The sequence below is a fragment of the Mangifera indica genome, chromosome 7 (assembly GCF_011075055.1).
Source record: "Mangifera indica cultivar Alphonso chromosome 7, CATAS_Mindica_2.1, whole genome shotgun sequence".
NCBI lineage: Eukaryota > Viridiplantae > Streptophyta > Magnoliopsida > Sapindales > Anacardiaceae > Mangifera > Mangifera indica.
Window position 1 is genome coordinate 13933983 of NC_058143.1, and position 60948 is coordinate 13994930.

The following is a 60948-nucleotide window of genomic DNA, read 5'->3' on the forward strand; positions in this document are numbered from 1 at the left end:
TGCTGAGTGTCTTAATAGACCTCTTTCAAGGCAAATGGGTGCTGGTTATTCTTCTCTTTGCTTTTCCGGCTCCATTCACCATCACTCTTTTCCTCTTAGTAGCTTTCATTGTGAATCAAAATTCTCCTTCAATCCCACCTGTAAAGATCAAAGCTTTGATAACCCTTTGAAAAGGATTCCTTATTTTCCTCAAACAGTCCGGCCCTCTGGTTGTGGTTTAGCTTCAAAAGTTGGGACTTTGAAGTGTGGGAAAATGGGAGAGATGGACAGTCAAAAGAGAGTTTCAGCAATTACGAAACCCTTGTAGGATTTGGAGAGTGTTGATGAACGTTGGTTCAACAGATAATTTATGATGCTCTTGTTTGGAGCTCTCTTCATGGCCCTGTTGTTGGAGACAAAAACGTGCAGGTAAGTTTCGAGTATTCTTATTTGAAGTGTTTTCATGTGTACATGTATGACTATCCGGCTGCTGAGAAAGATTGATGGACGAACCTTGTCTTAGTTTGCTGAGAAAATGTTGGGGAAAAACCAAGTAATAGAGATTTCAAGTGCTTGAGTTTTCTGCAATCAAATCTTGCAAATATGCATTCTCAGTTGATACCCATTTGCTGATATATATTTCTTTTTAGGCCTAATTACCTTTTTTTTTTTCTAATAGCTAACATTATAATTAGGCATGAGTGTTGTCAATTAAGATGGATAGAAAGATTCAAAGATCGAATTTGAGATGAAAATTATACTTTAACCATAAGGATGTAGAGTTGTGAAATGAAATTTTAGTACTTCCATTTGATTTTTTGGGGTGTTTCATATTATAGAGATCAGAGAGATCTCCTGTTGTGGGAATGGTGCATGCCCCGTTTGCATTGTTGCCCTTGTCATTCCCTGAAAGTTACTATTGTCAAACATGTGAGTTAGCACCCATTTTTAATGAACTCATTGATTGTGTGAGTTTGGACAGAAATTTTATTCAAGATTCGCTAACGAGGTACTCTATTTTTCTTTTGTTATTTATGCTGTCATATATTTAAATGGAAGCAACTTATGGTACATAATCAGACAAACTTTTTTTAAAGACTCTTTAGCTTACTACTACATATACCTACTGCTTCCCTTTACTAGGTTATTATCTTTTAAATCATGGGTTGAGTTATCTTCTTATTGTCTTGGCACCTTCACTAGCAGCAATATATTATTTTGTTGTTCAGGTCAGTGATGATCTTGAATGTCCATGGATTATTTGCATTGTTAGCATCATACCTTTGTTTCCACCGAACTTGTTCTATGCTGGCACTCCCTCCAACTGCTCACGCCTGTAAGTTGCATATAGGGATTGATATACTATGACCTTGGATGTGCAGTTTCAGAGGTATACACTTAGACATGGAAATTTTACCCCTCCCACCCTGAAGAGTTGGGGATTTTCCGAAATAACTGGGGATGGGACCAAAAAAATCCCTGCAAGTAGGGACAAGTATAGATATCTCTCCGCCCCATTAAATTAATATTCTATAAATTTTATGAACCTGTAAAATTAATTAATTTTATGAATTTTTATTAGATAAGTATTAATAAATAGATTTTATACTTGTTGCATCAAATTAATGGAGACAATGAAACCCAAATCGACTGTCAACAACAAGAGCAAAATGCCAAGACTTTTGAAAAGAGATTAAATGCAAGTGGACCTATATCCATAAAAAATAATCTTCAACTTTTTGCTTTGAAGCCAAGCCATTTCGTTCAGTTTCTTCACTATATGTAAAGATTTGTGAGAAGTTTTGTGAATTTAATAAACAAAGAAAGGGAGTCCACTCAGTGGGATCTTGATGCAACAATCAAAATAATAGAACTTGAAGCAATTTTTACAAAGCCAAGCCGTAAATATTTTGCCTTTGAATCCTTTGTTTGGAAAACAATGTTTGAAGGTCTAAATACGATTTCATGCTCTTTTCCTGGCCTTGGTACTCTTGTTAGCGAGCTTCACAGGTCAAACAATTTATCCTTGCTTCCTACTTATAATTTGTGCTGCTGGAACTGTCATTTGGAAACAATTTTCAGAAGTTATAAGGGCGTATGTCTATGCCTCTGTGTGTGTAAACATTATTACCACCATCTTTGGAGAGGTTGGGATTGCCATAGTTGACCTCCTGTGATCTTATTGCAGGAGTTTACTCATTCACTATGGAGAACACCTAGGATTAGATTCCAAAAAGATCCCTGACAAATCTTCAGTCAGTCAGTTTGCAGAAGCAATGGTTAAAGCTTGGACGGAGTATAATAATTCCAGGTTAGTTAGTCACAAACTGCTGCTGCATTTGCATAGGTCAGCTAAGCTTTTAGTTACCTGGAATATTTTTTTAGGGCTGTAGTTATGGTCGTGTTTCAATCTGAAGACTGTAAATTGTATGACCAACACTGGCTTTGTTCTGTATTGAAGGAAAAATATCCTTTAGTTTCTTGAGAGGCTTGTCTGGGAAATTGTCAACAGGATGAAAAAGGTGTTCGTATGTGAAAGACTTTTGCTTAAAGAAAATTATTTTCAGATTATAATATCCAAATATTCGTTTTAAATTCAGAAGCTCTTTATATAGCTCACTTACAGCTGCCTTCCTTAGCTTAATAACACATACAATATTACAACTATTCAGAAAACATTGGCAGAAATTGATGTGCAAGGGAAACTACTTCCTGATGGAACTCTTCTTGTGTATGTAAACTTCTGGCCTATTTTTGAAATTTCTATACAGATTCTCCATGTTATGTTTCTGACTGTGATGTCAAAGCTTTGTAATTGCAGTAGTGGCCAACCAGTTTCACTTGTCTATTTTAGAGCTGGTTATGCACCAGCTGATTATCCTTCAGAATCAGTAAGCACTCTTTCTATTTTCCTTCTACTTGCTGTTGAGAGAAATTTGTTTGATTTTCTTTTGTTGTCTATCCTTGTTCAAGATTTAAGATGCTGACAGTGGATTGTGTTCTATGGCATTCATCTAACATATGAATATTGGCATTGAATCTAGTTGCCTTGTATAGTACATGCCATTTTGTATGCTGTAAAAAATGGTTGGTTGATACTGCATGACAAAGGGTGACAGGAAGATTATCTAAATCAGTAAGATGGAGAAATCTAACCCCCTGTGTAATGCCTGATTATGTCCTCCCAAGGATTGTGTAATGGAATATCAACTTTTGAGCTAAACTGAATGGGTTAAGATTATTCTTAAGTAGTACTGAATCGATTGTGGATGACTTTAAAGTTTTAATTTTCTTCACCAGTTTCCTAATTATTCCCTTTTTTTTTTTTTATTGGTAGGTAATTATTCCCTGTTTTGTTCCTTACAATATCTCTTTTCTCTGTTACTTTTCTTATGATACTTGAATGCCAAAAAGAGAACTTGACTCTACAATATGATGTCTACTGTTTGATCATTAGCACATTTTCTATTGATAGGAATGGAGAGCCAGGCTACGTATGGAGCAGTCTTCTGCTATAAAGTGTCCATGTATATCTATCATTTAGCAGGCACCAAGAAGATTCAATAAGAACTTGCAAAATCCAATGTTCTTGAGAGGTAATATTTTCGGCCTAAATGATTGTTTTATATGCTCAAGCTGATTCAAGAATTTGTGCTCTAAATGTTGAAAATAAGTTCTAAATTATGAATTCTAATGGCTTTAAAGAAAGGCTTATAATAGTTTACTACATAAATGGTTTTTAAGTTTGAGGTGATGGTGTAGCCACTAGCCACTTACAAGACATAGCAGTAGAAATGTGGTGTCATTGGCTTGTAAATTTAATAATTTTTTTTTAACTCGATTGTTATTTTATTCTAAATTCTAATTCCTGGTGAAGTTTCTGCTTCTGGTAATCCATGCTGATATTGAATCAGTTCAATATCGAATGTAGTTTCGGCTTGATATAGTCCATGTTCCTCGCAATAATCTTGTGAGTCTCCCAAAGTAGATTTATGAGCAGTTCATTAAACTTCACATTTTTGTAGAATAGCAGCTTACCTGGGTAAAAACAGAGTTTTCTAATTTGATAAGAAAGAGGGCATTGTGGAGTTTCAATGACTCCGAGATAATCAGCAAAGCAATCAAAAGACCTGAGCTATATGTCATGAAGCCACAAAGAGAAGGCGGAGGTCCTATATTTCTAATCTTCACTCTTCCACCTTTTTGTTTTTAACGGTTATACATTAGCTACTGCTGGGAAACATGGTCTATGAACAGTGTTTCACTATTCCATTTCAGGAAACAATATCTATGGTGAACATGTGAGGGAAACCCTTTTAAGGTTGAAAAAGGAAGGGAGCGAAGAATATGCTGCATAAATTCTTATGCAAAGGATATTCCCAAGTGAAACCCTTGCATATCTGATGCGTGATGGTGTTTTTCATAAAGATCAAGCTATATCAGAACTTGGCATATATGGTGCTTACTTAAGGTACTTAAAGGACCAATAGATCACAACTTGAGAATTATTCATTTTCAGATGCACTTTACATTCTCAATTTGAAAATTGCAGGAACAAGGACAAGGTGATCATGAATGAACAATGTGGTTATTTGATGTGGACAAAGATTTCTCCTCAAATGAAGGCGGGGTTGCAGCTGGATTTTCCGTCTTGGACAGTATATATTTAACTTGTTAGTTACTTTGATTGTATAATTTAAGCCACGTGATTCTGGTTCTATACAAGAAACCATGTCAAAGTAGATGCATTTTGCTCAATTTAGTATTTTCTTCAAATTTGTGAAGGAAAAGATTGTCATGGAGAACATGGTGGTTCCCCTGTTTTTTGTTGAGTAATAAAATTTTGATGTGGGTTGTGTACCAAACCACTTTCTTCTAGAGCAATGCTATGTGTACACACATGTCAATACACAAATAAATACACAGATGATATATCATTATGTGATAGAATACTATTTTATTCTTAATTCAAAATTATTTGTATTCTCATTTGTGTACTTAAGAATGTATGCACAGTTTTAATGTATATTAGATAAAGGGAAAAATCTAACCAATGTAGGGGTGTGTATAATTTGGTTCAAATTGTAAAACCGAATCAAACTGCTTAAAAATTATGGTTTGGGTTAAAATTTTCTAAACCGTTTTTTTCAGTTTTGGTTGTGGTTTGAGCAATTTTCAAACCGAACCAAATTGTAAACTGTATTTTATATATATATTTAAGCAATTTTTAAACCGAACCAAACCATATACCATATTTTATATATATGTATGTATGTATGTATAAAGCTATGTTTGACAAAATTTTCTAATAAATAATTAGGTGTACAACTTATTTTTTAATATTTATTTTGTTATTTTTTGTATATGTATATTGTATATATGTTTTATATTTATTTTACATGTGTATATTATGTTTTAGAAAATTATAATTTAGCTAATTTTATTAAATGATATATATATATAATTTTAAAATATTCAAACTACAATAGTCGAATTGTGTATCATATAATATATCAAAAACTCAATTTATCATATCATGTATCATATCGTTTGATACACTTTTTAAAAATTAAAATAATAAATTACTAATAAAATATTATAACTGAGACGTTATTATTTTGAAAAATATCACAAACACCTTTAATATTTTAACCTTTAATATTTTAAAATTTTTCATACACACCTCTAATGCATTCATTTTCTCTAAAAAAGTGTATTAATTCGTATAAGAAATATGGATTGTATCGTAGAATACGTATTGTATCATATGATATGTTTATTGTATCGTGTTAATTCGATACAACTTATGATACGTATCGTTTACTATCTATATCATATCATATTGTATATCATAAAATACTGATAATTACAGTTCAAATCGTAATCTAAACTAAACCAAACCGTATTTTTTTAATTTGGTTTGGTTTGATTCGATTTAAAAATTTTTCAAACTGTTTTTTTCAATTCGGTTTAAAAAATCTTTCAAACCGTACCAAACTAGACCATACACACCCATAAAACAATGGTTAGACAAGCTATATTGCTTCCCAAAAAGGCCTAATATCTCCCACAATGCATATCATTTCCATGTGATGCATTACTAGAGAGGAAAAAATTTTGTTATAATACGCAGTATTTCAAAGAATGAGAACAACATTAGTTTGTTTTTCTGTTCATGTATAAACTCTGTCATTTTCTTCTATCCATCCAAAATCTCGAGCTCGTTTTTCCCATAACCGTGAATGCTTGCGTCCCTCGGAAAGTAATCTTTCAGCCCTCTCCCTTGCTTCTTCACAGGTTTCCATTCTTGCATTGCATCTCTCTGCTTCTGTTTGAAATTGGGAAGATGTTCTCATTGAAATCTTTTATCAATGTATTGGTGTGCTCTAAGGTGTCATTGGCTACAATTTCGGGCAAATGAAGCTCCTGCCACCAAGTCTTCATTATCCTTCTCCATTTCTTCCTTCAATTCTGGATCATGCTCACCAGAGTCTGAATGTGCATTCACAGAAAGAGAAATTTGTCAATTTAGCAGGGAGAAATGCTCTTGAAGTTGACATAAATAGTTATCATTAGCAAAACATACATTCAGGTCCTCATAAATCATTTATTAAATAATCATTTGACTCAAAAGCATAAGTTCTACAAATAATAATTCAACAATAGAACTAAATTGGAATGGTTAGCGTCAAATAGTTCAAAATATTAAAGTTTTTCTCTTGATTTTTTTTTTAAACTAAGAACCCAAATTGGTTGGATATAGGGCTAGATACAAACTCATCCGAACAAAGTAAAAACTTAGATATGTAAACCCTAAGATATAATAACCATACCTATAATTACAGTACTTGTTTTGCTAATTTTAGGGACTTTTACTTTTGATGTTGCTAACATTAAAACAAAATGGGCTTTTCTTCAGAAGGTTGATTCACTTCTCTGTAAGCTGTAAGGCCAATAATCACCATGAAAATACTTTCAAATGTGTATTAAAACTTTCACAATGTATGCTGATTAATACTAAATCCAGGGATTATGTAACATCCCTGATCCAGTAACTTGGCCCACTGTCAAGATATTATCCACTTTGGATACACAGTCCATCATGGGTTTACTTCTGGGCTTTGTAATCCAAAACACGTCTTGACAGTTAAGGAGCTCACAGACTATTTAACCAATCAAACTCTTCCACCACTAACCAATATAGGATACATAGATAGACCCAGCATCTCTCCCGTGCTTTGTCGATGTGGGATTCGCCTAAGGGTATCACATACACCCCCCCTTACGGGACCCAACGTCTTCGTTAAGGTTTAACCCACCATCGTTCAAGAGGACACGCGGAACTACTCTGATGCCATTTGTAACATCCCTGGTTCAATAACCCAGCCCACTGTCAAGATATTGTCCACTTTGGACACACAGTCCATCATGGGTTTGCTTTTGGGCTTTGCAACCCAAAACGCGTCTTGACAGTTAAGGAGCTCACACACTATTTAACCAATCAAACTCTCCATCCACTAACCAATATGGGATACATAGACAGACCCAGCATCTCTCCCATACTTTGTCGATATGGGATTCGTCTAAGGGTATCACAGATTAAGATACACTAATAACACAATCATATTTTTCATAATAAAACATTAAGCTTTCATCCCATAAAAGAGACAGGCCTTTAGAAACAACCAAATACGCAAAGCAATCATTTATTCCTCAGATTTAAAGCTTACTTACTGCTTAATGCCGAAGGAAGGTCCAGTTGTAAAGTGCAGTTGCAGGGGGCACAAGAACATGAAACTTTATGGTACAATGGTGTCCCTAAACAGAAAGCAATAAAAAAATAAACCCGCCACCGCCACCAAAACAGCCCTCTCGAACTCTCCACTAGTTTCCCTTCGTGTGAAAGAATGAGCCATCTTCTTCAACACTCAAAAACAAGTAAAAATAAACAAAATCCGATTTTGTTTTGATTCCAACAATGCAAGACGAGCAGAGTTTGAGTACAACTAAAAGAGTAAAAACTTGCTTTGTCTGTTTGAATAGTGCTAGGCTCTGCAGTAAAAATGGAACTCAAAGGGCTGAATATCGTAAAATTATTAATTGGATAATCGATCGAATTAATATTATTCACAAAACATATATATAATATTATAATATAATCTAAATTAAAATTTTAATCTTATGAAATAAAAATATAATAAATAAATAAATAAATTAGAATCCAAATCTTAAAATAAGACGAAGGTTAAAAAAATAAATTAAAATCATATTAAATAACAATAGGATCTGATCATAATCGGTTCACATAGGAACCCGAATAAGAAATATGAAAGGTGAAAAGAAGTAGGGTGTTTCAGAGTGAGGGAAAGATTGTTTTATATATTTAATGAAAAAGGTAATCTTTTGCCTATTTCGAGATAGTAAAGAAGAAGAGATCCCAAGAAAGTGTTTTGGTCTCTCATGACCAATAATTGTGTTTGAGGGTTATGATGATTGACTGAACCATGAAGTGAAAATTTCTACAGACAACTAGAGTCAAGGGTTTTTTTTTTTTTTTTTCATTATTAAAATAATATTTTATGTATATATTTATAATATATAATTTAAATATATAAATAATATATTATTATTTAATTAAATATTATTTTATTTTTAATTTAAAATTATTTAATTATGATTATTGAGTAAACCGTAAATAGGCCATTGGCTATCACATCAGAGCGAATAATGGGTATTTCTTCTATTAATTGCTTAATATTTGTGAGATGCAATTGTTGAATAAACACTTGCTTAATAGTATCAACAAATTATATAGCACAAAAATAATAAATAAATTTCTTTTTCTTTCCCTTTTAAATATGAGAGATGAGTATAATTTCCCCCTTCTATAAAGGGCATGGGTTTGCTCTTGCAGTGATTTTAGTATTCAGGAGTTAGCATTTAAGCTTAAATTGAATGCAACTTCCAACAGCTTTTCCATTAAGAGCATCACAACTAATCCAGACAGAATTTTAACTAACAAAGTATTACAATCCAACCTTATAAAGATGCCACTACTCTAGCTGGGGGAATCTCTTGGTATCATGTATTCACCTGAAAGAATCTGCATTTTAAGAATTAGAGTTTTAAGGACCCATTGAGAACTGATTCTTTACAGCATTCAAGTGTTTGATCTTTTTCGCAACAATGATGAGTTAATGGTGAAATCAGCAAGGTATTATTTTGTATCATCTTCTTTCTTTTCTTCTTCTGCATCTGTCAAATGATCAAAAAATTCGTCAAAGAACCATGAACAATTTTCATTCCAATCACCCCTACTGGCATTGATTCGCCACTTTTGGTCAGCGATCATTGCAGGAGAGAGCCCCCATTCGAGCATCTCTTCCTCTGTGTGATGCATAGCCAAGCTATATTCTCCACCCTCTCCTAACTCCATTACTCGAAACTCACAGTTTTCGAGGTTGTTTAAGAGCTCAAATTGCTCAACTGTCCATTTAAACCACTTCATGAGAAAGATACGTGCGGCCAAGCCATGTGATAAAATGACAAGATTTAGTTCCTGGGAGGGATCAATGTTAAGCCTGTTGAAGTTTATGTCCCTCCAAAGGGATTCAAAAAAACCTGCAAAATTTAACTGGTTGTTCAACAATCTGATACAGTGTCTCTCACCTAATGCAATTATCTAGTATCTACAATCAAAATGGAATATTAATTGATGATTATGACTAGGGCTGGATACGAGCCGAGCCGAGCCCGAACAGGGCCCAGCTCGTTTTCGGCTCGTTTTCAGTGAGCCCAAGCTCGGGCTCGGGCTCGGGCTCGCACGAGCTCGCTAAACATGTGTTCGTGTTCGGTTCGTTTCATAATTTTAGTGTTCGGGTTCGTGTGTTCGGGCTCGGGTTCGCTTTAGGCTCGTATTTTCAAGGAAAAACGGTGTCGTTTCTTCTTTGAAATAAGTGTTTTTTTATTTGAGTGTTCGGCTCGCGAGCCGAGCTCGGCTCGCTTAACCAATGTTCGTGTTCGGGCTCGTATTCGTTTTTGCTTAAAATTCAGGCTCGTGTTCGGGCTCGGACTCGTTCAAGGCAAGCTCGGGTTCGGGCTCGTTCGAGCAAAGCTCGTTTCGAGCCTGAACAAGCTCGCTTCGAATCCACCCCTAATTATGACTACTTAAAAAAAGAAACCCAGAAGTCACTGTTTCTGCCATGTATAACTAATATATAGATTTCATATTTTCAACTCCTCACATTCTGGTAATTACAAGTAGTCAAGCAATTTGAAGGACAAAAAACTTTAATCACAAGCAGAGACAACATAAATAAGTACTGGTTCCGAGTATGAGCTTAATGTTAACTAGTTAAATTCACATGTCAGCTACTTCAAAAGTAGTTCAACTTAAAGAATTGGCATTGTTAGCATAGACTTTCAACTCTTGAACAAGCAAACTCATGCAAATCAGCAGTCCAACTATAGCAGACATACACCACATCGGAAGATCGAGCCAATGCAAACATCAATAAATTTTTGGGGTTCTAGACCTAAGTGTCATCAGATTATTTTCAACAGCAGTAGTTAAATTACCCTTTTCATTAAGCCAGTTCTATTCCAGATTTTATGACCATTAAACAAAGTTGTACAACAGCCTTAATTTCTTCCCAATCTTTTAAATAAAGTGAAAATTGGGTAGTGATTAACAGACGTGAAAATCTGCTCTGAAATTGATATCTTAGCTTTTGCTTCCAAACTCATGAATGCATTGTCACAAAATCGTTTTTCTCACTTCTTAAGCAAAATCAATCCACCTTCATTCTTAAAGCAATTAAAACAAAAAGAAAAAGGTACTTAAGATATATCTGCCAAACCCCCCACATTTTTTGGCCGCACAAAACCATGAAAACACTTCTATGCTTGTGTTTTGCTTTAAAAACAGTAAACAGAAAACAGACAAAACAAAAACACAAATAAAGCATAAAAAACTTACTTGAAACTCGGTCAAAAACATCTGCAGCAGATTCCCCTTCAGGAAATCGATAATAAAACCTCCCAAACTTCTCTCTTGTCTCTTTTATCACTTTCATTCTCTCACTAACCTTTCAAAACCGAAAAAAGAAAAAAATACAACACCACCATTAACTTTGTCGCATGGAAATGGCCAATCCCTGCCCTACTAAGACTAAATTCCAGTAACCTTAATTGTCATTTCTTTACATGCAATGCAACTTAAAATTGGACTTTTTTTAATAAATTGAGGCAATTACAGAGAGAATATAAAATTTAAAAGCGAAAGCTTGAAGAACAGAAGATATATAAACAAAGTGATAATGTAGTACCTGAAAATTACCGAAATCTTGTTCTCTAATCCGACACTCTTCTCTGACACCAATGATGTGTTTCTTGGAGAAGAACCTTCCAATCTCGCGGAGAGTAGATCTGGTGCGCTCGTAGGGCGAGACGTAAAAGTATAGGCGGTAGTCAGAGGAGGTGGTGTTGGCGGAGATCAAGGACTTCAAATGGGAGCCACAATGTCTGGCCTGCGTGATTCCCAGTTCCGTTAGGGGGATTTTGTGGTCAGGGGTGGTTGAGTAGGCGTCGTCGTCGAGGTTCCCCTGAGACTCGCCGTGACGGACTAAAATGATGCGTTTTGGTAGAAGATAGCTGCGTTGTTTGTCGCCGTCGTTGTTTTGATGCACTGACATTTCTTGATTTACAAGTTTTCTTGCTTTAATTTGTTTATTTATAAGCTTCCTTCCATTCACATCATCATCTTCTTCATGAGCAAGATCCAAATGTTGAACCAATGTTTTATTACTACTGAGTAAAATGATATGCCAAATCCAAGAAATAACAAACCATTGTTGGGTTGAATTGGAATTGGATTACAGAGGGTTACCCACTTTTCACTTGGAAGAATCCCACCATTCACCATTCAACATTTCATGCGAACTGAGCGCTCCACCATATGACCTTTGTTCCCAATTTAACCAATTTCAGATTTTCACTTTCAACATTAAAATATAATATTTACCATAATAAAATTATTAACTATAATGATTTAATTTGGAAGTATAATTATACAAATAGTCCAAGACAAAAATGATTTGTTTGGAGGAATGGGTTGTTGCCTAGATGAAGATTCTTCATCATTTTGGATGACAAATAAGTGCTAAGGTAATGTCGACAAGGAAGGAGAGATAAGTGAGAAGGGTTGAAACAAGAAGATTATGGGAAAGGTTGGTTGTCAATCAGAATGGAGGTGACCGAAAAAGAGAAAAAAAACCACAAAGAAAAATATTAAATTTTTAAAATTTGGGTGGAAAGGAGTTATTAACTTTTTAAATGAGATGTGATAAAATTTGACATTTTTTTAATATTTTTAATTAAATGATAATTTTTTCTTTAATTATGATAATAAATTTTAACATAAAATTTGGTATTTGTATTTTTTAAAATTGATGGATATGAATTTTAGTTTCCGTTAAACCTTGGGGGGAAATAAGTCTTATACTTTCAATTTGAAATTATAATTGATTGATTGATTTATTCAATTTATACGAAATAAATCTTACACTTTCAACTTGAGTTAATTGTTTGAATACTCAATGGATTGGCATACAAAGTAAATGCAGAAATTAAATAAATAAACTAGCGTGCAAATTGCATGAAAGAGGGTCAATGAGAAGAACTCTGCCATAAAGTTGAGATTGTGAATAATTTAATAAATGAATAAAGACCTACTGATTTAGATCAATTGGTTGTCTGCATTGGTTGAGAGTTCCTAAGAAAATTGAGCTTATGGGTGTCTAAGAGCATATTTAATGAATTAAAATTTTTATTGAAATAAGGTGTAGCTTCAACCATGTTTCGAACAAGTTCATCGACACTGGAGCTACAACTTTGCCTTCGTTAGGAAAATCTTCATCCACCACAGGATTTAAGACATCCTTGTTTGGCTGTTCTGGTGCTTCCATTACGTTTTCTACCACAAAATCAACTGCTCCTTCGTTTTCCAGGATGTTCCCTATGGGTGCATTCATCTTCAAATTCAACTTCAACTAGTGGTTCATCTTTATCTTTCTCGGCTTCTACTGGGATTTTAATCCCTCCTAGTACATCATTTTCACAAATTACTCAAAGTTCAACATCTACAACTTCACAACCCTTGCTAATATCATCTTCATCATCCACAAGCTCTTCTAGCTTTTCATTTGGAACATTGTCTTGTCAACCTTTATTTAGCTTCAACTTCTTCCACAACCACAATGTCTAACAAACTTGCCGCAATGGCCTCTTTATTGTCTTTTGGCGCAACATCTTCAATGCCATTATTTTCTACTGTCACTACCACCACTGCTCACCATGCCATGGGTGCACATCATTCGCATTGCACGCACTCTCTGTGCTACATCTAAGAAAAACAATCCCTTAGACCGAGTGATGGAGTACGCAACAACAACTCTCCTTGCTCTTAGCTCTACAATAGAAGAGAGCCAATGGGACTAAATGAATGCTAGCATATTGACTGAATTGTTGCTTTTGGGTGGAAAGCAATAGTACGAAATGGGCAAAACAAAAAGCCTTGCGGAGAACTTGTGCCACTAGTGTTGGTGAAAGGAATTCATTGGTCGAGCACATGTTGGTGTTGGTGGAGAACTCCTCAGTGGATTAGATACAGGCAATGGTGGAGATGATGAACTAGACGTTGGATTGGATGCTTCTATAATGATGGTGGAGATGAAAATATTGGTGAATCGGATACAGGTGGAGATGATGAACTAGATGTTGGATTGGCAGCTTCTATAATGATGGTGGAGATGAAAATGTTGGTGAATCGGATACAGGTGGAGATGCTGATAGTGATGCAAGTGAAATGGATTGTAGGAGAAAGGAAGAAAATGTATCATTTGTTAAAAGTATTTTTAAAAAAAAAAAAAACAATTTGTTATAAATTTAATTAAGCAACTATGGAAAAATAAAATAATTTTCATTAACAAATGAGAATGATAAGTAAATAGACTTTTCTTACCTAAAATATGAAAAATAATTGTTTTATCAAAGTTCAGATGTGAAAAAGTCTTTCAACCCAAAAAATATTTATGATTTCATAATTTTTATTATAGGCCAAAGGACTATTTTCCTGCCCAAGTTTTAATGTAAAGACACTTATAAAATTTTAAAAACTTAAATACTCAATTATGATCTAGTTTTTATTAAAAATTTTGATTAGGGTTAATAGTAAAATCGTTATTTAGAAAAAAATTAAAATTTTATCATAGTTTTCTTCTCATGTTTAAAAATCTCACAATTTTTTCTACCCAAAGTTTAAAAAGTGAAAATTTTCTCCTAAGTTTTTTTTCTCTTCTCTCCAACGACAATTCACTGTCACCAACTATCAGTCGTCCTCCCTTCCATCTTATCTCTCTCGCAATATTAGAATGATTGGCCAACGCATGATAAAGAGATCTTGGTCTCTTCATCTCATGACAAAGAGATTTCAGTCTATTCGTTATGCTTCAACCAACCATTCTGACGGTGAGAGAGAAATAAGATGGGAGAGAAGACGACTGACAGCCAATGGCAACGAATTGTTACTAGAGAGAAGAAGAAAAAACCCTATAAAGAAATTATCACTTTTCAAATTTTAGGTGAGAAATAATTGTGAGATTTTTAAACTTAAAAAATAAAATATAATAAAACTTTAATTTTTTAAATTTTTTAGTAAATGATAGTTTTATCCCTAATCCTAATTAAAATTTTTAATAAAAATTAAGTTATAAATAAATATTTAAAATTTTAAAATCTCGTGAATATATTTTTTTCTTTACATTCAAACTTGGGTGGCCTTTATTATATTCCTTACATTTACTCAACTTATGTGGATGTCATTTCATATGAAGTCCCTCCATTCCCTTTTTAGCTGACATATGATATATTTAGCTCCACACCTACTATTGTTCATGTGATATTATTATCATCACAATTATGAGAACAAGTCATATAAATAAATAAATAAATAAATAAATAAATATATATATATATATATATATATATATATATATATATATATATATATATATATATATATATATTACAAATTAGTTGGATGGAATGTCAATTCGATACGAGAAGTAATCCATTCCAATCAATTGTAATTTATTATTAAATATATAACCAAAATCATTTTAACATAAAAGATAACTTTGTTTGATGGTATATCTCTCCTCCAAAATTAATAGATAAGGTCTTTAGGCTTAAGTCACAATAATGAATATTTCTCCTTTAAAAATAATTTTTTACGTTAATTACGTTAAATTTGTTTTTTGACCTGGTCTAATCATTCTAACTCCAAAAAAAAAAAAAAATTCAAACAGAACCCTTTTTGTAACAAATTGTTTTAAAACCATGTTAAAATTACTAATTATAGCCTCCTCAGCAGTAATCACGGTTTTGCCTTATCATGTCTTTAAGTAAGACTACTATTATATTATTAAATATCATCTAAACGTATTTTTTATTTTAATTAAAATAAATAAAATATTTTCGAGATATTTGAATTTTGACTTACTAAAAAAAATATTTGAATTTTGTTTTAGAAGAATCACACACACTTTCGCTATGTATACTTATTTTAAACATATAAATATGTACACATTTATATATGTCATTATATCATTAGGGGATTTTGTATTAAAGATAAAATATTACCCGATTATGTAATGACATATATAAATAAATATACATTTGTGAATCTAAAATTAATAGACATAATTTTATTATTATGAAAAGACACTGGTGAAGCTATTCAAGAATCTAAACAATAACCCATAAAATATATATATATATATATATATATATATATATATATATATATATATATATATATATATGTATGTATGTATGTATGTATGGCGAAAACATTTATATTATAATTAAATGACTTATTTAACTGAAGACATTTTCCAAAGACAAGTCTAATATATTTCAAGCCTTCATAGGGGCAACCAAACCATCTAAATTTGGCAAATTGTAAACAAGTCAGTTCCCTCTTCTCTCTATCTCTCGGTCATCCCCCCAGTTGACACTTCAAGTTACCATGGATCCCGAAAAATTCCCTCATATTTTCTCCTCCTCCATTATTGGCTGATATACATGGACAACAATGACAGCTCATAACAAAAACCCTAAAATACATTAGATCTATCACATCAACTGTACATGAGATTAAATGGTTCATAGGTTTTAATAATTAGGGGCAATATAATTTTCAGTTGGAGTGATAGGTGTAATGTATTTTGGGTTCAAGTTCAAAAGAACTGAGAAATGAGACATGGGTTGTTTGTCCCTTTGTAATTCAGTGCACACAGCCCCATGTGAAGAGGTGTAGAAGTCACCTGGTTGTCACACAATGCTGCCTCCACACATGGAGGTTATTATGGTGGTGGTGGTTTTCAATTCGCACCTCATTACATCTCCTTGATAATTCCCCCTTAAATGGCCACCCCTCAATTCTCTCTTCATCTTTCTCCTCCTCTTCTTCCACTGCTTCTAACTGTTGTTGTTGTTGTTGTTGTATTCTTCTTCTTCTTCTTCTTCTTCTTCTTCTTCTTCATTGATTAGATGCAACCTCAACCGTCCATCTTGCCTTGAAGCGCGTAAAATCTCCTGGCGATCGATTCTAACTTCAGTTAACTCTAGTCTCCCGTCTGTTCTAACAGACCGGAGAAAGAAACTGGGCTGACCGTTACGGTTGAAAGACGAGAGTGGAGGTGGAAACTTCTTTAACTGTCTTTTCTCACTGACATTTTTTCTCCCTTCAGCCCTTGTCGGCAAGTCCACTCTCGTGTAATTATCATCTTTAACATTTATCTCATCCGAACTCTCAAACCCTAAGCTTTCAGTACATGACATCAACCCATTCACCCCACTGCCCATGAGGTCGATAAACCCAACCCCTCCAGGGTCCTTCTTCTCAAACATACTCAAGAATGGCGGTGGTGGAGGAGTTTGTGGTGATGATGATGACGATAATTTAAGAAGAGAGGATTCAATAACATTAGGCGGACGGTAAGTTTCAGCGGTGGTGCTGATGATTAACCCTAAGCCTTCTTTGTGTTTATAAGGGGCTTTATTACAATCTGAATCGATGGAGTTGTCTGTGGTGGCGGCGGTGAGGCCTAGAACAGAGAAAACACTCTTTTTGCAAAAGGTCATCATCATGATATAGAGAGACAGTTGAGAGAAAAAAGGAAAGGAAAGGAAACAAGAGAGAAAAAGAAGATGAGGGTATTAATAATAACCTTACGTTGTGACAAATAAAGATAGGGAAGAGAGAAAGCAAACGTGAAACCTGAGCTGGAGTGATAGAAGAGCCATGGTCCCAAGGAAAATGGCCAAAGACTTCGCTGTTAGCTCATCACATTCAGATTTATCTATCTTCTCAATGTTGGTTTCCTTTATATAGCAGTATATTCGCATTTCTTTTATGTTAAATATCTATTTGTAGTAACAAGTCTTCACATTTTCAGATTAAAAAATAGTAAAATACTAAAGTAATTGGAAGTAGCTAGTAGAAATGGGCAGAGGCTTGGTTGTCAACATCATCCATACATATGTTGAAATACAATTGAAGAGTGTATGATGATTTATACATTAGACATGAAAATTCGTAATTAGCAACTCATTTGTTTTGTTAAAAAACTTTATGCATGTAATATTTTTTAAGTAATATTATATTTCCAAACTTTTGATATATAATTTAAGCATATAAATAATATATTATTATGTAATTGAGTGTTATTTTATCTTTAATTTAAAATCATTATGATAACACATTATTCGTATATTTTAATTATATATAAAAAATATATACATATAATTGTATTGGCATTTGTGCATATCTTACTTCTGTTAACAGAAGTAGTATAATCATGGATGGAGGGCTTTTTTGTGGGCATGCATTGAAGTTGTCTGCATGCATGAATGGTTATGAAAATCAGCTTAGCCAATGAAATTTAAGTGAATTCGGCAAGATAGTTAATTGAGTTGATACATAAGAGATGAAATGAACTAATGAATGCATAGTGTATTGGCTAGCACTTGACACCAATTATGAGCAATAACACAAAGTTGAAACAAGGAATATATAAATATATAACAAATAAGATAACTTGATGATCTAAATCTCCGTGCAAGTTGATAAAAAGGTAGTCAATAATCACAGAAAGAAAGGAACCACATCCAGTTAAGGCTGCCAGAGGGCAGAGGGTAAGGTTGGCGGTGGCCGGTTTATTTATATATATTTGACTTCTAACATTCAACATTCAGATTATGAGAAAGTGCGTACATTGCCAAAAGAAATTTGCCAATGTAATGTTAGTGTCGAAATATTATCTTTAAAACGATATGCTTGAACAAAGATATAGAAAAATATTCTCATCACATGACGCAAAGATAACCATGTTGCCAATGTAGCTGTGTCTTTGAAGCAAGGGTAAGATTAACATCATCAACAATCTCATTACATGACGCAAAAGCAAGAATTATTGATTGTATAATTTTGGAACAATCAACATAGATCTTTGACTCTAAGGTTAATAAATCTAGTGAAATATTAAAATTTTTAGAAAAAAGATCTAAATTTAATAATTTATTATATTTATAAAATTTTAATTTACTTAATATAATAATTATAAGTCTGATTATTATATTCCAAATTTATTGATTTAATCTATAAAGGCAAAGTTTCCTGTTTTTTAAAAAGAAAAACCATTATCGTCTTCATATTAAAAAATTATTTTATGGTGCATATACAGTCAAACAAATTTATTTGAGGTGACGCATAATATTGGATATTTTGGGATCATATAATAAAATGGAAAAATTTTAAAAAATAAGTTAAAAGAAGAATCATATATAAGATTTGATACAGCTATGGAGGATTTAGACTTATCTGTACAGGATCCAAGTTTGGCGTATGCTCCTACATAAACCACGTACTCTTGCATAGAAGGCTAAAAGCCACGAATGTTTTTTTTTTTTTACATCTTTAAGAATTATTTCCACAAATATAAATAAATAAATACATAACTAAATAAAGAGGAATGGTATGTGCATATATATTTGATATATAATTTAAATATATAGATAATATATCATCATGTGATTAATTATTATTTTATTTTTAATTCAAAATTATTTAATTATATGATGATACATTATCTATATATTTAAATTATGTATCAAAAATATATACGCATAATTTTATTAACAGTGAAAAAAACTTTATAGGTTTTGATTTTGAAAGTTATAATGTTGTGGCAATGAATCATTTTAAAAGAAGAGAAAATGGTGTGTATATATATATTACAAATTTTTTCATATGGAGGAATTGAAAGTAAACTCATATATGGGCAAATTAAAATTAATTTTATACATGCATATTATGATTGTCACATTACGTACTATAATTAATGAATTAACACATGGATAGATATTAATATGTGGAGAAAGGTCGCAAAAGGGATGAGATAAGATACAAAAAGGGTGCCATGTTCTCTATTTTTATATTTATTTTACGCGAATGATAATTTATAATAGTGGATGAACACAATCAAATGGATTATTGCTAGAATGCATGTACTATATATTGATGTGTGTGATTGAGGTTTTTTCAAGAGAACCTTAAGTTAGCAATATTTCTCTTTTTTTTGGCCAAATTGGCAAGCGCATTGGTAATTTGTTTAGAATCACCATTACATGCACATTGGGCAGATACTCTTAAAAATCTGCTTTGTAAAGAGTGTCCAAATTTTTGTAAGCACGGCTATCAAGTCTTAGTAACGTGGAATAATGTTATGTGTATATTTTTTTTTATATAATTTAGGTATACAAATGATAAGTTATTATATGATTGAGTATTACTTTATCTTCAATTTAAAATCATCTAATGATATAATAATATATTATCTATGTATCTAAACTATGTACAAAAAGTGTGCATGCATTGTTTTATTGAGTAACATGAGACTAGATTGAGTTAACTAGAGTGTATTATATTTTCTAACCAAAGGTTTGGTCCAAAACACTTTTCCATTTTTTGATAATATAAATAATATTCTTTTTACTCAAGATAAAATTTTATAAATGGAAAAGAATCTTAACATAACATCAAAAAGTTAAATTTTATATTATCTTTAATCATTTCACTTTTCACACTTGTCATATCACCTCAAATTAACTTTTAGATATTAAATTTGTAATAGCACCGTCTTCTTTCTCACCACCAAACTATCACCACCAAGTTATGGTCTCCTTACCTTAACAGAGTACACCACACTCCCAACCCTGCAAGCCATCTCCTCTCTCTCACCCACCATCTCTCCCGTCTCTGTCACATGACTAGTCAAGCACTATCAACTTCTCTCTTGCACCCACCATATCTCTTTTCTTGCTCTCGTTGTGTTCTTCACTTTCGATGATCCAACCCCATAGCTTTGTGCATGTTGACAACCCAATCCATTAGTTAATCTTCACTCATGAATCATATTAGACTGAGTCTTTGTGTATATTGGCAAACAAATTCATCCTTGGTTCTTTGTCTCTTATGAATCACATTTGTGCATACTGATAGCCCATTCTAGTTGTCCTATTAGTGAAATTGTGGTGGTCAAACAACCATAATTTGTAAGGTTGAAGAAATAATTGATGGGTTATGGTTGTTTAGGGTGGTGGCTAAGGTTTCCAAAATTGTAAAGACTGAATTGCAAGTTTCAAACATATAAAAGGGTCAAACAACATCTCTAAAATGTTAAAGTGAGATCTATAAAAGGGCTATATTTTTTAATTTTTTTTTAATTTGAATGATGAAATTATTATTTTATCTTTATAGTTGGAGAAGAGTCTAGGTCTTGTGCTCGAAAGCACCTAGTTGTTGTCTTTGTGGGGGAGCCTTTGAAGGGAGGCAATAGGTTTGGGTTTTGATACACACTAGATAGGCTTCAAGATCCCTTGCTTGAAGACACATTGTTATTGTTGTTGTTGGCATGAACAAGTGATAGTTGTGTGGCAAGATGGTGTTCCTATTATGAATAATCCCTCTGAGGGGATTGAGGTCTTTGATGATGATGGTGTTCTTGAGGTAACATCATATTGTTGTTGGGCAACATTAGTAGAGACCAATGGTCACATTCGATTGTACAATCACACTAGGTGTTGACAGTTGTGCAATTGTTAGAGTTAGTTATCTTTTTATGGCATAATTGAATGGTCCTAAGTGACATTACAATTTGAGTTAGATTCTTGAAAGGTTGGTCACTAAAGGCTTTCTTGTTTCATCTTTTGTAGGCCATCAATAGTGTATTGTTCATGGCAAAAGAATAAGGGGAGAAGAGTGTTATGTTGTATAATAGAAGAGAACTTAATTTCTTTAGAGTGACCCTCATTCTAGTGTCAAACAATTGATCTGATTTTTTGTATACCAACTAAAAGTGCATAATAATGAACCTTGTGTCAGAAAGGCAATATTAGTGATTGAAATTAGTTATGTATTTTTCATATCCATTATATAATAATGAATGGAAGGACGGACTCTCACTAGATAGAAAAAAATTTTTAACATGGTTAAACCCACTACTTGGAAGCTTACATATCATATTTATTTTTGAAAAAATGTTCCGGAAAAGTCCTTGTTGTGTATACAAGGAAGTAATTTTTTGAAAGCCCCTCTATGAGAAAGAGGTAGAGTTACTTGTAAATATTATATCTAAGTATTCCTAATACAAGTATAAATATAAAGATTTATTTTTATTCTAATAAGACAAAAATAAAATAATTACATTGATTGCATGATATTAGTTTGAAAAGATATTATGACTTTTCCCTATAGACATGGGAAGAAATAGAGAGGTGAATTCATAGGTGCTAAGAAGCTAAACTATCAACTTGAGTTTTCTTCATTATATCTGAGTAATGAAACTTCATTTTCATTTTTACTGATTCAAATAAAACCGAACAATTTATCTCAAAACAATCTTTGTTGAAGTATTGATTCCAATGAATTTGATTAAAAAAAGTTTTAGGGAATATCAAAATGAATTTCCCAGAAACTAACTATAGTTATTGGTGATTTAAAATGAGTCATTATCAAAGACAGCATCAATTGTGGGAACCCTTTATCTTGATGTTTTGCGTACAGTAATCAAAATATTAATTAAAGGATTACCACCCACATCTTATCTTCTTCAAGAAATTAAAATTGCCACACGTGTAAGGAAACCATCTCTTCACATGGCAAATTGACAGACACTTAACCTAATTTTGGCATCTTCTCTCCCACACTAACACTATCGTCTCCTTTCTGGATAAATGTTTAGGTGTCTCTATCATGCTTTTGTTTATATTTTTCATTTTATTTTTTGATTAATTATGCTTTTTGTTCTTCAATGGACAATTCATAATTGGTACTGATTTATCCCAAATTTAATCTGGTCATTTTCACTCATAAATATGAAAATGTGTCAACTGTCGATTCCAAAATGTGTTTTCAAACACAAGCCATTAGAGAGAAAAGAGACAATTTAATGAATTCCTTATAGCTTCAATGATACGAGGAAATTCATATTGGAAAACAAGAAGAACAAATCAATCAACCAAAAAAAGAAAAAAGGAAAAAACTTTATTAAAAACCCAAAATAAATGGTAAAATGAAAAAGCACGGGGTAAGCTTAACCACAAACCATGCACGATTATATTCCAGGAGACAGCATAAATTAGACATGCACCTATGACTCGTGGCCAAGGCAAGTTGTTGATATATATAGATGATGCTCTACTAATTCTTTTGATGATCTTCATATTTATGATTGGTGATTGCTCATATTGCTCAACAATCACCAAAGAATAATAATAACATCAGATTTACTTCCACATGGAAAATATTTCCCCACTTTCTCTTTTACTATTCCCACCCAAGGTTTGCAGAAAATCACATTGTCACCCTTTGAATCCAAAAACTACAAAATATCACTCAAAACTCAGTCCTGTTAAAAAAAATTATAAATTTTATTTTTTTCCCAAAATTTTTGGGAAAAAAAATCTTAAAATGATATTGTCGATTACATCAAGATAGGTGTATTTTGGTCATCACTGCCCCAAGCAAATGCATGATTCTGGCCTAGAGAGTTATGATTTCTATCCAAGAGATCATACCTTGGGTGTGACTTTAGATCTTAGATTGCATTATGCAATGACTAGAATAATATTGGAAAAGTGCAATTTTGTTGGATTTAGTAATATCACACTTTTTTATATGATTTGGACCACAAGATCCGATTAAATCATCAAAAACCCTTTAGGGGTAACAAGATAGTTTCATAAAAATTAAATAGTTAAGGTTTTTTAATATAATAATTTAACTACTTTTTGGTGATAGAATTAAGTTTTGAGTACATTTGTAGATTTTAAATTAAGGGGTGGAAACTTAATTTTTCCAATCCTTGGCGTGGGAAATTATTTTACACTGACGATTAATCAACCAATAAGAAAAGCAAAAGGAGAAGAGGATATGATGCCTAATCCTAAATAGCCATTGAATGAATGTCCTATAGATTGATGATGATTTGAGGGAGGTTCTGTTATATATATATATATATTCTCATCCAAGGGATGGCTTAAAAGCACCTTTTCACTCGAATTCAAACTTTGTTAATGAATAAAATATTTTACACAGTAATCAAGTGTGAAGTTACCATTTTATCCTTAATATTTCTCTTTTTAAAATTATCATAAAACCTCATATTAACAAAACCTAAAAATAAACTCTTTAAATATCTAATTTATATATGAACCTGCTCATTTCATTTTCCTTTCACCCTCACCCTACTTTCTCTTTTCCCAGTTTCAAGGTTAAATGATGATAAATGATAATAGTAATTATACTAGTAGAAGTATTGATAAAATTATTAATAATATATAATCGAGTGTTTCGGGGTGAGTTATAATTTTTAAAAATGTTGGGGTTTAGGGGTTTTCTATAAATTCAAAAATTTTAAAATTTCAATATACCCTTTGATAGTTTCAAAAATGATAAATATACCCACATAACTTAATAGAATGTAACAAATTAATAGTGATAATATCATATTGCAGACTATTGGTGCTATAATAGTATTTTCAAAATATGATGGTGAATATAATAATTGTCGAAGGAGTGGCACCAACGATTAGGATTTCTAAAAAAATTCAAGAATTGATTTGTGAGTTCTTAAAACTTTTTAAGGACTAAATTATCATATTTAAAATGTTTGGGTTTGTTTTGTAAAGAATTTTTTTCTTTTATTTTCAAAATTAAGGGATGATAAAATTACTATTTTGCTCTTTTAACATTAGCTTTTGCAAACAAAGTTTAATTTTGAGTGGGAAAAGTGTTATATATGTCATATAGGAGATGAAAAGTGTTTTTAGGCCAAACATTGGGTGGAAAAATGTTGTTTATTTTATATATTTTTCTCATTTATTTGTCATGATCATTACTAAATGATGTAAAACACGCACATTAGATTCATTTAAAGTGTCAATAGGGCTCTCATTGAGTCAAGTCAAACTAAATATTATTGAGATCGAGTTTAACTCAATAAGGTAGATGTCAGGTTTGAGTTTGAATTAAGATATAAATTGCTAAATCAAGCTCAACTTAAAAAATTATAGTTAAACTCTATTGTTTGTACATTTATCAATTACCAACTTATATTCAAAATTCAACATTGGTTTGTATGTGCAAATTTTAAAATCTGAGGGGTCAAATAAAATTTTTATAGTAAAATATAAAAATTTAACCAAAAATTAAGTTTATGGGGTAAATGAAATTTTAAAGGGCCATAAATGCAAGATTTTTAACTTTTACATTTCTATTGATTTCTTTTTCTTTTTGAACAAGTATATTAACAAAGAAACAACAAGCCATCAAAAGAGATTTAGAAACAACATATACTCATCCTGCCAGAATAGCCTAGATAACGAAGAACAGACTAAAAAGGCTTGACCCGTAATCATACAATCTAAGTAGGATAGAAGATCAATTAAAAATCCTACAATGGCAAGGTTCAAGCAGGGGACAAATAAACAACTAACCATAACAAATCTTTACAAAAAAATATGTAGGATTGTTTGTCAAGAGAAAAATACACCAAAAAAAAGAAATCTACACCAAAGTATTGAAATGTAGAAGGTCTAGACCAAGTGTGGAGGTGGCAAGAAGCACTACTCGGCAAACTTAAAACCTCTCTTACAAATAAAATTCTTATGTTGACCCATGTAATTCTATTGAGAAGATTTCCCAAGCCAAAAGCTATTGATATTATACAACTCACGTGAGCTCACATGCTCACTGAATTGATAAAGTGCGAGTTCAAACTTGACTCAAGTAAATTCTTGACATGCCTAAGCTTGAACTCAGTTTGTTACTCACAACTCAACTCATTTGCAGCTTTAGTATCACTGCATTAAAGATAATTAGTTGTTTGGACTCCAACAATTTGTTTAGGAGACCTAAATGATCATAAAATTGGAAGTGATGTATAACTTAAAGGATCGAATGACCTAAGAGGGGGGTGAATCAGACAATTTAAAACAATCTTTATCTAATTAAAGAATTAAACCAATTTAATCAAATTAATGAATGTTGCTTATTTTTAATACAATTTATGAAAATGACAAGAATATTTCAAATAATCAATACAATAAAAAACACACAACATAAAGTATAAGTTTAAAGGAAGAGAAAATTAAACATGCGATAAATAGTGGTTCGGCACAACTCGGTCTACGTCCACTCCTCCAAGTTATCTCCCTTAGAATATTCTACTAATTCTTGGTTAACCAAAAACTCAATAAAGTTTTTCTTCACAATAAAATATCTTCCAAAGGTGTTATTAACCTTTACAAATGCTAGAATTTAATTTCTCTCACTAGAAATTTTCTAATCTCTCCAAGAGTAAACTTTACTCTTTTATAGTACGAATTTTGATATGACTTCAAAATATAATATCTCTCAAGAATGTATATGAAAGTTTAAGTTTAGTATAACTTAATGCAAATAAAATTACAAAGTATATAAACAAGAGTTTTGATTAGATAAGAGAATTTATAAGTAAATACCTCAAAACTAATTTACTCTCAAATATGTGAAAGTTTTTGGTGGCAAAAGTTTTTTTCGATTGAATTTGATTGGGTTTATATAAGGGAAAATGAGAAAAGTTACCATTATGCACAAAAACTAATTGTTTTAATTTTCTAAAAAGCACAAAATTTGATTGATCGGATGTAATTCAATTAACCGAATGTGATGTGGCACTCTTGTGGTGCCTACGTGACACTTACCGTTAAAAATTTCAAACCAAAATTGAGTCGATTGGATTTAATTCGATCAATCGAATTTTTGAAAGCCAAAATGCATGGCTTTTGGATAATTTGAAAGCTGTCATCGAATAATTTAGCTGGTCAAATTCGGTCAACTAAATTTTATTACATTTACCCCCTTAATTTTTGAAAACTTCATTTACCCCCTAAACCTTTGAAAAGTGACAATTTAACCCATATTTCAAAATTCTTTCAAAACCAACTTTGAGATATGAAAATGTAGTTCACAAAACTTCATCATTTTAAATGAGTTAATAAACTTTGGTGAAAAAATTGGTTTAACCCAATAAGTTTGAAAAACAACATTTTAACCCAAAATATAAAAGATATGAGAATAAGTTTTCAAGTGAGTTATCACATGCAAATAAATATTCTAATCAAAATAAATACTCCAAATTACAAATGTATTTACTTAAACTTGAGTTTTTCTTCAAATCTTAAAAAATTCTTCATTTGAGTATTGTTTTTATTTCCATCTTAAAACTCCTTCAAGTGCATTAGATGAATTCTTGCAATCTAAACTCACACTTAAGTATAATCATTAGTCAGTATACTTAGGGATATATTAGTTTGAGTCAACATGACTATGATGATCCTGTAAAAACACTTAATGCAATTGATGTCTTTATTTACTAATGATATCAGTGACAAAGCAATTAGTGATAAAATACAAATTGGATGGGGTAAACTTATGATACCTATTTATTTATCTTAAGGAGTGCAAGCGTCAGTTTCAGCTCTGATCATAGTTTATCCTTCTCTTAATATAGTTCATATATATATATATATATATATATATATATATATATATGGTTTTGAATACACAGATCACCTAAAATTTTATCAAGTTTGTGGTTTTCCTTTGCAATTTGGGCATTTCTTGGCCGGCGCATAACCAATCCCTTTACGTTTTGTGGGAAAAATCATGAACAGAAAGCTTGCAAAAGCCCCAACTGCTATAGGCAGATTAATCATCAATGTGTTTTCATTAGCCCCAGCATGAGGAAATAAACACCTTTGCACATCAGTGCTACTAGTTGCAAATACCAGGAACACCAGCAGTGATAAAAGCGCATGCAAAAAGTCTTTTGAATGGATTCTATACTTCTGCAACTTACGAAACTCCTCATTTTTGTTGCATTTTTTGCCAGCAGCATTTACCTTTTCGATGTCGGTTTCTTTGTCTTCCTGGTCTTCTTTGTTGAAGATGTAGAGGCCTTTGAATGTAGCAATGCCGTAAAAGAGCTTCCCATTTTCGTCGATGAAGCTGTCAGTGAAGGAGGAGAAGAAGCAAACAACTGAACAAAATACAATGATACTTAAGGTGAGGTACTTGTTCGCCGGCAGGCAGGAGCCACCGTTGGAAAATGAAGGTGCAAGAGCTTGGAATGCAAGGACTGTGCCTGTGGGCAAAAGGTTGGCAAGGTTGGCTGCTGCGGATAGAGACTTGGACCCAGATTTTGTCATATTATTAGCAATAAAAAGGAAAGTAAGGTTGGGAAAACAAGTTGTATGGTAAATTTAGTACCTCAGGCAATGATTTATAGGCAATTGGGCTGGTGGGTTTGGCTAGAATATTGTGTATAAGTATGTTTCTACATAATAAATGTTCATGGGCAAACTGTGAGGTAAGCCCTTTGGAGAGAGGAAGCGTCAGGGAATTTCATAATGGCGCAATTTGTTTGCCGTAAGAAACACACAAGGACATGTGATTAGCTCTTAATATTCCATTAATAGTATGAAGAATCAAGAACAAGGAACCCATTTTGCTTGTACATTTCTCTCTCATGTGCAGCTAAATTGAGCAAAAAACATTTCAACTTTATATATTCCTCAAATTTAACTTTATTACTAGAATATTAATCCACTATTCAATGACGGATAAGGCACAGATGGAAATCAAGGTTTAGATATTTTTTTGGGTCCTGATGATCACATATCCATGGGTTCCCGTGAATTCTGGACCACCAGTAACAGGATGCCACAGGCCAACAAGCGCAAGCGCGGTAGGAGGCCGTTGCAGTGCAACCCGTAGACGCGCAACAATGTGAACGCGACGCGAGTCCAAGCCAGGTTTAAATATATGTGCAACAATAGTGTGAGGGTGCCAAGCCTTTGTTTCAACAGCCTAACAGAGGAGTTCAGGCGCAGATATCTTGTAGCCCTACTTAGTAAATACAGAGAAATGGAAAAACAAAATTATATATGAATTATACGAGCATAATATGATAAATAATAAAAGATACGTTTGTTAAAAAACACCTTTAAAATTTTCATACAATAAAAATACAGAACGTATATATATGAGTTTAATATGACATATCGCCAATAATACGTTTATAAAAATATGACAATATCATAATAATTTTAGTACTTTTCACAAATCTCTTATTGAAAATGAATATAATAATTCAAATGTAAAGTATTTAATTAATTATTAAACATAATATAACATAATACATAATCAAAATTCTTTGTATAATAATTAACATATCAGTTAATTAGAAAAAACAAACAAATTAATCAGTTTGAATTTCAAACTTCAGATCAGAATGAATCTTTATACATGCCACAGAAAAAAAAATGTAAAATTAGGATTGAGAATTAAAAAAAAAAGTTGTAAAATTTTTTTAAATGATGATAGCATTTTTGTAAATAATTGAAAATTAAAATGACAATTTTGTATTTTAAGTTTATGATAAACATAAAATATATTATATAATTCATGTTTAATATGAGAAGGGTGTAAAATATATATTTAATATATTTTTTATTCAAAAATTTTTTTAAACGTATTTGATACGCATATTTATTAACTAAGGTCATAGCAAATGTCCAAGCCCAAGTCTCGAATATTCCAGCAAGTGAGCCAAGGGAGTCCGAGGGGCGTGAAACCCATGTAAATGAATTCTTATCCTTTATCATCATGAGCAGCCAGCCAGGCATGGAGGGCTGTGCTTTGGAAAGGGAAATCCATTGAAGTAGATTTTTAGGGCATTTTGTGCCTATATAGAAATCTCTTTGTACAGATTTTATTCAAGCAATCTTCAAGGAATACGACATATATTTTTCCACATATTTCACTGTCTTATATACTTTGTCTGAGTAGTGTTTGAGTATTCTTGAACTGCTTCCGCTATTCGTATATTACAGCAAGCGTGCGACGGTTTTTGGGTAGTTTACGGGGTTCGAGGTTGACTTAGCGAAGGGTGCCGCTAAGTGCCAGGTAGATTTGACGATGAGACGGTCAGCCTGTGACAAGTAACTTTGGATATGCTTCTCTCTTGACAAGAGGAAATTCAAAGATAAATCGAGAATAAACAGACCATACGGTACATAACTTCAGCTAGCAGCCTCACAGAATAACACAGTATTATGCAATTTTTGACTCATGGGATGTACTGGCTCTTCGATGCCATCAAGATAGAAGACAAAATACCTGTACCCTATTGGTGTTGCATACGGATTTATGCAAAATGAAACACAAAAGCGTCTGTATTACAGGAAAATCTTAGGAGATGGGTTGGTTGACAACTAAAAAACAATTAAATGGTAAATTACAGCATCGATTTGATTGGATTGATGAAAGAATTTTCAGGTTCTTCAGTGGCAGTCTAATAATAGCCGATCCTTTAACAGTTCCCGGAGCTTACATATAGGACTCTGTTTGTTTGCAAGGAAACCTTTTTCCCTCTGTGGTTCACCCTGAGCAAAGGAAAGTGAGAAGCTTACTGGTCAATCAAGTAAAAGGAAGCATTAAGAACTGAAAGGGAAGGAACCGATACAACAGAATCAGCTGATAGTAAATTTCTGCTTTTAATGTATCTAAGATTGTAAATTGTCATTCCATAATCAAGATCATAATTGGTATCCTGATTTTGTATCAAGATCTTGTGATATCATTATCTAAACCCTGTCTGTCTTGGTTGCCAAGAAAATATGCAGAGCAAAAAGAAACTCAGAACTGCGAGTCTCAGCAACATTAGACAAAGTTGAAATATGTAAGCTGAAGACTTTGTATATTTCAAATTTTAGGAAGGGATTATACCTTGTATAATTATTCAATCTCTGGTAATGAGTGCATTGATGCCTGTATTTCCTCAAGTGTTTGCTCCTTAGTCTCTGGTACCAACTTTGCCACGAACAGAATTGTCAAGGCGCCGATGCTAGAGAATATGTAAAATGTTCCTGAAGAGATGTATGGCAATTAAAGTTATTATTCTTCAAAAGTGAGCTCTAGAATATGAAATTTTTTCCTGAAATTGTTAACATAGGTTCATATTGAGAGTGGTTTTTGTGAAAGAAAGACGAGGGGGAGACATCACCTGCAGAGCTCCAAATCATTAATAGGTTAAAAATGTATGTAACAATCCAAGAACTGAACCAGTTGACCAAAGAAACAACACTTCCAGCTGAACCCTTCATGTTAATGGGAAAAATCTGAAATGGTAATCACCATTAAGTCTCAACTCCAAACACTCTTGGCAGTTTGATTGATATTAGAGTTAAATCTAAATGAAGTAAGCTAACCTCTGACATAATAAGCCATGGTATCCCAGCAAGGCCTAATCCAAGTGATCCATTATATACCTAATTCCGTGATAAGATCACACTCATAGATGTTAGAATCTATACAATAACTTTGAGTGCATGCTTGTAGGAAAAAAGAAATTCAGGAGGACATTATCCTACCAATATTCCAACAAACACCAAAGCAGGAGTGACTTCTTTCCACAGCTGGTGGTCCTGGTTATCTCAAAACATTTATCGGTTGATCTTAAAAGAACGAAACAAAATACATGTACATGACAAATGACACTTTAAGAGAGAAGTTAAAAGTACTTGAGCACAAATTTAGAAGAAACCTGCAATGAGAATGAGACCCCCGCAAGTAAGCAGCCTAAGCATGTTCCCACTGCAGAAATCTGTGCAAGAGTTCCTGAAGATTTCAGCAAGGGCTTTTCTCAACAACACTGAAAGGAGAAAATAACTTACTAGCCATTTTTTACCAGTAGAAGTGGTCTTCTTCCAGCTCTATCCATCAAGATTATACCAAGTACTGCAGCCGGAATCTGTTAAGAGAAATTTTCACAATGTCTCATATATCACATAGAAAAGCAACAAATTTAGAAAATATAAAATCACAAGTAACCTGAATAACTGCAACTAGTGTACTCCCAATACTTGCTGAAAAACCTGCAGAAACCTGGAACGGTTAAGAATATTTGGTTTTACGTTTTCTTAATATACTTCTCTTAATTAATATAGTAAAATAGTTAAAATTTGTACCAGCAGATTCAAATATTGAACTTGCATAAAAGACAATCCCATTAGCCCCTCCAAATTGTTGCAGTAACATAAGTCCAATTCCAATCTGAAATTTCAAACAATCCAAAATAAGATCTGCTGACCTATAAGTAGGCAACAGGAAAGAATAAGATTTAATTGGCAGCTAACAGTGAGTGAACGGGCATATATTTGCTGAAACAGGTCAATGATTCTGCCTTCTGGGAGCATTTTAAGGGATTCAGTAAACTCCTGTAAAATGTAAATGCCATTAGTTCTGCCAAAAAAAATTGTAATCAAGAAACTTGAATATCATTCAAGATCAATTATTTAGTAAGAGATAATATTACTTCAATCTCAGCTACTTCCTCAGAAATATCGGCATCCTTTCCTCTAAGGCGCTTTATCATTGCTTCACACTCTTTCTCTCTACCATTCTGTGCCTGCAGGTAATGTAAACTTGATATTTAAGCAAAATTTACAACTTTCTTGGAGAATTACGAAATATTCCATATATACTTTCAAGAGCCATTCAGATACCTAATAAATAATACTCTGAAGCAGAATTATGAATCTCTTAACTTACCAACCATCTAGGAGACTCTGGAATGATGAATAAACCTAAGAGCTGTATTAAACATGGAATAATTCCTGCAAACAGAATTCACAGGGCCATGTTGTATAAAGCTGCCATCACCAAAATCATACAAAAAACAAAAATTTACCCAAATTACCTATAAGGGCCAAGGTGCGCCAGCTTACAACAGCTCCAATGAAATACGTTAATGCTAAGCTAATAGATAAGATGAACTGTAAAACAACACAAGTGTTGAAATAAGTAACCGGTTCATTTTCTATTTCTTTTATTTTTTTTCTTATGCAATTATGGTTATCTCATTTTACCTGATGTACAGCTACAAATGCTCCACGAAGGTTTCTGGGTGTTATTTCTGCCATATATACAGGAACCTGTTCAGAAGAAGGGAAAAACCCATCTTAAATTGATGCTTGAATAAGAAATTAATAATAATCTGCAACTGCTCACTGTAATTACCACATAAGAGAGAATTCCAACACCACATCCTTCAACAAATCTTCCGAGGTCCAGCAACCATGCTCCCTTTTATGAAGCATTTTTTAAGCCGTTAATATTCACAACTCAGTACAAGCTATAAACTGAGAATCAAGAGTGAAGTGGAAAAGTGAAAACCTCTGCGAATACAATGGCCAGCCACCCAGGGATGCAGAGTATTTGTGCGATCCTCATTGCCTATTAAGTGGAATACCAATATTATGATTGGGAAAATTTTCAAACAGGCTCAGAGCATGTTAACTTAGTATAAAGAACTTACACCTCTCCTACCAAAACGATCTGAAATCTTTCCACTAGTGACTGAACCAATCATTGCTCCAATCGTCATAATTGAGCCAAACAGTGAGTACTGCGTAACCAAACATGGATTATGGTTCCTCAGACAAAGATTATAACTTCATTGTAACATTTCTAAAAGAAGCATTTTTTAAACAAGTTAAGTTCAATGCGTATATTTACAAAAGTTCAAATTATGAATTAATGGCTCAATGGGTAGATCAGATTTATCTCCCTCAAACAATTCATAATACCTCAGTGACAGAAAGGCCAAGATCCTCAATGATTCCATTCTCTGCAGGTGATGAATATCCAACCTGCATGATCATCAATACGCAAAACCTATATATACATCAAATGCGTATAGAAAAATCTCCAAATTAACCAGCTAGAATAATTTATCCCCTATATTTTACACATACAGAAAAGTTACTTCAAGCTGAAGGGTACTTACAGAAGCTCCAAAAACATAGGAACCACAAACAGCAATAAAAGTGCTGAAATACAAAACGGCAGTGGTAGAGTTGCTACTTTTGGAACTAGTAGCAGAACTGGAGCTGCCATATTTTCCCAATAAAGAAGCATGTAAGAGTCCGTGTTGTTGCCCATCTTCTATGCTTTCTCTCTCCATATCTTACACTTCTATGGAAACAGGGAAAAAGCCAGATGCTTTGGCTTTGGTTTGGATGAGAAGTGAAAAGACAGCAGGACAAAAACATCATCATAAATATGATAAGAAGCACGGAAACTCACTATCGTTGCCTTTCCACGTATTCAAAATGTTTTTATTTTTGAAACTTGCACGAAATATTTCAAAAATATTTTAAAATTTTTGAAATAATTAAACACATATTTTTTATATTTTTAAACTCAAAATATTTTTTATTTTTATATTATACAAATTATATATTTTTATTATAAAAAATTTGATATTCAAAAACTTTACATTTTTTTATATTTATAAGTTTTTCAACACTTTCATTCTATATTTTTTTAAAAATACTATTTTACGTTTTTGTTTCTTTATTACCTACCATATATAACAGATCAGTTGCGTAACTTCTTCGTAAGTTTTGGTGGGCTCCTCTGCTGCCTCGTTTGATTGTTGTACACGTTTATCTTCGGATCATGTTGAACAAGTTGGAGAACAGTGTAGGGAGCCACCAGCCTACTAGACAACTTATAAAAGTTGATCAAGAGAATTGATTATAATTAAGGACATCTTATTAAACATTAGAGTTTCTCATCCTTTGATTTATTTAATACATTGTTAATAACAAGCTAATTGACGGATCTCAAAGTTGGTGATCATGATAGAGGTTTAGATCAGACACATTAATACGTATGCTTAAGAAAAAGTATACAGAATTGTTAGGTTTATTGAATATGTTATTGTTTGTTGAGAGATGCTTCTAACCATAAAATATGTGTAACATAATCGAAAGTATATTAAAAAAAGATTAAATTATTTTTGTATAAACTAATCAAAAGTTAAAATTACTTTTTTACTTAATGATCTTAAATCATAACGTGGACGTATACGAAACAAATTCTTGTAAATTTCAACCATTGACAAAATGAAAATTAAGTTAGTTTAATTAAAGGTAAGGCAAGAGAAAAGTCAAAAACTAATAGAAAAAAAAATTTCTTCCTAATGGACGAAAATCAACATTTGATTTTGGGAAGTTCTCTGATTGGTTTCCGAACATGGTTGAACAAGATCGAATTTGAATCTACATAAGACTATAGATTCACGTGTTTCTAATAAATTAAAGTTAGGTTTTAATATCTTTTTTATTCAGACGGAGACACGTTGAGTTTGCAACTTGATTTACTCCAAGGTGACTCAACCCTCATATGGAGTATTGCCCTGTCATTTTCCACAGTTGGGTGTAGAGATGGTAACCGCCCATGTTGACCTTGGCTCGATCCGTTGTATTTATGGATTGATTGTGCCAGATTAAGGCGCACTACAATGTAAAGGTGGGTCAGCTTGCTAACTTATGAGGGCCCGTGGTATGGCGGCTCGTGAACTTGTGGCAGGTTAGCCGTGTTTTTTATAAAAAATATTTTTTTAAATCAATTTTTTAATATTATTAATTTATTTTTACTTTTAAATTAATATAGTTGAGTGTAATACTTAAAAAATTATCCTTCAATTTTTTAAATTACATTTTTTTGTTTGTTTTCTAATGATATAATATCACTTGTATAATTTTATTAATTATATCTATATTTTAATTAAAGAAAATTATAATATTTTAGTCAAACTTTTATTAATTTCAAATTATCTTAATCAAATTTTTTAATTATATCTAAAAACTTACCTTTCATTTTATTTTTATAATATTATTAATGTTTTTCTTTTGAATATTTTGATAATAAATAAATTTAATATGTTTTAAACAAAAAAAAGTATTCGAACAATTAAAACAAATTCATTTTTATAGACTCAAATGAAAAGGAATGAGTGCAATACGAGTAAAATCAAACATCTCATTCTCATATATCATTACAAAAATAATCTGATATTAGAAATTTTTTTTCTTTTATTTTTATTTTTTATTATCAGTTACAGTTGCAGTCATGTTAGGTTGTCCCGCAAGTTTGATTTCCAAGCCCAAGCACAATCCAACAATCTCATAAATTTGCGTATCTTGTTACAATAACAGATTATGCCCCCGTCGGCCAGACCAAAAAAGAGGGATCCTGTGCAGACCCAACCTTTTTGCCACCTCCAGTTAGGTGTCATACTTTGCACACATGTGATTGTAATAGCCAGTTTGTAACATTCCCATGAAAACAATCCTATAGGTATTGGTTGTATAGCATTTCTTCACTATTTTCTACACTTTTAATTTTTCGTAACTTCTTGTCCATCAATTTTAAATATGTATAAAAATAAACTAAATTTATTTTAATATTAAAATAATTTAAATTATATATTTAATAATAAATTATAAAAAATATTTTTAATATTATTTTTAAATAGTTAATTAATTCAATCATCCATTGAGATCACTCTTTTTATTCGATCTAATTTTTTAGACATTGGATTTGACATTTGAAATAGGCATATTCCAAAATTTGTAGATTGAACGATAGGGATGAAAAGGGCATCTTTCATGAGTTTTATATTTTATTTTTTTTAAATCCTGTAATTTTCATCTATGAATCTGGTTGATGGCCTATCAATGCATTTAAAAGGTGAAGGACATTAGTTGTCCATGGGAGAGTCCACCATATCAAATATAGAACGGCAATCGGACTAGTGTTTCATTTTAACTGACATGATGTTAAACGTACTAACATAAATATATGGCGAAAATCCTCTTTCCCACCCAATGTTTGACAAAATAATCATTCTCACCCTTTAAGTTTGAAAAAAATTGATTTCTCACATATTTGTCAAAGGTATTTATTTGTAATAGCCAATGAATATTTATATCATTTTATCTAAATATTATAATAAAGATGCATTATGAAGTGTAAATATCATTTTTTTAAGAACTTAACTACGGGTTATATCTTCCCTATCTTTTTTCCAGAAATGATCATATTGACTTGAATAGATTTTTGTGAGGGAGAGCAGCCCCATGATGTATTGAGAAGGGTTTCTCAATAGAAGGCTGATGTGAATGAGATTTGATGGTCACTTGTTGAAGAATTGGATGGCCTCCACAGAGAGAATTATGGTTTCCATTTGGAAATGAAAGTTATTAGTGGTATTGAGGAATGAGTGAGATGGTAGTGGGTCATGTTAGGTTAAATTGGGTTGAGTTCATTGCAATCTACTATGTTTGTATGTCATATTAGGTCAAAACCTATTACAGTGTAAATATTGCAAGTGAGACTGATTCACAAAAATTGTTAGACCCATGATACGATCCAAAACCCTTGGATAGTGCTTTTACGGGCTTTTAACATAACGATCAACATGTTTTTACGAACTGACTCATTGAATTATTATTTTTATTTTTTAATAATTTTGTATACATCATATCATATTCGACTATAAACCTTATCTCAAGGTCCCCAACACAGCCTGTGGACTAGCCCATCCCCTTTATATGTCTAAGCAGGACAGAGGAAAACTGTTCAGTAAAGGTGCCAAAACTGAAAGGTTTAAATGGCACTAGAAGCACTAAGGAACTTGAGAACCTCCGTCGAAACATTGAAGGGACTAAAGCACACAGGGATAGTGCACGACTATGTGAAGAAATTTAGTCCACTGATGCTTGATGTCCATAATATGTCAAAGGAAGAAAGATAGTTCAACATTCTATCGGGATTACTGAGTTTGGCTTTAATGGATTAAAGACAACAAAATGTAGAAGATTTGCCAAGTGCTATAGCCGTAAAACGAACTTGTCAACTTGAGGGTAAGTCTTGACAATGGTACCGCAGAAACAACGGAGGAAAAGAACAGATGGAAGAAAGATAAGTCTAAAAATGGATATGAGGGTGAAAATGAGAAAGGAAATCAGAAACACTATTGGAAGTCTGCTTCCAAATCCGGGGATACTTCTAAAAGAAATAAGGGGTGTATTCTATGTAGTTATAACAGAGCGAAAGACTGTCTGAAGAAGAAGTTGAATGCTCTTTTGGTTGAAGAATTTTTTATCGCTCAACACTGGAAGTTGCTTCATTGATAAGCCCTTTACAATTGATAAATGACATAGCTTATTTGGCTACTGTGACATATCTTGGTACTGTCCATTGTTGGCTTGAAAATTTACCCCTGTTACAGTCTACAGATGGCATAATGAACTTTTGTACATCAAAGGAGTAAGAAAGCAAAATTTTTCAACACTTCCATTCTATATTTTTAAAAAAATACTATTTTACGTATTACCTACCAGATAACAGATCAGTTGCGTAACTTCTTCGTAAGTTTTGGTGGGCTCCTCTGCTGCCTCGTTTGATTGTTGTACACGTTTATCTTCGGATCATGTTGAACAAGTTGGAGAACAGTGTAGGGAGCTACCAGCCCACTAGTCAACTTATAAAAGTTGATCAAGAGAATTGATTATAATTGAGGACAAGCTAATAGATTGTTAATAACAAGCTAATTGACCATCTCGAATTTGGCGATCACGATAGAAGTTTAGATTTGACACATTAATGGGCATACTTAGAGAAAGTATCCAATAAGGTTAGATTCGAATCGAATTGAACTCGATTCGATTCATATATAAGCGGTTCGAGTTTGGTTTGAGCTCGATTTGAGCTTGGCTAAAGCCGACTCATTTCGGACTTACATTCAGCTCGGTTTAATTCGACTTATTTTTATTATCAAAACGACATCGTTTTTAATATATATTAATCAAAACGACGTCGTTTTATATAAAAAAATTTTAAAAAAAATCTGCTAAACCAACTCAAGCCAGTTCGAGCTCTGCAAAGCCAAGCTCGTTTTAAGCTCGACAAAGCTAAGTTTTATTCGGTTCGAATCCAACCTTAATATCTAAAGTTGTTAGTTTTACTGGATGTGTTATTGTTTGTTGAGGGACAATCTAACCACAAAATATTTGTAACATAATTGAAAGTACATTAAAAAAGATTAAATCATTTTTGTATAAACTAATCAAAAGTTAAAATTACTTTTTTAATTAATGATCTTAAACCGTAACGTGAGTGTGTACGAAATAAATTCATGTAAATTTCAACCTTTGACAAAATGAAAATTACGTTAGTTTAATTAAAGGCAAGGCAAGAGAAAAGTCAAAAACTAATAGAAAAAAAAATTTCTTCCTAATTGACGAAAATCAACATTTGATTTTGGGAAGTTCTCTGATTGGTTTCCGAACATGATTGAACAAGATCGAATTTGAATCTACATAAGACTATAGATTCACGTGTTTCTAATAAATTAAAGTTAGGTTTTAATTTATTTATTTTTTCTTCAGACGGAGACACGTTGAGTATGCAACTTGATTTACTCCAAGGTGACTCAACCCTCATATGGAGTATTGCCCTGTCAATTTCCACAGTTGGGTGTGGAGATGGTAACCGCCCATGTTGACCTTGGCTCGATCCGTTGTATTTATGGATTGGCATGTTGACCTTGGCTCGATCCGTCGTATTTATGGATTGTGCCATATCAAGGCACACAACAATGTAAAATTTGTAGGTGGGTCAGCTTGCCAACTTATGAGGGCCCGTGGTATGACGGCTCGTGAACTTGTGGCAGGTTTGTCGTGTTTTTTATAAATTTTTTAATATTATTAATTTATTTTTACTTTTAAATTAATATAGTTGAGTGTAATACTTAAAATATGATCCTTCAATCTTTTAAATCACATTTTTTTTTTGTTTATTTTCTAAGGGTATAATATCATTTGTGTAATTCCATTAATTATATCTGTATTCTAATTAAAGAAAAATATAATATTTTACTCAAAAAAATCTTACTTTATGATAACTTCAAATTTTCTTTAATCTCATATTATTTCAATCAAATTTTTTAATTATGTCTAAAACCTTACTTTTCATTTTATTTTTACAATTTTGTTAATTATTTTTTTCTTTAAATATTTTGATAATAAATAAATTTAATATATTCTAAACAAAAAAAATATTCAAGCGATTGCGACATATTTATTTTTGTAAACTCAAATTGAAAGAGATGCGTGCAATGTAAAAACTGTAAGATAAATCTTGTAAAAACAAATACAAGTAAAATCAAACATCTCATTCTTATACATCAATATAAAAATAATCTGATTTGAGAAATTCAAATAGAGTAACACATAAAGCAAAAGAAGGCAATATCACTTTCGACTTTTATTTTATCTATTATTTTATTTGGATTTCCTTAAACCAAAGCATTTTTATAATAATATATGTAAATGAGATGTTTTATTTCACTTTTACTTGTTCTTACGAGGGTGATAAGTCTAAAAAGAACAGATGGAAAATGGGGGTGAAAATGAGTCTAAAAAGAACAGATGGAAGAAGGATGAGCCTAAAAAGGGGTACGAGGGTGAAAATGAGAAAGGAAATCAGAAACATTATTGGAAGTCTGCTTCCAAATCCGGGGATACTTCTAAAAGAAATAAGGGGTGTATTCTATGTAGTGATAACAGAGCGAAAGACTGTCTGAAGAACAAGTTGAATGCTCTTTTGGTTGAAGAATTTTTTATCACTCAACACTGGAAGTTGCTACATTGATAAACCCTTTACAATTGATAAATGACATAGCTTATTTGGCTAATGTGACATATCTTGGTACTGTCCATTGTTGGCTTGAAAATTTACCCCTGTCACAGTCTACAGATGGCATAATGAACTTTTATACATCAAAGGAGTAAGAAAGCAAAATTAACAACTAGGTGAATCGATTCATTTTCCTTTTTCACGATGAGTAATATTACATGCATCTATCAAATATACAAATTGATGCGACATTACAGATCATTCATTGACGCACTATTCATTTATATTTTTGACCCTTTTTTTAGTGGACTTATATATGCATTCATCCATTTGCTTTATGATTGAATGAAAAATGTGTACATACTATATGTTTTCATATTTTAGTGGTTAAAGAGGGTCATAGATGCTTGTATTTCTTCAATCGCTCGGCCCTTTGTCTCTGGCACAAGCTTTGCAACAAACAGGATTGTTACACCGCAAATGCCAGCGTATATGAAAAATGTTCCTGCAATTGTTTGGATAAGACATGAAAAACTGATCGAGAGATACAAAAATTTTGGAGAATTTGTTTAACATACAATACCTGCTGAGCTCCATTCCATCATAAAATTGAAAGTGTATGCAACAGCCCAAGCGCAGGCAGAATTGGCAAAAGTTGCAAGGCTTCCTGCTGACCCCTTGATGTTTATGGGAAACACCTGAAATGGAAGCTTGGTCACTAAAAATTTCATATCTCACACATGAACCAAAATGAATGTAGAATCAAACTGGATAGAATTCATGGGTACCTCCGACATTATTACTATCGGCAACCCCGTCATGCCTATGGAGAAACTTATTATATAGGCCTGAATATATGTTGATTGCAGCATCAATAGGTCGTCATTATGCAATTTTTCCAAAAAAAGAATAAACCAATTAAAATAAACTCACAACTAGGGAGAAACTTTCTCAGTTTCAGCATTGTATTACCATTATGCCAATATAAACCAAAACTGGGGTGATCTGTTTCCAATAGTTGTTATCCTGAACATGAACAAACATATTGAAGAGTTTTCTGGGTGATGATTATCTATAAATTTTAGTATTTCAAACCATAAACAGGTATAATGAATATCAAAATTTCTGTTTTAGGAGAAACCTGCAAACAGAATGAGAAGCCAAGAAGCAAGAAACTCAAGAATATTCCAGTGCTTGAAACCTGTATGACATTCGAAACTTCAGTATCGACTTATTGATCGACTACTTCAAGAAACTTGAAATGAATTCTAACCATAAGAAGTGGTCTTCTTCCAGCTTTATCAATTAAGATAACAGATACAAGAACAGCAGGAATCTGCACAAGATTTTCAATTGGAATATATATGAAAAATCTGATGGAAAAATCTCTTAATTTACTTGCAGTTTACAAGAGTCAAATAGTACCTGAATAATCGCAAGGGAGATAGTCCCCACATTACTTGAAAAATCTTTCAGGAAACAGAGATTCATATCACTCTTAACTAATTGTTTAACTTTATCAGAAAAAAGAAAAAACATTAAGAAACACTAAAGGCTGTTCACTTACGAGCTGCTTCAAATATGGAACTGGCATAATACAGAATGGCATTAATTCCTCCCAATTGCTGCAATGCCATAATCCCAACTCCAACCTAAAACAATCAAGGGATTAAGAGAAGAAAATTCACCAAAAAAATAGTTGTTATCCTTTCCATGAACTCACTATGAGCGCATGAGCATATCTAGGCTGGAAGAGGTTAAAGATTCGTTCTTCGGATTGTTGCTGAAAGGCCTCTGTGTAAGCCTGCACAATAGAAGAAACATGTCAGGTGGGATATGCTATTACTTCAAAATGAAAAAGTTTACATTGAGTAAAAATTCAAGATAATTTAAGGAATCGAAGTTAACTTTGATGTTAGCTGATTCCTGAGATATATCAGCAGTCCTTCCTCTAAGTCGCTGTAGAGCAGCATCTAGTTCTGTCTCTCGACCAACCATCGCCTGCAGTTGAACAAAGATTGAGCATTTTAACAGATTTTCATATGATATATGGTTCAGTGATTCTAATATAGGACTTACCAACCATCTAGGGGATTCAGGAATGAAGAATATACCAAATACTTGCACAAAGCATGGAGCAACACCTGAAAATTTGAAGAACGGTGTGTTTATTATTAAAGTGTAGTCAAGTACCTAAATCAAGTAGCATCAAAAAGAGCCAGAAGAAACTACCAATTAGAGCCAATGTGCGCCAGGAAACAACCGTTCCAAGAGCATACATTAGCAATGTACCGCTTGTGAGCATCAACTGTAAAACTTGAATGAATGGTAGTAAATGATCTATGAGTTGGGCAGATCCAATAACACAATTTAATACATTCCAAAATGATAAAACCTTACCTGATTAGCTACTGTTAATGCTCCTCGAATACTCTTAGGCGTAATTTCTGCAACATATACAGGTGCCTATTTTGAAATAAGAGTGCAAATACTGTCATGCTTCCTTCAATCAATCATATAAACTAATGAACTATAAAATGCAACATCTGTTGAAATTACCACATAAAAAGTGACCCCAATTCCAATTCCCAATGATAATCTTCCAAGATCCAGGGACCAGGCAGCCTAGAAAACAAGCATCTAGTTAATAGATAAAGGCATTTTGATTCAAACTATGATTTCTGAAATTCTTTCTGTTTTTCAGCTTACATGTGACAATTAGATGAAACAAATTGCTATTTATCAACAATATCTTGTTTGAGTTTAAGTACCAAAAAAAAAAAATATATATCTTGCTTGACTAATGATCTTTCGAGGTAAAACGAAAAAGAACATAGAATTGACATTTGACAGGGGAAATTTTAAAAAATGGCCAAAATGCCCTCCCATTAAGCAAAAATACCCAAAATCACTATTTTCAAGCCAAAATGCCCAAAATCACTGTTTCAAAAAAAAAATGCCTATGACTTTTTTTAATACCAAAACTACCCTTCCCCTCATATTTATATAACTCTCCCACTTACTATAGGGTTTTAATGTAATTTTAGATAAATATGAGGGGTTTTTGGATATTTTACATTATAAAGGTATTTTGATATTTATTTATTTATTTCAAACTTTTTCTAAAATGTCAAAATTACCCTTCCCTTCATTTATATAACTCCCCTCACTCATTATGGGGATTAAAATAATTTTAGATAAATATGAGGGGTTTTTGGATATTTTACATTGTAAAGGCATTTTCATTTTTCAACTTTTAGAATTCGAATTTCAGTTCCGTTTTTTCGAATTTCACCGTTTTACGATATATAGACTCGTATTTTTCAGATTTCTGAAGGATTTTCCGTTTGTTGTCATTCTAGGGTTTTTCAACTTTTACAATTCGAATTTCAGTTCCGTTTTTTCGGATTTCATCGTTTTACAAGATATGGACTCGTATTTTTCAGATTTCCGAAGGATTTTTCGTTTGTTGCAATTTTAGGGTTTTTCAACTTTTAGAATTCGAATTTCAGTTTGGTTTTTTCGGATTTCACCGTTTTACGAGATATCGACTCGTATTTTTCATATTTCTGAATGATTTTTCGATTGTTGTGATTCCAGGGTTTTTCAACTTTTAGAATTCGAATTTTAGTTCAGTTTTTTTGAATTTCACCGTTTGACGAGATATCGACTCGTATTTTTCAGATTTCCGAAGGATTTTCCGTTTGTTATCATTCTAGGGTTTTTCAACTTTTAGAATTTGAATTTCAGTTCTGTTTTTTCAGATTTTACCGTTTTACGAGATATCGACTCGTACTTTTCAGATTTCTGAAGGATTTTTTGATTGTTGTCATTTTAGGGTTTTTCAACTTTTAGAATTCGAATTTTAATTCAGTTTTTTCGAATTTCACCGTTTGACGAGATATCGACTCGTATTTTTCAAATTTCTGAAGGATTTTTCGTTTATTGCCATTCTAGGGTTTTTCAACTTATAGAAGTTGAATTTCAGTTTCGTTTTTTCAGATTTCACCGTTTTACGAGATATCAACTCGTATTTTTCAGATTTCTGAAGAATTTTTCGATTGTTTCCATTCTAGGGTTTTTTAACTTTTAGAATTCGAATTTCAGTTTTATTTTTTTGAATTTGACCGTTTGACGAGATATCGACTCGTATTTTTCAGATTTCCGAAGGATTTTCCGTTTGTTGTCATTCTAGGGTTTTTTAACTTTTAGAATTTGAATTTCAGTTCTGTTTTTTTGGATTTCACCGTTTTACGAGATATCGACTCGTATTTTTCAGATTTTTAAAGAATTTTTCGATTGTTTCCATTTTAGGGTTTTTCAACTTTTAGAATTCATGACAAGATTATTTAAAAAATGAACTCAAATACGATACACATCCATAATGAAAAAATATTTTCTCAAAATTATAGCAAACAAAAGCATTGGGGGACGTATGAATATAAAAAATGTATAAGTTTTTTTATAAATACAAAATGAAAAAAAAAATACAACAACCTACATTTATTTAAAAAAATACAATTAATTATTAAAAATAAGGTATGCATTCAATCAATTTGGTCTATCAACCAATAAGGAAATAAACAATATCTATCAAATCTGATAAAGTTGATTTTTTCAATGTTCGCTGATAGTTAGAGAGGTCAGATGGAGAGGAGATGAGTTTTAACAAACCCAAATGAGAGTTGTTTTATATGTCGGAGAGAAGAGGAGATGAAATCAAAGTTAGGGTTCAAAATTGTGAAGGAGAGTGAAATATGAAACCAATTTTTAATTAATTAAAAAATAAGAAACAGAAAGGTGTTTCAATTTTTTTTATATTTTGGAAACACTCTTGAAACGTGTCGTACAAGTTTTGAGACATTTCGAAAATGCATAAACACCCCATGGGGTGCATTTCCCTGCTTCCTAGTCACCTAACATTCTTCTTCCAATTCTGTGTTTAATTTAAGTCGAAAGTGAGAATAAATTGTTCACTAATTAAAATATATGTGAAAAATAACTAGAAACCTGGGAGAATGCTATAGCCAACCACCCAATGATGAAGAAAAGATCTGCTAACCAGAAAGCCTGCTTCATAAGATCACTAAATTAGCAGAAAACTTTTATAGTTTTAAAATTTTATATTTAGAAGGTAACAGGAAATAATTAAATTTACTCTTCTCCTTCCAATGAGATCGGTCACTTTTCCATTTACTGTTGCACCAACCAGTCCTCCAATGGTCAATGCTGAGCCAAAAACAGAGTACTGCAGAGAGACAAAAACAGTTTAAATGAAAGAAAAAATTTGTTTCATTTCTATGGTCATCATTATACAATTATTGACCAGAAAGTACTTACTTCTGCAACTGAGAGGCCAAGTTCCTCCATGATTTCAGATTCAGTTGGCGACGAATATCCAGCCTAAAACCAGTCATTGAAACTTGATTTAAATATATTAACGGCTTATTAAGATTGAAGCCAACTGAATCTAATTAAAATTCAAATAAGCTTTTGATCAGGAACCTTGAAACAAGTTAACTACTTACAGCGCAGCCCAAAACCAAGAAGCCACATATAGAAATGATGGTGCTGAACACAACAATAGGAGTAGCAGAAGAATCAAATTTTTCAGTACCCATGTCACTGCCATCACCATTCCCATCATCAGTTTGATTAGATTCACGCATTGAAGAACTTGGTAATAGTCCTTCCTCCAAGCTTTGTGATCTGCCCATGCTGAGTGTTCTTGAAAGAGAAAATTGAAGTTAAACACATAAAAAGTAGCACTAACTGGGTGTCAATCAATATGTTTGTTGACAATGAGCAGTAGTAGTTTTAGTTGTAATTGTCAAAATAATATATTTTATTATGAACAGAGTCACTTTTACATTTTCAACTTCCAATTTTATGATTTGTATGCATAACTTGGATGGTATAATTATGATTCTATGCTTAATATCTATAAACTTCCTGCCTCACGCCATTGACACAGGAAGAATCGGATTCTTCTGGTAAACACGTGATAATTAGGCATACCCAACTTCTACTCCCGCAAATGACTCTTCCAAGTGAAGAAGAAGAGAAGATGTTTCTAATTTTTTTTTTATAGTTCATTGGGGAGAACTGAGATAGCCTCAGACAAATCTCATACGGACAAAGAACGAAAAATCTTAAATTTGTATATACATATCATATCATTTGAGAGATTAATAAAACACTGGTTATATATTACAATAAAATTATATATTCTATTTTGAGTATATAAATATATACACACTTATTTGTATTATTACATGAATTAATAATTTTAAATTAATAATAAAATAATATCAATCACGTGATAATATATATAACTATGTATATGATATATTTAAAATAGATATACATAATATTACTTTAAATATTATGTAAATTTTTCAAACATAAAATTATGATAGACTTTTAATATCATACAACTATAATGGATTATATATATAAAGTGGATAATAACTTGAGAGTGGATTAGTTGATTAAAGATGCTAGGCTCTTGACTTTGGTGGGCAAGACTTCAATCTCCAAGGAGTACGTTAAGATGAGTCTACCGTGATGTCAATCAATTGTCTCAAAAGGGCTTTTTATATTCCACAAGAGGGTAGAAGAAACAATAATACCCATCTGAAAATACCAAATAATAACCTAACCACTACTCTCACCAAACCTTGCTTCCAAACCTGCAAGTCAAACCAAGGAGGTGCCTAACTCTTGAAACTTAATGCTGCTGGTTTGCCTCTTTCAAGAAAACGTGATATGGAAAGACCTAAAACATCTTTAGATATCTTACAGGTGAAAGATGGTCATTTCTGCTTGTATTTCTGTAAGGGCTCGCCTCTTGGTCTCTGGTTGCAACAAATAGAATACTGAAACCCCAAATGCTTAAGAATGAAAAAAAAGGTTCTTGCAATTGATTTATGTATGCAAGAGTTAATTAGTTCATATGACATAAAATTTATGGTGAAAGGGAGAAATACATAGCTGGGGAAATTGGGTATTCCAAGTTGAGGTTTATGCAAACTGAACTGAACCAGAGCGGGAAAGAAAGAGTTCAAAGGTTTAAGACAAACAATGCCTGGAAGCAACGATTCATTAAAGCTAAGTCGCACATGGTGTCATTTTATGTTTGATTTTAATACAGCCAAGCAATATGGTGTCTTTTAACGAAACGTTATAGAACTGCACATGTTTAAATACATATTGGAGGGGAATACAAAATAGTTTTGTTGCCCAATTGTCATGCGATTCCTCTCAGTTTTTTCAAATTCTTGGCAAACTCTACCCCCTTCTTCTCTGAAATTCGACCATCTCCAGAGAGTCTCTCTTCATATTCTACATAACAAAGGTTAACACTATCATTAATATTAGAGCACGACCTAGTTGATGGTAGAAGGAACTCGTGCGAAGGGAGTTCACGCATATGGTTTCACAGTTAGTTTCAGAGTTCAAGCAAAGGTAGCAGGAGCTCGTGAAGAAATCGATGGATGAAAATCAAGTAGCTGATTGGAGGATTGAGCCTACAACAAGCTGAAGTTGTATCACATTCACAGTTGGCTACGCGCGTAGATGAAGGAGGTTTGACTGCAACTCCAAACTCTTGGTCACCATGGGGAAGAGCAACTAGATTGGATTTCCCTCACTTCAAAGGCAGAGATTTTGATAACTGGATTATTCAAGCCGAATACTTCTTTGAAGTTGATGGAACTCCAAAGGAAGAAAAAATCAAAATTGCAGCTTTACACCAAGGTTTGGAAAGATCCAAGAATGAAGTCATGATATCGTGGGAGGAATATGCTGCAAGGTTTTGTGCAATTCAGGACTATGAATCTTCATGGAATGCATGGAAGAAAGAGACTATTCATTTCAGTCTATTGAGGAAGTACTCATTACTTCCTGGACAAGCAAACTGTTCACAGATTGGGTTGTCTTGTCAGAGAAATACAAGGAGTTCAAGTGACAGCAGCTAGTGGCCAAGGGCTACAATGTAATGCATTCTGTGAAGGTTTAGAAGTGAGAGTGCAGGGATAGGTTCTCTGTATGGATGCCTACACCTACCTTTTGACAGTTATCACTTGATATTGGAAGCACAGTGGCTAACTACACTAGGAGATATTATACGGAACTTTGAGGCATCAACAATGAAATTTGTTTTAGAGGGGCATCAGTACGTTTTATAAGGAGAAAAGGGTAGACGCGCTAGTGTTACGGGAGAACAATATGTAAATTGCTAGGTAAACAACAGCAAATAGCTTCAATACGGCAAAAGTGGCCTGGAAATAATGAAGTTGTTGGTTTTTAATGGAGATTTGTATGTAAAGAAAGCATGAAAAAAAAACGCAAAACAGAGGAGAGAAAAGATAAAATAGAGAGCTGGAACGAAAGGAGTCTTTTTGGCTGTAAAAAGTCACACCTTTCTTCATCACTTCAATAATACATTTATATACATCCTATCTTACTTAATACAAGTACAGCAGCTCAAATTAAGCTAAACCATACAATTTCTTACAAAGCAAACCAAAAACTTACCTACCCTAACAACTCCAAGCTGCATTGGTTACAGTCCAACTAAACACAAACTAAAACAACTCAAAATGGATATGAAAGTTTGTCAACATATTAAACAACAAAAACAAACTTATATTGGCTTTGTTTTAGAGCACTTGAGCACATCTTCAATATATCAAAATAAATTCCAGCAGCTGCAATCTTCACTCAGCTTCATTACTCCTCTTTGACAAACTTACTTACCATTCCCAATTTGTTCCTTAGTTGAACAAATTTATTTGTGCTAACAGCCTTTGTCAAGAGGTCAGCCAATTGCTCTTCTGAACTGCAATGAATTAGTTGGATTTCAGATTCTTCTTCAGCTTGCCTTATTGCATGATACTTGATCTTAATATGTTTTGTTTTGCCATGAAAAACTGGATTTTTAGTTATAGCCACATCAGACTTGTTGTCACAATAAATAGGTGTTGCATTCATTTGTTTTTCATGCAAATCACCTAATATTTTTCTCAACCAAATGGTTTGATTTACTGCAGAAGCAGTAGCTATATATTCTGCTTCTGCAGTGGATTGAGCAACAACACTTTGTTTTCTTGAATTCTAGCAGATTGATCTTGATCCAAGACAGAAAATGTAACCGGAGGTGCTCTTTAAATCATCCATTGAGCCATCTCAGTCACTATCAACAAAACCATGTAAATTGATCTCCAAATTTCTGTTGTATAATATTCCAAGATTAGCAGAGTTTTTAACATACCTGAGGACCCTTTTTGCTGCTTTAAAATGTTGTTGGCTTGGCCTTTGCATAAACCTTGAAAGCAAACTGGTTGCATACATTATATCAGGTCTAGTTGCTGTTAGATAAAGCAAACATCCTATCAAACTTTTGAAGACAGCAGATTCAATTTTTGGAAATCCATCATTCTTTTTCAGTTTCTGACTTACTACAAAAGGATTGTCAACCCCTTTTGTATTCTCCATACCAAACCTTTTCACTAATTCCTTAGCATATTTTTGTTAGTTAATGAAAATACCAGATTCTGATTGTAAAACTTCAATGCCAAGGAAGAAATTGAGTCTTCCTAAGTCAGTCATTTCAAATGCATTTTGCATTTCCAGTTTCAGCCAAGTGATTAGATTTGCATTGCTACCTGTAATCAGAAGATCATCCACATAAATGGACACTATTAACGCATCATCATTTTTTTACTTCACATATAATGTAGCTTCATTCAAGCTTTTCACAAAACCAAGCTTCATCAAATAAGTGTTTACTCTACTATACCAGGCTCTTGGAGCCTATTTCAGGCCATATAAAACCTTCTTCAGCAAACACACTTTCCTTTCATCTCTTTTTCTCACAAACCCAAGAGTCTGCTCTATGTACACTTTTTCATTCAAGTCACCATTGAGAAAAGATGACTTGACATCTAATTGATGAAGAAACTAGCCCTTTTGAGCAGCCAATGCAATTAGAAGTTTAATAGTATCAAACCTTGCAACTGGTGCAAAGGTTTCAGAATAATCTTCACCCTCCTTTTGTGCATAGCCTTTCACTACAAGCCTTGCCTTTAACTTGTTTACAGAACCATCAACATTTAGTTTTGTCCTATAAATCCACTTGACACCTAAAACATGTTTATCAAGTGGCCTATCAACCAATTTCCAGGTTTTATTTTTCTGTATCATTTTTATCTCCTCCTGCATGGCTGCCCTCTAACCAGAAAACTTTGAAGCTTCTTCATAATTGGCAGGTTCAATCACTGCCAAGTTACACCTGCTATAAATATCAGCAAGTGATTTCATCTTGACTGTTTTATCTTCATCATCACTACTATTTTACTGCTCACTTTCTGTTTTTCTTTAATTGTGCACAATTGGCTCCTCCTTTATCTTCCTTTGGGCTGCATTTATTTCCCAATTCCACACTGATTCTTCATCAAACTTTAAGTCTCTGTGAATGCCAATTTTACCATTTGAAGGATGATATACTCTATATGCCTTGGACTTGTCACTATAGCCCATTAATATACCTAACTCAGCCTTCTTGCTCAATTTTTCTCTCCACTTCTGGAATAAAAGTCCAACAAACGTGTTTTATCTTTTAATGTTCTTGTTGGCAACCTATTGAGCAAATGGACTGCAGTATTTGCTGTTTTTGCCTAAAATTTCTTTGGTAGATTGCTTTCAAACAAAAGACATCTTCCCATTTCCATAACAGTCTTATTTTTCCTCTCACTCAACCATTTTGTTGAAGAGTATATGAGACAATGAGCTGGTGTTTGATGTCATTTTCCTTGTAAAATTTCTCAAATTTTTCATTGGTATACTCTCCTCCATTGTCACTTCTTATCATTTTTAGTTTGCATCCACATTCATTCTCTTCAAACTTCTTGAAGTTCACAAACACATTAATAACTTCAAATTTTTGTTTGATGAAATGAACCCAACACATCCTACTAAAATCATCTATGAACAATACAAAATACTTGTTGCCATTTAAGGAATTTTCTGGCATAGGGCCACACACATCAGTGTGCACTAACTGCAGCTTCTCCTTGGCCCTCCATGTTTCACCCTTTGGAAAAACAAGCCTTGTTTGCTTTCCCAATTGACAAGCTTCACAAATTTTCCTCATCATTGCCACATTTGGCATTCCAACAGCAAGTTCTTTCTCAGTCATCAATTTGAGTCCATGTTCATGAAAATGGCCTAATCTTTTATGCCATTTAACTGATTCATCATCACTACTAACAAGTGCTTGAGCATTCACATCATTTAGCTCTAAGCAAAAACTTCTATGCATCATATCTACTATCATTACTTCTATTCTTTTTGAGTCATACACATGTCAATTTTTATTGTCAAATTTTAGAGAATAATTATTTTCTAACATTTGACCAATACTCAATAGATTAAGAGCAATATCAAGAACAAGTAGCGCGTCATTGATCAATCTTGTACCTGAAATTGTTTTGATAGCCACTATGCCCACTCCTTGTACTTGCAACAGCTCTCCATTTCCAATTTTGACATTGGAAATTTTGCTCTTTTTGAGGTTGATAAAAAGGATTTTATCAAAGGTCATATGATTAGTGCATTCGTTGTCTAGTAGCCAATTTTGAGAATGAAATTGAGCATTATGGTAGTCCACAGTAAACAACTGCTCTTCAGAATGATCCTCCTTCTCTTGCAAATTTTTAGCAACTTGAGCTTGCTGCTGAGTTGTTTTTCCTTCGTTCTTGCACACCTTTTCCATATGACCAAACTCCTTACATCCTCTACACTGAATCTCAGGTCTATACCAGCAATACTTTTCTGTATGGCTAGTTTTTTTGCAGTGCAGACAAGGTGAGAATCTGCCTTTCTTTCCTTTTTGCCTCTTGTCATATCCATCTTTCTTCTCTTTTCCTTTCTTATTAACATATTGCTTGTTTGAACTGAAACCAGCTTGTGTTTTTGTTGATTGGGTTGTTGTAAATGCTCTTTCAGAGACTGTAACATTATCTCTAAAGGTTTGTCTTAATTCCACAGCTTGCAATGAATTTGGACAATTCTAAAATGGTCATAGTGCTTATATCCTTTGAATCTTCCAAGGAGGAAATCTTTGCTTCAAATTTTTCTAGTAAACTTACTAACACTTGTTCCACAACCTTACTTTCAGAAATAATTTCTCCAAGAAGAATGAGCTGGTTCACTATCTTCATCAATCTATCAATGAAACTTTTGACTGATTCTCTATCTTTCATTCTAAGTAAAGCAAACTCTCTTTTCAAGTTGAAAATCTGCATTTGCTTTGATTTTTCACTACTATAGAACTCTAGGTTTAGCTTATCCCATGCCTCATTTGTCGTTTCATAGGCCATGATTTTTGCAAACATAATTTCTGAAACAACAGAATGGATATAAGACAAAGCTTTGTACCTTTTTGCAGTCTCCTCAGAGTGATGTTTAATCTCGTTCAGTGTTGGATTCTCAGACAGTGGATTTGGCTGCTTATCCACTTCAACTATATCCCACAAATCGAAAGCTCTCAAATAGGCTTTCATTTTTACTGCCCAGGTTGCATAGTTTTCACCAGAAAAAATTGGTCACTCCTATAAAGTTGTTGGAAGTCATGGTTACTGTTGAGTTCCTTCATTCTAACACTTCTACAAATCTTCCTTGACACAGGCCCTTACAAAGACAGAATGCTCTGATACCAATTGTTGGTTTTTAATGGAGATTTGTATGTAAAGAAAGCATGAACAAAAAACGCAAAACAGAGGAGAGAAAAGATAAAATAGAGAGCTGGAACGAAAGGAGTCTTTTTGGCTGTAAAAAGTCACACCTTTCTTCATCACTTCAATAATACATTTATATACATCCTATCTTACTTAATACAAGTACACAGCAGCTCAAATTAAGCTAAACCATACAATTTCTTACAAAGCAAACCAAAAACTTAACTACTCTAACAATTCCAAGCTGCATTGGTTACATTCCAACTAAACACAAACTAACAACTCAAAATGGATAAGAAAGTTTGTCAACATATTAAATAACAAAAACAAACTAATATTGGCTTTGTTTTAGAGCACTTGAGCACATCTTTAATATATCAAAATAAATTCCAGCAGTAGCAATCTTCACTCAGCTTCATTAGAAGTGACTAGGCAATTATATGATGACTTGCAAAAAGTACTTCAGTATATGAGTGGGTCGAGTTGGAAGAGTTATTAGAAAAATATAAGAAGACAACTTATTACATGCCCAACTCAGGTATATATTCTCATAAACTCTTTGACACTTATGCTTCTGGTTTGCCTCTCTTCCAAGTAAAAATGAACCAGAAAGAGAACCTGATGACGACCATCATATCTAATCCTTAAAATTAATGGCATTGTTCTTCTTGTTATAAATAATGTATTATCAGTGAAAGAGGGTCATGGATGCTTGTATTTCTTCAAGTGTTCTTCCTTTAGTCTCTGGCACAAGCTTTGCAACAAATAGGATTGTGAAACCGCAGATGCAGGCGAATATGAAAAATGTTCCTACAATTGATTTTGTATGAAAGAGTTAATTGATTTGTTCATATAAATTTTAGGGTGAAAGAGAGACTAAAACCAAGGGGATTAGGTGACGGTATACCTGCTGAGCTCCATTCAAACATAAAATTAAAAACATATGAAACAATCCAAGCGCATAGAGAATTGGCAAAAACTGAAAGACTTCCAGCTGACCCCTTCACATTTATAGGAAATATCTGAAAGGGACGCTTGGTCAATACTCAATTTGCAATCTTGCAGATCAACCATCATGTTGTGGCAAAATTTTGTGAATGTTTCATGAAAATTAAGTGAAAAACAAACTTGATAGAGTTGTATATATACCTCGGACACTATTAGTACCGGTAACCCTGAAATGCCTATGGAGAAACTTATAAAATATCCCTGATGACAGGTTGCAGCATCTATTAGCCCACATTACCAATGTTTCAGAAAAACTATTTTTGCAGTTTCAGTATTAAATTACCAGTATGCCAAAATAAACCATAATTGGAGTGATCTCTTTCCAGTAGCCATGATCCTGATCGCACAAGACATATAGAAGAGTTATCCATATAAAGATCATTTATAAATTTGGGGATATCAAATCACAAACAAGTAGAAAATAACAAAATTTCTGTTTTACGAGAAACCTGTAAACAGAATGACAAGCCGAGAAGCAAGAAACTCAAGCATGTTCCGGTGCTTGAAACCTGCATGATTTAAGAAACTTAACCAAAGATTTATTGATCAACTATCTTCGCAGCTCAAACTGACTTTCCTTATCATTCTTACCATAAGAAGTGGTCTTCTTCCAGATTTATCTGTCAGGACAACAGATACAACAGCAGCAGGAACCTGCAGAAGATTTTCTATTGGTGATTGAAAATGCCGAAGGAAAAATCTCTTAGTTACATTCAGTTTATTTTAGTCAAATACCTGAATGATAGCCATGGATATAGTCCCAAGTTTACTTGAAAAGTCTGGAAAAAAATTGCATAATTATTTATGCAATATTACTCAATGAAATATAAAGCATAGCTAAAGGCTTTTCAACTCACTAGCATATTCAAATATGGAACTGGCATAAAATGCAATGCCATTAGTCCCTCCTAATTGCTGCAGTGCCATAAGCCCAATGCCAACCTAAACCAAAGAAGTAGTATATCAATTTGAGTATTCCAAACTTAACTCAAAGATGTTGTTTCCTTTTATTTTTTATTTCACAAACTCACTAAGAGCGAATGTGCATATCTACGTTGGAACAGGTTGAAGATTCGATCTTCTGATTGTTGCTGAAAGGCCTCTGTGTAATTCTGTTCAAAAACAGAAACTCAACTCATGGAAAATGGCAAGAATATCGATGAAGAAAATTCCCATCTTTTGGAATTCAAGATATAGGAGTGGAAGTTCTCACTTTGATGTAGGCTGCTTCCTGAGAAATATCAGCATTCCTCCCCCTAAGTTTCTGTAGAGTTGCATCTAATTCTTTCTCTCGGCCAACCATCGCCTGCAGTGATATATGGTCATATCATATATGCTTCAGTAAATTTATTATACTAATCTATTGGAAAAATTTAAGTATTTGTATCATAACTCACCAGCCATCTGGGGGATTCAGGAATGAAGAATACACCAAAGACTTGCACCAAGCATGGAACAAGAGCTGAAATTGTAAAGAATCTATTGCTTATAATGTCTTTTAAGTGCCTAAATCAATGAAAACTTGAAATGGATTGAAGAAATCACCAATTAGAGCCAAGGTGCGCCAGTAAACAACAGCTCCAAGAAAGAACATTAGTGATACACCGCAAGCAAGCATTAACTGCAAACTTAACAAAGAATTTGTATATGAACAATAGGTTGGCTAGACTCAACAACACAATCTACTACAGTCTAAAATGCTAACATCTTACATGGTTAGCTGTTGTTGCTGCTCCTCGGATAGTCATAGGTGCAATTTCTGCAACATATACAGGTGCCTGTGGAAGTACTAGCACGCTTGCATCAATAATATAAATAAATGAACTATAAAATGGTTACATTTAACAATGTTACCGCATAAAACATGATGGAAATTCCAATTCCCAGTGATGTCCTTCCAAGATCCAGGAGCCAGGTATCCTTGATATCCCGTCAACAGAGAGAGTGAGTGATTGAAAACATGTAGATTCAAGCTAAGACTTTAGATGATATTTTCTTATATAAACTCTCTCAGGAGAGTGAAGAATAAAGAACTTAGAGCTAAACATTGTTTCTTTTGAAAATGAACCAAGCAATATTCTTCTTCTCATTCTAAGTTTTATTCAAACCTTGGAAAATGCGACAGCCAACCATCCAATGATGAGGAGAGAATCCGCTATCCAGAAGCCCTGCTCATGATCACAAAATAACTTGAGAATTATTGTAAAGTTAATAAGTTCTACGTTTCAAAGTTCTATTGTAACTTGCTGGTGATAATTTACAGTAGGAAACTTACTCTTCTCCTACCAACAAGATCGGTTAACTTCCCACATATTAATGACCCTATCAGTTCTCCAATTGTCATTAACGAGGCAAAAACAGAGTACTGCACACAGAGAACTGAATATATCATATCATTCAACATAATTTCTATGGCAACTGTGGTCTTCATCAAGCCGAGAAGCAAGAAACTCAAGCATGTTCCGGCGCTTGAAACCTGGATGATATAAGAAACTTAACCAAAGATTTATTGATCAACTACCTTCGCAATTCAAACTGAATTTCCTTATCATTCTTACCATGAGAAGTGGTCTTCTTCCGGATTTATCTGTCAGAACAACAGATACAACAACACCAGGAATCTGCACAAGATTTTCTATTGGTGATTGAAAATGCCGAAGGAAAACTCTCTTAGTTACTTGCAGACTTGCAGTTTAATATTTTCAAATACCTGAATGATAGCCATGGATATAGTCCCAAGTTTACTTGAAAAGTCTGGAAAAAAAATTATATAATCGTTAATGCATTATTATTTTATGAAATATAAAGCATAGCTAAAGGCTCTTCTACTCACTAGCATCTTCAAATATGGAACTGGCATAAAATGTAATGCCACTACTCCCTCCTAATTGCTGCAGTGCCATAAGCCCAATGCCAACCTAAACCAAAGAAGTAGTATAACAATTTGAGCACTCCAAACTTAACTCAAAGATGTTGTTTCCTTTTATTTTTTATTTCACAAACTCACTAAGAGCGAATGTGCATATCTACGTTGAAACAGGTTGAAGATTCGATCCTCTGATTGTTGTTGGAAGGCCTCTGTGTAATTCTGTTCAAAAACAGAAACTCAACTCATGGAAAATGGCGAGAATATTAATGAAGAAAATTCCCATCTTTTGGAATTCAAGATATAGGAGTGGAAGTTCACTTTGATGTAGGCTGCTTCCTGAGAAATATCAGCATTCCTTCCCCTAAGTTTTTGTAGACTTGCATCTAATTCTTTCTCTCGGCCAACCATTGCCTGCAGGCAGCAGTACTTGATATATGATCATATGATACATGCTTCAGTAAATTATTATTCTAATATATCGGAAAATTTTAAGTATTTGTATCATAACTCACCAGCCATCTGGGGGATTCAGGAATGAAGAATACACCAAAGACTTGCACCAAGCATGGAACAAGAGCTGAAATTGTAAAGAATCTATTGCTTATAATTTGCTTTTAAGTAAATAAATCAATGAAAACTTAAAATGGATAGAAGAAATCACCGATTAGAGCCAAGGTGCGCCAGGAAACAACAGTTCCAAGAAAGAACATTAGTGATATACCGCAAGTGAGCATTAACTGTAAACTTAACAAAGAATTTGTATATGAACAATAGGTTGGCCAGACTCAACAACACAATCTACTACAGTATAAAATGCTAAAATCTTACCTGGTTAGCTGTTGTTGATGCTCCTCGAATAGTCATAGGTGTAATTTCTGCAACATATACAGGTGCCTGTGGAAGTACTGTTGTGCTTGCATCAATGATATAAATAAATGAACAATAAAAATGGTTACATTTAACAATATTACCACATAAAACGTGAGACCAATTCCAATTCCCAGTGATGTCCTACCAAGATACAGGAGCCAGGCATCCTTGAAACCCCATCAACAGAAGAGCGTGAGTGATTAAAGGGATGTAGACTCAAGCTAAGACTCTAGAAGATATTTTCTTATATTAACTCTCTTAGGAAAGTAAAGAATAAAGAAATTAGAGCTAAACAATGTTGCTTTCGAAAATAAACCAAGCAATATTCTTCTGCTCATTCTAAGTTTTATTTAAACCTCGGCACATGCGATAGCCAACCATCCAACGATGAAGAGAGAATCCGCTAACCAGAAGCCCTGCTTCACAAGATCACAAAATTACTTGAGAATTATTGTAAAGTTAATGAGCTTTATGTTTCAAAGTTTATGACGGACCTTGCTGGTGATAATTTACAGAAAGAAAGAAACTTACTCTTCTCCTACCGACAAGATCGGTTAATTTCCCATTGATTAATGAACCTAACAGTCCTCCAATTGTCATTACAGAGCCAAAAACGGAGTACTGCACACAGAGATTTGAATACATCATATCATTCAACACGAATTCAACATCATCTCTATGGCAATTGTGGTCTTCATCAAACCGTTAAAGTGCGTTAACATAATCATGAAACATGTGATCTCTCACATTGCTTAGGAAAAAAATGTGAATGTTAGCTCAATAGACTGTGAATTTATACAACGTTAAGATGCCTCACGGGTTTCACAGCCTCACAGCTAGAAACAAAACAATGATGGACTGTGTGCCCAATTTTACATCTGATGCTTCTAAAACTCACTTAACAACTTGGATTGCAGGTAGCATAAGGGTTAATATAAAAGCATAATAAATACGCACTTGTGCGACTGAGAGACCAAGGTCCTCCATGATTTCAGACTCAACAGGCGACGAGTATCCACTCTGCAAAGCAAGCATAAGTTAAAACAACAGTCATTCAAACCTAAATTTACATCAAGGCAATTGAGAAAAAATGCCACTACTTACACAGCAGCCAAAAACCAGGAAACCGCATATGGCAATGAAGGTGCTGAACAAAACCATCAGACTTGCAGAAGAATCAATTTGATAATCAGTTATTTCACTGTCATCGCCAGTGCCGCCACTTGGTTCAAGAATTGAAGAAGCTGGTAATAGTCCTTCCTCCAAGCTGTGTCTCACCATATTGCGCTTTTTAGAAAGAAAGAAATGCACCCTGAAACAAGTGAAGTAGTACCAGTGGAGCGGTCAAAATAGCATAAACACCATAGGATTACTTAATCTTCTACTGCTTTGTCGTTAATCAGTCTTCTGACCAAAATCAATCACTTATTTATAACTGCCCAAACAAATATCTGTTCCATACCCCACTGATAACTTCTTACATTTTTATCGGCCAGGGCCTGAGTCGGATTCTTTCTTTAAAATAATCTGACTTTTAGGCCTGTTAATTCATGTCTTTCGGATTATATTTGCACCATATTAATTCAAATTTTATATTAAAAATTTTTAATTCTAACTTAATTTAAATTAAAATTGTATTAAAATTTTTTAACTCTAATCTAACTTTATAATATTCAAGTTAATCCGATTCATCCGAATTTAAGCCAAAATTATCTATAATTTTTATTTTCTAAAATATTTTTATTGTTTTAATTTCTTTATTGAATTACTTCAACTTATTATTAATTAAACATACAATATACTATTTTACCCTATTGATAAATGCTCTAAAAATTTATATACTAAAACTTTTAAAATATGTTAATAATCTGAGTAACCAAATCAAATTTTTACTACTTAATAATAAAATAAAATATTTAAATAAAAAAATAATATAAGTAATTATAATTAAACAAAAATACAATTATATATAATCTGTAAAGATTTTAACTTCCTACTATAAAAATATAACATATAATTATAATATGAGTAAAACTTTTAAAAAACACATCTATAATCGAAATAACTAAATCAAATTCTTACTATTTAATGGTAAAAAAAAATATTTAAATAAAAATAAATAATAATGTAAGTAATTATAATTATATAAAGATAAAATTATATACTATTTATCAAAATATCAAATTTCTTTTGTATAAATCATAACACTATCTAATTCAATTTTAAATTATATCAAATTAAATCCAAAACAAATTTCATACTAAAAAACTTAATTCTAATCCTATAATTAGATTGTACTATATCAAATTATTTAATTATATTGAAAAGGAAAATTATAATAAATGTCTAAAATTAAATGGTGTTAAGTGAAATTGTTCAAAACTCTAAGGTTAAGCAAAAATGTCATCAATTTGGGAAATAACTAAACTGTCTTTATATATGAACCTCATATTTCCCACGGATTTACTGTTCAAATTCAAAGAAAAATTCGGATTTCCCATGGATCTCCTATAAGTGCAACAACTTTTGGTTTTTTCCATCGATTTTTCATGTTTTTTGACAACTGAAAATGATAAATAAGGATAGTACATCATCTCACTTCTTGTTTGAATCAATATATTATTAGAAGTATTGAGATTTGAAAGAGATTTTGAGATTTAAATGTTTAGGGTTCTGATTTTCAATAATACATAAAATATTTTGATTCTTGGTTGTTTTGCTTGAATTTCTTAAGGGGTTTTGTGTTATTGGATGTGTAGATTTGATTTGTATTTAAATTAAAGGCTGAAATAATGATTTTTTGCCAGAAAATGGATTAGATCTATTGGGCTACAGTAATCTCTCACGGGCACCCGTGAGGTGGGGGGAAATTTAGCTTTTTCAAAATTTTAGGGGGAGGGAAAAGAGGGGGGATCCACGCGGGGTTCGTGAGAAATTTTATGCTAAACTGTGAAAACTGTGGGTTGGGTAAAAATTGACTTTTTTTAAACTCTAGGGTCTATAGGAGACAGAATTTGAACGACAATAACTTTGATCCGAGAGGAGTTACGGGGCTTGTAATATATCAACGTGAAGCTTATTTTGAGCTCTATAACAATAACCACTTTGCTGGTTGCGCCCAATTTGGAGGCCCAGACAAAACTGTTTCAGTGTGTATTGTACAGTTTTTTTGTTTTACCAAATTTAGAATTTTCGGTTTTTATGATTTTGAGCTTGTTTGTGATTGGCCTAGACTTGTTTGATATTTAGTTTTCAAATTTGAC

At 32.8% G+C, this 60948-nt stretch overlaps 7 protein-coding genes across 27 annotated transcripts in view; 1 reads left to right on the forward strand and 6 right to left on the reverse strand.

Annotated features, from left to right (window-relative positions):
* The window catches only part of LOC123221850 (glutathione synthetase, chloroplastic-like), a 4927-nt gene extending 64 nt beyond the window's left edge, over positions 1-4863 (forward strand). The window contains exons 1-9 of one of the 18 annotated variants that reach the window (XM_044644788.1): positions 1-408; positions 2168-2290; positions 2365-2445; positions 2630-2710; positions 2801-2870; positions 3455-3575; positions 4005-4148; positions 4258-4450; positions 4532-4863. The exon at positions 1-408 is cut by the window's left edge and continues 61 nt beyond it. In XM_044644788.1, coding sequence (XP_044500723.1) covers positions 350-408; positions 2168-2290; positions 2365-2445; positions 2630-2710; positions 2801-2870; positions 3455-3523 — 483 coding nt within the window. In that variant the 5' untranslated portion in view covers positions 1-349 and the 3' untranslated portion in view covers positions 3524-3575; positions 4005-4148; positions 4258-4450; positions 4532-4863. Of the gene's footprint in view, positions 409-1208; positions 1316-2167; positions 2291-2364; positions 2711-2786; positions 2871-3454; positions 3576-4004; positions 4451-4531 lie in introns of all 18 variants that reach the window. The other 17 variants (XM_044644791.1, XM_044644792.1, XM_044644790.1 and 14 more) reach the window with 17 other exon arrangements.
* Positions 4864-8930: 4067 nt separating this feature from the next.
* Positions 8931-11892, reverse strand: LOC123221749 (phosphoglycerate mutase-like protein AT74). The gene is made up of 3 exons (XM_044644653.1): positions 11307-11892; positions 10958-11066; positions 8931-9600 (listed from the first exon to the last, which is right to left on the reverse strand). Exons 1-3 carry the CDS (start codon positions 11670-11672, stop codon positions 9197-9199), a joined length of 879 nt encoding a protein of 292 aa, XP_044500588.1. The 5' UTR covers positions 11673-11892; the 3' UTR covers positions 8931-9196.
* A 3983-nt stretch (positions 11893-15875) lies between these two features.
* Positions 15876-17401, reverse strand: LOC123220550 (protein FAF-like, chloroplastic). The gene has a single exon (XM_044642801.1). It carries the CDS (start codon positions 17188-17190, stop codon positions 16519-16521), a length of 672 nt encoding a protein of 223 aa, XP_044498736.1. The 5' UTR covers positions 17191-17401; the 3' UTR covers positions 15876-16518.
* Positions 17402-27228: 9827 nt separating this feature from the next.
* On the reverse strand, positions 27229-27852 carry LOC123221505 (protein DMP10). The gene has a single exon (XM_044644343.1). It carries the CDS (start codon positions 27850-27852, stop codon positions 27229-27231), a length of 624 nt encoding a protein of 207 aa, XP_044500278.1.
* A 1815-nt stretch (positions 27853-29667) lies between these two features.
* Positions 29668-33740, reverse strand: LOC123220931 (sugar transporter ERD6-like 5). The gene is made up of 19 exons (XM_044643547.1): positions 33495-33740; positions 33295-33357; positions 33024-33113; positions 32882-32941; positions 32726-32791; positions 32575-32640; positions 32406-32481; positions 32258-32322; positions 32022-32114; positions 31843-31923; positions 31675-31759; positions 31538-31581; positions 31395-31457; positions 31251-31310; positions 31078-31131; positions 30916-30975; positions 30711-30825; positions 30434-30573; positions 29668-30090 (listed from the first exon to the last, which is right to left on the reverse strand). The coding sequence occupies exons 1-18, from the start codon at positions 33669-33671 to the stop codon at positions 30443-30445; spliced, it is 1449 nt and encodes a 482-aa protein (XP_044499482.1). The 5' UTR covers positions 33672-33740; the 3' UTR covers positions 29668-30090; positions 30434-30442.
* Positions 33741-40363: 6623 nt separating this feature from the next.
* LOC123220930 (sugar transporter ERD6-like 5) lies at positions 40364-46094 on the reverse strand. 2 transcript variants are annotated; one of them, XM_044643546.1, is made up of 18 exons: positions 45727-46091; positions 45539-45601; positions 45357-45446; positions 45209-45268; positions 42758-42823; positions 42599-42664; positions 42431-42506; positions 42278-42342; positions 42107-42199; positions 41922-42002; positions 41766-41850; positions 41624-41667; positions 41472-41534; positions 41340-41399; positions 41171-41224; positions 40987-41046; positions 40782-40896; positions 40364-40703 (listed from the first exon to the last, which is right to left on the reverse strand). In XM_044643546.1, exons 1-18 carry the CDS (start codon positions 45913-45915, stop codon positions 40579-40581), a joined length of 1455 nt encoding a protein of 484 aa, XP_044499481.1. In that variant the 5' UTR covers positions 45916-46091; the 3' UTR covers positions 40364-40578. The 2 variants fall into 2 exon arrangements, 1 of the variants encoding a protein (XP_044499481.1); XR_006503166.1 differs by lacking the exon at positions 40364-40703 and having other exon boundaries at positions 40863-40896; positions 41132-41224; positions 45727-46094.
* A 6938-nt stretch (positions 46095-53032) lies between these two features.
* LOC123220928 (sugar transporter ERD6-like 5) lies at positions 53033-59103 on the reverse strand. Of its 3 annotated transcripts, none has more exons than XM_044643536.1 (29): positions 58790-59102; positions 58643-58705; positions 58217-58306; positions 58042-58101; positions 57787-57852; positions 57644-57709; positions 57477-57552; positions 57328-57392; positions 57134-57241; positions 56954-57034; positions 56780-56864; positions 56657-56700; positions 56505-56567; positions 56222-56422; positions 56055-56114; positions 55801-55866; positions 55659-55724; positions 55492-55567; positions 55344-55408; positions 55160-55252; positions 54978-55058; positions 54804-54888; positions 54682-54725; positions 54538-54600; positions 54396-54455; positions 54230-54283; positions 54088-54147; positions 53846-53960; positions 53033-53748 (listed from the first exon to the last, which is right to left on the reverse strand). In XM_044643536.1, the coding sequence occupies exons 1-29, from the start codon at positions 58964-58966 to the stop codon at positions 53627-53629; spliced, it is 2355 nt and encodes a 784-aa protein (XP_044499471.1). In that variant the 5' UTR covers positions 58967-59102; the 3' UTR covers positions 53033-53626. The 3 variants fall into 3 exon arrangements, with proteins under 3 accessions (XP_044499471.1, XP_044499472.1, XP_044499473.1); XM_044643537.1 differs by having other exon boundaries at positions 57134-57226; positions 58790-59101; XM_044643538.1 differs by lacking the exon at positions 53846-53960 and having other exon boundaries at positions 58790-59103.
* Between the last annotated feature and the right edge of the window lie 1845 nt (positions 59104-60948).

Bases quoted from the DNA above. Each gene is read 5' to 3' on its own strand.
- LOC123221749 (XM_044644653.1), bottom strand. From the start codon at position 11,672: ATGTCAGTGCATCAAAACAACGACGGCGACAAACAACGCAGCTATCTT. The intron at 11,067-11,306 runs GTACTACATTAT...CGGTTTTGAAAG, and splicing joins AAGATTTCGGTAATTTTCAG to GTTAGTGAGAGAATGAAAGT. The intron at 9,601-10,957 runs GTAAGTTTTTTA...TAAATTTTGCAG, and splicing joins TGTTTTTGACCGAGTTTCAA to GTTTTTTTGAATCCCTTTGG.
- LOC123220550 (XM_044642801.1), bottom strand. From the start codon at position 17,190: ATGATGATGACCTTTTGCAAAAAGAGTGTTTTCTCTGTTCTAGGCCTC.
- LOC123221505 (XM_044644343.1), bottom strand. From the start codon at position 27,852: ATGACAAAATCTGGGTCCAAGTCTCTATCCGCAGCAGCCAACCTTGCC.
- LOC123220931 (XM_044643547.1), bottom strand. From the start codon at position 33,671: ATGGAGAGAGAAAGCATAGAAGATGGGCAACAACACGGACTCTTACAT. The intron at 31,760-31,842 runs GTTAGCTGCCAA...TTGAAATTTCAG, and splicing joins TATATGCCCGTTCACTCACT to ATTGGAATTGGACTTATGTT. The intron at 31,132-31,250 runs GTTTCTTCTAAA...TGAGATAACCAG, and splicing joins GGGTCTCATTCTCATTGCAG to GACCACCAGCTGTGGAAAGA.
- LOC123220930 (XM_044643546.1), bottom strand. From the start codon at position 45,915: ATGGGCAGATCACAAAGCTTGGAGGAAGGACTATTACCAAGTTCTTCA. The intron at 42,507-42,598 runs GTAAGGTTTTAT...CAAGTTTTACAG, and splicing joins CATTAACAGTAGCTAATCAG to TTGATGCTCACAAGCGGTAC. The intron at 42,200-42,277 runs GTAAGTCCTATA...GTTCAACTGCAG, and splicing joins CTGAATCCCCTAGATGGTTG to GCGATGGTTGGTCGAGAGAC.
- LOC123220928 (XM_044643536.1), bottom strand. From the start codon at position 58,966: ATGGTGAGACACAGCTTGGAGGAAGGACTATTACCAGCTTCTTCAATT. The intron at 58,706-58,789 runs GTAAGTAGTGGC...CTTGCTTTGCAG, and splicing joins TCCTGGTTTTTGGCTGCTGT to AGTGGATACTCGTCGCCTGT. The intron at 54,726-54,803 runs GTGAGTTGAAAA...ATTTTTTTCCAG, and splicing joins TTCCATATTTGAATATGCTA to ACTTTTCAAGTAAACTTGGG.